At 43.0% G+C, this 71016-nt stretch overlaps 4 protein-coding genes and 1 long non-coding RNA gene across 7 annotated transcripts; 3 read left to right on the top strand and 2 right to left on the bottom strand.

Annotated features, from left to right (window-relative positions):
- Positions 1-5017: 5017 nt before the first annotated feature.
- On the bottom strand, positions 5018-7477 carry LOC101159612 (tripartite motif-containing protein 16-like). The gene has a single exon (XM_023965435.2). It carries the CDS (start codon positions 7397-7399, stop codon positions 5735-5737), a length of 1665 nt encoding a protein of 554 aa, XP_023821203.1. The 5' UTR covers positions 7400-7477; the 3' UTR covers positions 5018-5734.
- A 14626-nt stretch (positions 7478-22103) lies between these two features.
- On the top strand, positions 22104-24987 carry rnf182 (ring finger protein 182). Its single transcript, XM_011486184.4, has one exon. The coding sequence runs from the start codon at positions 22446-22448 to the stop codon at positions 23274-23276; it is 831 nt and encodes a 276-aa protein (XP_011484486.1). The 5' UTR covers positions 22104-22445; the 3' UTR covers positions 23277-24987.
- Positions 24988-27137: 2150 nt separating this feature from the next.
- Positions 27138-28232, top strand: LOC144986675 (uncharacterized). Its single transcript, XR_013650522.1, has 2 exons — positions 27138-27317; positions 27593-28232. It is a non-coding gene; the product is annotated as an uncharacterized LOC144986675 (long non-coding RNA).
- Positions 28233-33816: 5584 nt separating this feature from the next.
- ranbp9 (RAN binding protein 9) lies at positions 33817-61106 on the top strand. Of its 3 annotated transcripts, none has more exon segments than NM_001201502.1 (14): positions 34269-34485; positions 36208-36319; positions 45199-45251; positions 46373-46540; positions 49598-49620; positions 51256-51440; positions 54818-54930; positions 55123-55231; positions 56019-56173; positions 56246-56399; positions 56470-56591; positions 56770-56921; positions 57338-57449; positions 59132-59262. In NM_001201502.1, coding segments are annotated over 14 exon segments (1806 nt in total).
- Positions 61107-62452: 1346 nt separating this feature from the next.
- nol7 (nucleolar protein 7) lies at positions 62453-66524 on the bottom strand. Its single transcript, XM_004078750.5, has 8 exons — positions 66031-66524; positions 65718-65778; positions 65537-65592; positions 65418-65440; positions 65262-65340; positions 64485-64606; positions 64106-64183; positions 62453-62855 (listed from the first exon to the last, which is right to left on the bottom strand). The coding sequence occupies exons 1-8, from the start codon at positions 66267-66269 to the stop codon at positions 62785-62787; spliced, it is 729 nt and encodes a 242-aa protein (XP_004078798.5). The 5' UTR covers positions 66270-66524; the 3' UTR covers positions 62453-62784.
- Positions 66525-71016: the final 4492 nt, after the last annotated feature.

The following is a 71016-nucleotide window of genomic DNA, read 5'->3' as shown; positions in this document are numbered from 1 at the left end:
AAAGGAAGTGGGATGTAGAAAGGACTGAGGAAGGTAGACAGGAGTACAAGGAAGCGCAGCGTAGAGTAAAGAGAGAGGTGGCAAAGGCCAAACAGAAAGCTTACGATGAGCTATATGACAGGTTAGACACAAAGGAAGGAGAGAAGGACTTGTACAGACTAGCCAGACAGAGAGACAGAGATGGGAAGGACGTGCAACAGATAAGGGTGATTAAGGACAGAGATGGAAAGGTGCTAACAACCCAAGAGAGTGTACAGAAAAGATGGAAGGAGTATTTTGAGGAGCTGATGAACGTGGAAAATGACAGGGAAAGAAGGGAGGAAGATGTGGTTGTTGTGGAGCAGGAAGTAGCAGAGATTGGAAAGGATGAGGTTAGGAATGCTCTGAAAAGGATGAAGAGCGGAAAGGCCGTTGGTCCTGATGACCTACCTGTGGAGGTATGGAAGTGCTTAGAAGAGACAGCAGTGGAATTTCTAACAAGGTTGTTCAATAGGATTTTAGAGAGTGAGAAGATGCCTGAGGAATGGAGGAGAAGCGTTCTGGTTCCGATCTTTAAGAACAAGGGTGACACGCAGAACTGCAGCAACTATAGAGGAATAAAGTTGATGAGCCACACAATGAAGCTGTGGGAAAGAGTAGTGGAAGCCAGGCTTAGGAAGAAGGTGGAGATCTGTGAGCAGCAGTATGGTTTCATGCCCCGTAAGAGCACCACTGATGCCATTTTTGCTTTGAGAATGTTGATGGAAAAGTACAGAGAAGGTCAGAAGGAGCTGCATTGTGTGTTTGTAGATTTAGAGAAGGCGTATGACAGGGTGCCGAGGGAGGAGCTGTGGTACTGTATGAGGTCGTCTGGAGTGGCAGAGAAGTGTGTCAGAGTAGTTCAGGACATGTATGAGAGAAGTATGACGGTGGTGAGATGTGCTGTAGGTCAGACAGAGGAGTTCAAGGTGGAGGTGGGACTACACCAAGGATCAGCTTTGAGTCCTTTTTTGTTTGCTATGCTGATGGACAGGCTGACAGACGAGGTAAGACAGGAATCTCCCTGGACAATGATGTTTGCGGATGACATTGTAATTTGCAGTGAGAGTAGAGAGCAGGTGGAGGAACAGCTAGAGAGGTGGAGGTTTGCTCTGGAAAGAAGAGGTATGAAGGTCAGTCGTAGTAAGACAGAATACATGTGTCTGAACAAGAGGGATCAAGGTAGAAGCGTTAGGTTACAGGGGACTGAGGTGAAGAAGGTGCAGGAGTTAAAATACTTGGGGTCAACAGTTCAGTGTGATGGGGAGTGTGGAAAAGAGGTGAAGAGGCGAGTGCAGGCAGGTTGGAGCGGTTGGAGGAAAGTGTCAGGAGTGTTGTGTGACAGAAGAGTGTCAGCAAGACTCAAAGGAAAGGTGTACAAGACAGTGGTGAGACCAGCTCTGCTCTATGGGTTAGAGACGGTAGCAGTGAGACAGAGACAAGAGGCTGAGATGGAGGTAGCAGAGATGAAGATGTTGAGGTTCTCCTTAGGAGTAACCAGGTTAGACAGGATAAGGAACGAGTACATCAGAGGGACGGCTCATGTTGCCTGTGTTAGCGACAAAGTCAGAGAAGCCAGACTGAGATGGTTTGGACATGTTCAGAGGAGGGATAGTGGATATATTGGTAGAAGGATGTTGGAGATGGAGCTGCCTGGCCGGAGGGCAAGAGGACGGCCAAAGAGGAGATATATGGATGTCTTAACAGAGGACATGAAGTTGGCTAATGTTAGGGTAGAAGATGTTCATGATAGAGTGAGGTGGAAAAGGATGATTCTCTGTGGCGACCCCTGATGGGAAAAGCCGAAAGAGAAAGAAGAAGATAAACAATAATGTTACTAATAAACATAACTAACAAACATTTACTAATAGTACTTTATATATATATATATATATATATATATATATATATATATATATATATATATATATACACACACGCACACACACATATACATAGGTAGATCTTCAAGACATTGTCGATTCAAAAGTAGCTCACACGCCAAAAAAGTGTGAGCACCCCTGCACTAGACAGTGCTCTGAACCTTTTCTCTTCAATGATTTGTGATCTTCACTGGTGTCCATGGATTACATGAAATCTTTCCACCTTAATCCACCTTTGTCATGGTAGGGAGAACACGTCAATGTAAGGGTGGGGTCATCTAAGATAGCACAAGGGTTAACAGAGCTTTGAACATCCCAGACATCCTAGATTTTTAAGATCTGCTTGATGTTTCCAGGTCACGTCAGAAACATTGGGGTGATTCTTCTGACGTTGGCGCCCAGTTATAGTAAATGGCGTATACTTATGTAGTGCTTTTCTACCTAACTCGAAGGTCCGAAGCGCTTTTTACAGTCACAGACCCATTCACCCACACATTCACACACTGGTGGCGGCTCCACTGCTGAACACAACCTTCCACCATTGCAGGCAAGGGGGGGGGGTTCAGTCAGTGTCTTGCCCAAGGACACTTCGACAAATGGACACAAGGCAGGAATTGAACCTGCAATATTACGATCATGGGGCGGCCGCCCTACCGCTGCACTACGGCTGCCTGAATAATGACTGAGTTATGAAATAATATTCCTCCAGAGCTGGACGTGGTCAGACCTAAACAGAATGGAATGATTTTCAATACTCAGTAGTTGGTGGCATCTTACTTTCTTTATCTCGTTTTATATAATTCGTATCTGTCTTTTATGTATTTTATTACCTGTTGTAATGTTATGCTGTTGTTTTGAATTTGTGATAATAATTTGATCAATTTATTCTTTTTAAATCTGTTTTTATTGTAAAGCATGCATGGCCACCCTGATAGTGTTGAAAAGTGCTGTACAATATAGTTTGATTTATTTATTCATATATTGTCTGCAGCTGTGTGTGCAGTGGGTTAAGAAAAGAATAAAATAAATCTAATTCAGTCCGACACATGCAGGTAACATTAACCTTTGTGCTATCTTAGATGACCCCACCCTTACATTGACGTGTTCTCCCTACCATGACAAAGGTGGATGAAGGTGGAGAGGATTTCATGTAATCCATGGACACCAGAGAAGGTCACAAATTATTGAAGTAAAAAGGTTCAGTACACTTTGTAGTGGGTCTAGTTGACCCAACTCCCAACGTTAAAGTGCCTAAGATACACAAGGGTTAAACTGAGTTGAGTTTCTCTTAAATAAGTGAGGCTGGTCTCTACACTGCTGTCTGCTGTTCTGGAAGAGTCTATGAGATCAAAGTGAGCAGTTGTTCCTTTTTTAGCTGAGGTTAGGCTAAAACAGCAGTTCTTTCAGCTCTGTGTCTTCATGAAAGCAGATCATCATATTTTTACATTCTTATTTTAGCTGCTTTGCATCAAAATAATAATAATAATAATAATAATAACAAATTTTATTTATAATGCACTTTTCATTAAATGAAACCTCAAAGTGCTACAAGATATGAATAAATCTGATCTCTGTTGTGACCCGTCCTCACTCCACTTCAGGCTCTGCCGTTAAAAAACTGACCTGAACTATATCTTTTATTTGATAATTATTTTGTAATAAACTTTTAAGTAAGATGTTTTCCTTGATTGATTGTTGGAGAAGCTCACATTTTTAATATAATAATCCATTTTGATTTCACTTCTTAAATTGACTTTTGGATCATTTTTATAACTACTTTGAGGTCAAAGTAGGTCTAAAGATGGTTTATTTTTGTGCTTTGGTTCCTGCTTCAGACGGTCTCTACCAGCATGATGTCTCTCCAGGTACGTTCACTCTCCTCTCATGGGATGTTCTGTGATTGGAAATGGTCTGCAGCTGTGAGCTCTCAGAAATCTACAGTGGTCTCCAACTGTGTTCCTCAAGAGTTTCAAATATGCTTGTTTTCCAGCTAACTCTGCCCTACTTGCTGCTAATTACAATCGAAAAAATAACTCATTGCATGAACTAAATTTAATGTGGGCAGGATTTCCATCCAATAAATACGTATGAGTAGCCCCACCTCAAAGATAACTCTTCCATGTAATGAAATATAATTGAGTTAGTCGAACTCAATTTTATCAAGAAAGGCAAGGCACAAAATGTCATCTTACACCAGTGTTTAGCTGGTCTTGATCATAGAACCTCTGCTTGCAAACCCCAATGGCTAATCTACTGAGCTAACACCTACATGGTACCTTTCATTCGCCAGTACAACCCTTGTGCTATCTTAGATGACCCCACCCTTACATTGACGTGTTCTCCCTACCATGTCAAAGGTGGATCAAGGTGGAAAGATTTCATGTAATCCATGGACACCAGTGAAGATCACAAATCATTGAAGAAAAAAGGTTCAGAGCACTGTCTAGTGGGTCTAGATGACCCAACTCCCAATGGTAAAGTGCCTAGGACAGCACAAGGGTTACACACATAGAATCATTTTCTCTATAAATGAGGTTCGTCGTGTATTATCTTATTGGGAGAAACCGAGTTTAAACTGTGGCTTGCACAGTACGTTTTTTATGTGGAAAAACACGAATGAAAGTTTTCTCTCTTCGAAAAGTTGAAGGATTTGAAGGACCAAGAGTCATAGCAGGCATAAGACGAAAGAGCTGAACATTTAAATGATAAAAAAATGGTAAAATGGTGTATACTTATATAGCGCTTTCTACCTTCTTACGAAGGCCCAAAGCGCTTTACAGTCACAGTCCCACTCACCCATGCACACACACATTCACACACTGATGGCGGCTCCACTGCCGAACACAGGTGCCAACCTACCACCAGAAGCAAGGTGGGGTTCAGTGTCTTACCCAAGGACACTTTGACACATGGGCGTGCAAGGCGGGAATCAAACCTGGAATCTTACGATCATGGGTCGACTGCCCTACCGCTGCAGCACGGCCGCCACAAATAAATAATAAATAGTTGAATGGTCAAAATAGGTGAAAAATTGTAGCCGTAAGACGGCAGAAGATACTATAAAAAGAATAAATAAAGAGTAACAGGAAAACAGCATTAGACATGCGCACAGCACACCCCTTACTTGAACTCATTTATTTTGGATTACTGGAGTTTATAGGTGAAACTATTAATACATTTTGTGTTAGGTCAATTAAATGTAGATACATAATTTTAAAATAAACATATTTAAATAAAACAAACAGAATTTAATTGTGTTACATGAAAGAGGGACTTGAATCATTTTTTAAATGTACCTGGATCAGACTGCTGAAGATATGCAGGCTAGTAATGCTCAAGAACTTAAAGATCCACTGATCTACATTAACAAGCATCAGCAATCTTCTCATTCACATGAAGTCATGTGGAGATTTTTAGTTCCTTCTTTGTTCTCCCCACTTCCAGGTTTTACACCAGAACCTCTGCGCTGCTGTCAGAAATATCTCATTTGATTTCAGAAGATCAAAGGAGGTCCAAAGATGTTTCTCTTGATCTAAAAAAGCTTCCATCTTTGACCACAGCTGACTTGTAGATCAGCTTTAAATGTTTGACCAACAGAGGGCAGCACTGAAACATTAAGCTCATTTATAAATAACAACTTTAGAAAATAGTTTTAGAAGAAAAGACATGAACAGAATTCCACTAATAAAATCTTGATGTTTGTTGTTTGTTTTTGTCCTAAAATAAACAAATAATAATATAGTTACTGGATTGCTAATTTTTACCTATATTTAGCTCAAAATTATCTAAAGCAGATACATGACTAAAAACAAACGTTTCTATTCTTTCAGGAACTATTTGACTTTACAGACCTTTGCAGTGTTTCTGACAACATAATCCAACCTCAGTCCAGCATGGAGATGGTGAGTGAATGTGGTCTGGACTCTGTGGAGGAGAGTCATGCTTTCAGAGACGCTGTAGAAGGACAGAACACCTGCTCTGTGATCCAGGTACACTCCTACTCTGGAGGAAACAGGAGCTGAGATGGAGGTTTGGATTCTGTTGTGGTAAAATGAAAAACTGTTTGGAGAACAAACTAATGCCCAAGATTTGTCATTAAAACCAAATAAACTTTCATCTCCAGATCTGCTGATGTTCTTGTATGCGACTGCTATATAAACAAAATTTCCTCTCCACTCCACCTCCCAGTAACAACGTTCAGTCAGATTCTCTCTACTCAGAACCTGAAACCAATCAGTAAATCTGTCTGGATGATCAGAATAAGACTGAGGTTTTTTCAACACTGTCACCTTACTATTTTTCTCAGACAATAACAGTCGTCTGTGTGCTGTGTTTGGATCCAGTGTGATTTGACGTGAATATTTGAAGACGTCAGCTCTGCTCTTTGGTTCTGGTTCTGGCAGTAAAAAATCCACATGAGTGACTGTCAGTGAGATGTTTGTCCATTCCTCTCTCAGAATGTCCTGCAGTTTGTCTCTGAGCTCTGACACAGCTGCTGTCACATCCTCAAAGTATCTCAGAGGACGGACATTGATGCTGGATGAGTGTGTGGACTCACTGAGTGGTGGCAGTGAGGGGTAGTTGAGCAGAAACTGGCTGTGATCCTCTGTGAGTGAGAGCTGCTTCAGCTCAGCGTCTCTCCTCTTCAGCTCAGTGATCTCCTGCTCCAGTTCCTCCTGAAGATCTTTGACTCGACTCACTTCAGTTTGCTGCTGGGATCTGATCTGCTGCTTCACATCACAGCTTCTTTTCTGGATGAGACGGATCATCTGAGTGAAGATCTTCTCACTGTCCTTCACTGTTTGATCAGCAGAGTGATTGATGGCCTCCACCTCCTGTTGAAGCAGCTTCACCTCCTTCTCTCTGTCCTGGATTCTCTGCTGGATTTGTTGTTGACTCTCCTCCAGCTCTCTCTGCCTCTCAGTCCTTTCTGCTGCAGCTGAGACTGTGTCGTGGCCTCTATGTTCATCCACAGAGCAGAGATAACAGATACACTTCTGATCAGTGCGACAGAACATCTTCATCACCTCATCATGACGGGAGCAGATGTTCTCCTGCAGGTTCTTGGAGGGTTCCACCAGCTTGTGTTTCTTGAATGCAGCTGCATCCAAATGAGGCTGAAGGTGTTTCTCACAGTAAGAGGCCAGACAGATCAAACAGGACTTGATGGCTTTCAGTTTTCTTCCAGTGCAGACATCACAGACCACATCTTCAGGTCCAGCATAGCAGAGATCAGCAGGAGCAGCTTGGAGTCCAGTCTTCTTCAGCTTCTCTATTATATCTGCTAACATGGTGTTTTTCAACAGAACAGGCCTCGGTATGAAGGTCCTCCTGCACTGAGGACAGCTGGGGAGTTTCTCCTCTTCATCCCAGAATCCTTGAATACACTTCATGCAGTAGCTGTGTCCACAGGGAATAGTCACTGGATGCTTCAGCAGATCCAGACAGATGGAACAGCAGAAGGTTTCTTGATCCAGATCAACTCCTTTCTGCGCCATTTCTCCTCTCAGACACAAAGACTGTGAGAGTTTCACTTCCTCAGAAACCAGTTTGACTCTGATCCGTTGATCAGGTGTTTTCACTGTGAGTTCAGCCAATCAGCTTCTTTCTTCTCTTCCTGTTGGTTACACCCATCACGACAGAGGAGGAGCTGCAGTTCTTTCTGCAGTGAAGGTTTCCTCACAGCTCGTTTCCCTATATATCTTTGAATTTTCAAATGTCTTAACATCAGGAGGAGGGATTTCAGGATCATATTGTATGCCGAAAACTGTCTGTGCTTTCCCAGAAGACTTTATTGCAACTCATAAACATTTAATTGGTTTTACTGTCAGTCAAAGATCCTGAAAGAAACAAAGTAAAAAGTTTTTCATTGTTATTAACAAATGTTGTGTTTACTAATTTGGAAATAGAAATCATTTATCTTCTAGTGAGATTTCATTTTAAATGAGGCTGACACTTTATTAACATATTATGATGTTTAGTTTTTACTTTTGTTTTTGATGCAGTTTATTCTAACAGTTTATATCTTCTGGTTTAAATGGTCAAAAACATATTTTAATGAAGGTAAAGATCACAGATGAAGCAGAAACGCCACAAAATAACAAAAGTTATGAAGAAATTTAAATTTGTTGATAATTTTCTTGAACCAGTCAGATTGTTCTCTCACAGTTTAATGGAAACTCTGCTCTTCTTTCTGTCTAAACAGATGAAAACTTTCTACGTTTTAGTTTCATCATTAAAATAAATCAAATGGCTTTTTTTAAAGCTTTTTTCTTTAGTTGAATGTGAATCCATTTCATGTGAAGGAAAACTGACTGCTATTCTTCAGTTGGACATGAAGAGGTAGATGCAATCGGGCTGGAGATTCAGCGTTGTCATCCAAATGCTGGCTGCAGGATCATGATGGAACATCTACCATCCAGAAGCTACACATTCAAAGAAAGGCTGGACCTCCAGACAAAATAACATCAAAGTAGAAAAACAGCAATGGAAGGGCAGAGAAAAAAAGACTGTAAGAGTTTCACTTCCTCAGAAATAAACCAGTTTGACCGGTTTCTGCTGTGTTGGTCACTGAATTCAACCATTCAGATTTTTGCTTTCTCAGAAGTTAGTTACACCCACCATGACAGAGGAAAACACAGGTCTGGATTTGACCTGAGAAACACATAAACACTTTGTAAGAGTGACTGACATTTCCTGTTATTCACTGTGAGTTGTTTAGAATTCAGACCTTTTAAATCAAATTTTACAATAAAACTTGTGTTTTTAAGTCCGATCTTACTCTTACGGAAGAAGATTAGGGCCATGGATATCATGATTGAGGCGAGAGTTCAGAATGACCCAAACGCTGGAACCCGGAATAAGGCTTGGACACAACAGTAAGTTTTGCGAGTTTTAATGGAAGACCAGAGTTGACGGGATTCTGCCTAGGCGAGGGGCGGCGGCTGGCTGGAGGGATTTTAAAGCGGATTTCCAGAGGAGGGAAATCCACTGGAATTGGCGTCCTTGGCGTCCGTGGACTGCGACCACGGACGCCCCAGTTTCCAACAGGTTTTCTTTCCTGAAGCAGAGCCAGAGACACAATGAGCAATGCGTAACGAGACCAGAGTCATGAACATGAGTTGACCAGACTATGCACCATAGGAGGAACAACGAACTGGCACCGGCTGAAGATCCAGGGGGAGTTTAAGAAGGCAGAGAAGATGAGGTAAGTGGATCCAGCTGGTCACGTCCAAAACAGGAAGAAGGGGGGAGGAGGGAGTAGCTGCCAGGACATGACAGAACCCCCCCCACAACGACCGCCACCAGGCGGTCCCAGGCGACGATCCGGATGAGCAGCGTAGAAATCGTCGATGAGGGTATGGTCCAGGATAAGCGAACGAGAGATCCACGAACGTTCCTCTGGACCATACCCCTCCCAATCCACCAGGAACTGGACCCCACGACGCCGAACGTCCAGAATTTTGTTGAAGGCGGAGGCCCCATCGATGGTATGGGCGGGTTGCGGGGAAGTGGCCGGCGGGCACAAAGGGCTCTCGGAAACAGGCTTGATCTGGGACACGTGAAACGTGGGATGAATCTGTAGAGCCGCTGGCAGACGAAGTCGGACACACGTCGGGTTAATGACCCGGTAAATAGTATAGGGCCCCATAAACTTGGAGGACTGTTTGCGGGACGAAGCCTGAAGAGGGATGTTGCGGGAAGACAGCCACACCTTTTGACCCGGTTGGTATACGGGACTCACCCCCCCTGTGGTGGTTGGCTTTCTGGCGGTTGCTCTCTGCGGTGCGGACGAGAGCGGCCCTGGTCTGCAGCCAGATGTCCTTACAACGTTGCAGATGGAGCTGGACCGAGGGCACCACCAGATCCAATTCCTGGAAAGGAAACAGTGGGGGTGAGTAACCCAGAGATCCTTCAAAAGGTGACTTGCCCGTGGCTGTAGAGGTGTGGGTATTATGGGCATATTCTGCCCAAATCAGATACTTGGACCAGTCTGAGTGATTCTGGGCTGCCAAGCATCTGAGTGCGCCCTCCAGTTCTTGGTTAGCCCGCTCCGCTTGAGCGTTAGCCTGAGGGTGGTAACCAGATGTTAAACTGACCGTGGCCCCCAGGGTGGAGCAGAATGCTTTACTTAAACTTGGGGGACAGTTTGCGGGACGAAGCCTGAAGAGGGATGTTGCGGGAAGACAGCCACACCTTTTGACCCGGTTGGTATTCGGGACTCACCCCGAATATGTCAGCATTTGCCCACTCAAGTCGGTTACGACAACGAACTGGAGTGAGGTCGAGACCTCGATGAGGACGACGAGCATGCAGATGAGTTCCCTGAGACGTTTCTGACAGTTTGTGCAGAAATTCTGTGGTTATGCAAACCGATTGTTTCAGCAGCTGTCCGAGTGGCTGGTCTCAGACGATCTTGGAGGTGGACATGCTGGATGTGGAGGTCTTGGGCTGGTGTGGTTACACATGGTCTGCGGTTGTGAGGCCGGTTTGATGTGCTGCCAAATTCTCGGAATCGCCTTTGGAGAGGGCTTATGGTTGAGAAATGGACATTCAATTCCCCAGCAACAACTCTGGTGGACATTCCTGCTATCAGCATGCCAATTGCATGCTCCCTGAAAACTTGCTACATATGTGGCATTGTGCTGTGTGATACAACTGAAGATTTCAGAGTGGCCTTTTCTTGTGGCCAGTCCAAAGCACACCTGTGCAATAATCATACTGTCTAATCAGCATCTTGATTATGGCACACCTGTGAGGTGGGATGGATTGTCTTGGCAAAGGAGAAGTGCTCACTATCACAGATTTAGACAGATTTGTGAACAATATTTCAGAGAACTGGTTATTTTGTGTATGTGGAAAATGTTTCACATCTTTGAGTTCATACCATACAAAATGGGAGCAATAACAAAAGTGTTGCGTTTATATTTTTGGTCATTGTAGTGCAGAAGGGGGACATAAAATGTCACATCTTGATGGTGTGGCCAGATAAAAAAAAGAAAAACATGGGTTTTGATATTGTTCAATGGGCCGGACCGAAGATGGAGGCGCGCCGGATCCAGGCTGCGGGCCGTAGTTTTCCCACCCCTGGTCTACACGGTCTGTTCGGAGAGTCCAATATCTAGTAGACTGGGAGGGTTATGGTCCAGCTGATATCCAGTGGGTGCCTGAAAGCCAGAATCAGTGACAAAGGCAGCCCTGCCGGAGTCCAGCATGAACCGGTAACAGGTCTGAGCTACTACCGACTATGTAAACCAAGCTCCTACTCTGGTCATACAGAGACCGGACAGCCCTCAGTACTGCTCCCCGGACCCCATACTCCCAGAACACCCTGCACAGGATACCACCCGGGTCGAATGCCTTCTCCAAACCCATGAAACACATATGAAACTCCCATGAACCCTCCGACACCCTAAAGAGGGTGTAGAGATGGTCCACTGTACCACGACCAGGACGGAAATTGCACTGTTGTTCCTGGATCTGAGGTTCAACTATCGGACGAACTCCCCTCTCCAGTACCCTGGGATAGACTTTCCCATGGAGGCGGAAAAGTGTGATTCTCCAGTAGTTGGAACACAACCTCCTGTCCCCCTTCGTAAAAAAGGGAACCACCACCCCTGTCTGCCAGTCCAGTGGTAAAATTCCTGACTGCCACACAATGCTGCAGAGACGTGTCAGCAAAGACACTCCCACAGCATCCAGAGACTTGAGGTACTCAGGGCAGACTTTGACCATTACCGGAGCTTTGCCACCGAGGAGCTCATTGACTACCTCAATGACTTCAGCCCGGGTGATGGACAGCCTCACCTCAAAGTCCTTATTCTCTGCTTCCTCAGAAGAAGGATGGGATTGAGGAGATCCTTGAGCTACATCACCTGCAATGAATGACCTTCTGGGGCGTTGGCAGATTTGCCGAAATCCTTTTTAGGCTAACCAATTGTCCTTCTCCATGGTCCCACCAAACTCCTCCTAGGACCAAGTTTTTGCCTTCACAACAGTCCAGGCTTTAGATCACTTTGACTGCCGGTATATGCCAGTTGCCTCTAAAGTCCCACAAGCCAGCTTGGCCTGGTAGAACTCTTTCTTCAGCCTGACAGCATCCTTTACTTCCCGTGTCTACCACCGAGTTTGGGGATTACCGCCTCGACAAGCATCAGAGACCTTGCTACCAAAGCTCCGGGCAGCAGCAGAGACAAGAAAAGACGAAAAAACATGTTCCACTCAGACTCGATGTCCCCAGCCTCCCTCTGTACCTGTTTAAAGCTTTTCCGGATGTGGGAGTTAAAACCTTCCCTGACGGATGGCTTAGCCAGATGTTCCCAGCAGACGCTCAAAGTGCATATGGGTCTCACAAGTCTTTCCAGCTTCTTTCCCACCAGCGAATAAAACTCACCACCCCTCTTTTTACCGAGTGACCAAGAATCAAGGTCGAATGTCACCTGAAACAACTACAAAGTCTATTATTGACCTCCTGCCTAGGGTGTCCTGATGGTACGTGCATTGATGGACACCCTTGTACCTAAACATGGTATTCGTTATGGAAAACTATGATGAGCACCAAAGTGCAACAACAAAACACCGAACGGGTTCAGATCAGGGAGGCCATTTCTACCAATCAAGCCCCTCTAGGTGCGACTGTCATTGCCCATGCTGGCATTGAAGTCCCCCAGGAGGACCATGGAGTCCCTTATTTGGGGTACTGTGCAGTATCCCTTCGAGAGACACAAAGAGGGTCAGGAACTCCAAACTGCTGTTCAGCCCGTAAGCCGAAACCACTAGCACTAGCACAGAAAATAGAAAAAATCACTCCTCACATAATTCACTTCGACCAAACTGGATTCATCAAAGGCAGACACTCTGATGACAATCTCCGAAGACTTGTTAAAATAATAGACTTTGCCACCATTAAAAACCAGGAAATGACCATACTATCGCTTGTTGCTGAAAAAGCTTTTGACAGAGTAAACTGGAAGTTCCTTATTGCTGCCCTCCATAAGTTCGGTTTTGGAGAATTATTCATCAATTGCTATATTTATTGAGCCTCTAGCTGCAGCAATAAGACAGAATGAGAGCATTAAAGGAATTAAAACCAAACACAGCCATCATAAAATTAGTCTCTATGCAGATGACATATTACTGTTTTTAAGTAATTTACATTCTGTAAATGAAACAGCAACAATCATTAATGAGTTCTCCTCCATATCAGACTATTCCATTTATTGGAATAAGTCTGTTTTATTACCACTCAATATGTATTGCTGATCCCAGCCCCAGGTGTAGATGGTGTAGATGGCTCTGGGACGGGACGGGACAACCCTCTTGGGACCCCCGGTCGCTCTGGGTGTCATCCGCTTCGGCTGCGGGCTCTGGGGTGGGGTGGGGGGCTTGTCGGCCCTGTCCTGTGGGGGGGCGTTCTGGGGGAGGGGGAGCCCACTATTGGTACGGGACATGGGGGGTTGATGGGTCGGGGTCTCCGCTGAGGCAAACTGCGGTTGCCCTGGAGGTTTGGCTGCCTCGGTCCCGTCTAGGCCTGACCAGAGCTCTTCTAGGGCCGGCGTTTGGGGTTGGGGCCTGGACTTGCTCCAGGGGCATCGACGCTTTCTGGCTCCTCTCTCTCTCTGTGGGGTGGGTGGTGCTGGGCCTGGGGTGTCTGCGCCTCCGGGGATGGAGCCCCTGGGCTTTGTGGACCTGGCCCCTGTGCTGGGGGGGGGGGGGGGGGGGGGACAGCTGTTTGACCACCGGGGGACAGTCTACCAGCTGTCCCCAACTTACCCCCTTCCTCATATAACCTTATATTAGGGTGAAGGGGTGGTGGGTTTAGCCTGCGATGCGCCTTGGGGGGGGATGTACTTGGCAGTGGCCCCCCTCCCATGGTTGCCGTATGGAGTGGGCTCCACCTCTTTCGGTTTTATATGCACCTTAGACATGTAGGGCCCTTGGTAGTGGGGGTGCTTGGACATCATTGCCAGCAAGCAGCAGATGTCCTCCTAGCACCCTACCCGCCAATTTTAACTGCACCTTAGACATTTAGGGCCCCTTGGTGGGGAGGGTGAGGGTTAATCATTGTGAGTAATCAGGAGATGTCCCCTTAGTGCCCTACTCGCCAATTTAAACTGCACCCCCCTTAGTACACACACCCCTCCCCCTCAATATATACATTCCAACATAAACACACACACATGCACACACACACCCTCACATACACGCACACACATTTTGCAAGGAAGGTGGGACCTGCGTCCATCTGTCCCCTGCCCCTTCCCTGGTGGGGGTGCGGGCCCCTTGGCGACGGCGGCCGTGTCCCCTGGGTGCCGGCTTACTGGGCCTGGTGGGTCTCTCTCCGCGCGGGGAGGGGGTTCACATTACACCTGAGCCGGGGGTGTTCGTGTCCCTGGGGGGTGGGTTCTGGTCCTTGCCCCTGAGCGCTGGGCCCTGCCAAATTTCCAACACCCCTTGTGGGCCCCCCTTCTCTCTGGGGTGCCCCTCTCCTGGGCGGGGGCGGCTGGCCCCTGTCTTGCACCTTTCTGGACCATCTGTTGCCCTGGTGGGTGGCTGCCTGGAGCGCGGAGCGGGTCTCCCTTGGGGGGGTCCTGGCTCGTACCTGGGGTTGGGGCGGGGGGATGCCCAGAACTCCTGGGTGGTGATGGGGTGATCGTCTGGGCTGTGGGTGCCCTTCTCGGGTGGGGCCCTGCGTTGGGCTCTTCCGGCGCGGCGGGGGGGCTGCTCTCCTGGTTGGGCTGGGGCGGCGCTCTCTTCCCCCCATGCCTCCCAGCTCTCTGGCTCTGGGGGCCTCGCGGCGGTCCTGCTGGCCCTGGCCTGGGTGGCAGGCATGGGCGCCCGGGGGCGGTTGTTCTCTGCCTGCTTGCTGCCGTGTGGCATTGGGGGCTTCTGGCTGCTGCGGCTGCTGCGGCGGGGGTCTGGGTGTGGGGGTGGCTGGTTGCTCCCCCTCCTGCTTTCCACATTCCATCATCCATTTTAGAAGAACATAAACACTCAACTGAGCACAGGTGTTAGCTCACCTTTGCACTAACAAATTGCGTGAATGAATGAAATATCTCACACTAGTTGGCTTGTAGGCATAAGTGTGCATGTGTGAACACTATCTGTATTGTGAACATGTTGACATGGGGACATTTTTGCAGCTAACAGGTGTGTTTATGACATTTTAGTGTGTGTGTGGACAGGCCCCACCCATTTGAGATTTGTATTCTATCTGTACCTTACCGTAATGATAAACATCCAGTAGCTTGTTGCTTTATGATGCTTCATGGTTTTACCCCCCTCCCCCCCTCCTGTGATCACCCTCCTGTCCCCCTCTTTCTAGCATCCCTCTCTCTTCTCCCCTTCTTTCCTTTTCCGTCCGGTCCAACACAAAAGAATTTCAAAAATGATTAAAATGAATAAAGTCTGGCCTCGATTACAAAAAATTCAGACATACCTCTGGTTTGTCAGAAGATTCATAATGCCTGTTGTAAAAGTAAAATATGTCCAACACAAGAGGCCTTCGGCTCTCATCTGTCTGCCCAGCTGTTGGACATGACAAGTTTAAAAGAAAAAAAAAATTCACACTGGATCCAAACACAGCACATAGACGACTGTTACTGTCAGAGGAGAACAGAAAGGTGACAGTGATGAAAAAACCTCAGTCTGATTCTGATCATCCAGACAGATTTACTGATTGGTTTCAGGTTCTGAGTAGAGAGAGTCTGACTGGACGTTGTTACTGGGAGGTGGAGTGGAGAGGGACAGATGTTTGTATAGCAGTCGCATACAAGAACATCAGTAGATCTGGAGATGAAAGTAATTTTGGTTTTAATGACAAATCTTGGTCATTAGATTGTTCTCTAAACAGATTATCATTTTACCATAACAGAATACAAACCTCCATCTCAGCTCCTGTTTCCTCCAGAGTAGGAGTGTACCTGGATCACAGAGCAGGTGTTCTGTCCTTCTACAGCGTCTCTGAAAGCATGACTCTCCTCCACAGAGTCCAGACCACATTCACTCAGCCGCTCCATGCTGGACTGTGGTTGGATTATTTAGGAAACACAGCAGAGTTTCGGAAACTCAAATAGTTCCTGGAAGAAGTGAAATGTTTTGTTTGTAGTGATTTATCTGCTTTGGATCATTTTGAACTAAACATTTTAACTGTTAATATTCTGTGGAGTAATGTTTGTAGTCAGAAATAAAGAGAGAAATGAAAAATCCCTATAATGTGGATTTGAGACATTTTTGAACATAAATCTCAAACTTTTTGGAGTAAAATCTGTTTTCTTGTTTCTTTGAACTGTGGGATTTGACTGTTTGAATTCAAATTTCACAAAAATGTTCTGTTCATGTTTTTGTGTTGTTGTCATGTGAACTGAAGGAAGCTGCAACACAAATGGAGTCAGTGACGTCACAATCAAAGACTTTATCTGTTTGTTTCACACAGAAACGACAAGAGAAGAAACTGAGGGAGAAGATTGTGTTTGTAGAAAGAAGAACATTTAAAACTTTGTTTTCTTTCTTTTTGCTTCATTTGACAACTTTGGATTGAAGATTTGTGTTTTCATTTCTTTGTTCTTCAGAGAAAAGTTGTTTCTGATCACTTGACAATAAAAACATCCTGATTCTTTTGTCTTCATTCCAGAGTTTGTGTGAAATCTGATGAAGAAAAGTGGGAATAATATGAGGGAAGAACTGAGGCAGTTTTCCTGGAACTCCAGAAATGAGTTCATGTTTACAGCAGAAACATCTCTGTCAGTCAGTCTGTGTCCTTTTGACTTTCTGCAGTAAAACAGCTTCATTCCGGTCAAATGAGAAGTTTTCCTCAAGATTTGATCAAAAGGTTTTTCTGCTTCAATGATTCAAAAGCTGAACAGCAAAGGTCTGGTTTTCAGTGGAATCAGCTGCTCAGACGGAACACTGAACTGGACTCAAGCTGAAAGACAATCTTTAAATTCTCATCAATCTGATCCTCTTTTCAGAAAGTCCTATTTTCAGGCTGTGGGTCTTTAAATTCATGAGATTCCAGCAGCTGCAGAAAACAAAGGAATGCTGCATTACTGCCATCTACTGGAGAGGATCAGGAACCAGGATTCTAATCTCTCTTTTCTACTAAAACTAAGGAAATCTTGTTGCTTCTCTGATTGATTCCAGCATGAAAGGTCGATCAGTTTAAAGTTCAAAGGAGCAGTCAAATGATTTTCCGTTAATAAACTCTGATCTGTTTACGCAATTATTTGTTGTTTTATTTTAAAGATATAACACTCTGATACAGTAGGTGGCTGTCACGCTCCGGTCCGGAGTGCCACCGACAGGTCCAAGGAACATACAAAACACCACTGCAGAGGTTTTTGTGAATGAAAATGCTTGTGATTTTATTTTTAACAGGGACTTCAAGAAAACTTCTAAAACATAGACCCTCTGTAAACCATTTTCTTCTTGCAGTTTTATTGGCGGGAGGCACCAACGTGAAGGTGCATTACCGCCACCTACTACGTTGGAGTGTGGGTCAGCGTGGGGCCTACATAAGAAAAACCAAAACAAAAAATAAATAAAAGAAAACACCCCTAGATTCTCCTCAATAATCTGGTCCTGCTCAAAAAACCTATAATCACCCCACTTAAATTCTCTTCCCCTCTTTAAACTCAGCTGTTTACCCTCTATCAACCAAACTCTACTTTTCAGCTGCCGTCTTTCTTCCCCATACAGGTCACAATGACATAGAACATGCTCCACTGACTCTTCCCCTTTCCGCACTCACACAAACCAGTTGGGTGTTTCCCCATCAGATGCAATGTATTATTTTAACAAGTGTGTCCCATTCTCAACCTTGATATTATATTTCTGACATTCCTACCTCTCCCTACTTTGTCTTGAATACTAAATAAATGACGAGCTTTCCTCTCCCTTTCCCATTGTGTCTGCCATTCTTCCATAATATGCCTCCTAATAATTGTCCTCATTTCTGTGCTACCTAATGAAATTTTCATCTTAAAGGCCCGTACACACCGGGACGAATATTCGCCAGGCGTTATTCGCCAGCGTTTTTCGCCACGTTTTTGTGTTCACACCCAGGCGATTTTCGCTGACGATGAGCCGAGCGAACATGCAATTTCATTCCCTGACGTTACATGGCGCTTAATGTAAACAGAAATACTCCTGTACACAAGGTGGCGCTGCGCAACTTTACGCTTCTTAAAGTCTCTTTTCACTCAGAAGAAGAGAGCAAGTATTTACGCGATTGTCAGAATCAAACAAAGAAAACATGAATATTTCAAGCACCAGTAGCTCCAACTGGTGCTTGGTTCGGGGATATTTTAGAATGTCCATCATTATTTCTTCGCGGCAGTGTAGACGCTACTTGGCGTCTATCTTCTTCACTGGTATTTGTGCTCAGCAAGACAGCTTTGTGTTTGAGCGTCCCCAAGTTGTGTTTTACTGTAACTTCAGAAGCTCCAGACACGTGTGCAAAAGCGCCATTCTCATTGGTCGAGTAGATTTCGATTGTTTAGTCACGAGGCGTTAAACGTCGGCGAAAATCGCGCGCGAAATTCGTCCGGGTGTGTACGGGCCTTTATACCTCGTTTCAACGCCCTTTTTGCCAGAAAATGAGCCATTTTATTTGCCTCCACCCCCCTGCTGGTACCCACATAAATCTGTTGTTTATTTTCAATTTTCCCATCCTGTACAAACTCTAATAAATTTTATACGATACATCTGATCTGCTATCAGAAGAATAAGACTTCAGAGACATCAAAGCTGACAATGAGTTTGAACAAATTATACCATTTCCCATTCTATTCTGTCCTAACCAGTGTAAACTATATGATATTGCCAACATTTCAACTCCAAAAACTGAAAGATCCTTTGACTTCTTAATTCCGACATAAAACCCAGAAAGGAGTGGCAGGGTACAAAAACGTCTCAACTAGGGTTTTACCATGAATGTGTCATGACGTTGATGACGTGGCAGACCCAGTTGCTGGAACCCGGAAGTAAACTCAGAGCAGAGAATCTTGGAACGGATTTATTATATTTTTTTAAACGTCAAAGAGAAGTAAGTAAATTAGGTTGTGTGGCGAAGGAGAGTAGAGAGCGTGGATCACAGTAGACGACTGGATCAGCGTCTTGAAGATAGCGTGGAGGATGAAGGCGAGTGTGGAAGGGTCTTGAGGAACCACAATGAGCGTGACGAGGAGGACTGTGTGGCCTGAGCAGAAAGAGGCGAGGAGCTCTCGAAGAGGAACCAGCGGCACCCGTGGAGGCGAGGACCTGAGGCGTAGACAAGGATAGGTAAGTACGAAGCTTGACTTGAGATACTCAACTTAGCTTGGTGACCAGGCATAAGCACCGGAGAGTGTAACAGACTGGCGTTGAATACTTGGGTGGATCTCCTTATGAAGGTCTGCAGGTGATGAGAAGATGAAGGGCAGCTGGTTCCAATCAGCAGAGCAGGGAGGGGGGAGGTAGGCAGACAGAGGCACCGTGACAGTACCCCCCCCTCAACGCCCCCTCCAGGCGGTCCAGGGCGGCGATCCAGGTGAGCCCGATAGAAGTCCTGGATGAGGGTGCGGTCCAGAATAAGGGAGCGGGAGATCCATGAGCGCTCCTCTGGACCGTAACCCTCCCAGTCCACCAAGAACTGAAATCCACGGCCCCGGCGACGGCAGAAGGCCCTCCAAACCTGTGACACAAATTGAGGGCCACGATCGGACACAATGTCACTGGGGATGCCGTGGTGACAAACACCTTCTGCACCATAATGTCGGCCATTTCCGTGGCTGTGGGTAGCTTGGGGAGAGGAATGAACTGGGCAGATTTCGAGAAGCGGTCAACGATGGTGAGGATGACGGTATTACCATGTGAGGGAGGCAAACCAGTGACGAAGTCCATGGCCAGGTGGGACCAGGGGCGGTTAGGAACCGTTAGCGGGTGGAGCAGACCGGCAGGTAGAGAGTTAGAAGACTTGGATCGAGCGCAGATGTCACAGGCAGATATGAACTCTCTGACATCCCGCTCCATAGAGGGCCAAAAGAATCTGCGTTGGATAAGTTTTAGGGTCCTTTGGATGCCCCCATGACAGGATACGCGGGAGGTGTGTCCCCAGACCAAAACCTTGGAGCGTAGTGAGGATGGGACATACAAAGTGTTGGCCGGAGCCGGAGGGTGATCGGGTTCCTCATCTTGGGCCTGTTGGACACGGGTTTCGATGTCCCAAGTGAGGTTCCCTACTATACAGGTGGGGGAAATAATAGGGGAAACCTACTGACTGAACTAGATAGGCGTGAGAGGGCATCAGGCTTAGTGTTCCTGCTTCCGGGTCTATACGTGATAGTAAAAGAAAACCGGTCAAAGAAAAGGCACCAGCGGGCTTGGCGAGAATTTAGGCGCTATGCGGTACGGAGGTAGGCCAGATTTTTATGATCCGTCCATACAATGAACGGCAGTTCAGCACCTTCGAGCCAGTGGCGCCACTCTTCTAAGGCAAGTTTAATTGCGAGGAGCTCCCGATTGCCCACGTCATAGTTTCTCTCTGCCGAGGAGAGTTTCCGGGAGAAAACGCGCAGGGTTTTAATTTACCGGTGTCGATCTCACGCTGAGAAAGGACCGCCCCAACACCTGAGTTGGAGGCGTCAAACTCGACAATGAATTGGCGAAGAGGATCTGGCTGAATAAGGATAGGAGCGGAAGTAAACAAGTCTTAGAGTTTATCAAAAGCTGCCTGAGCCTCTGGGTTCCAAACGAAGGGTCTATTTACAGAAGTGAGTTGGGTAAGTGGGGCAGCTATACTGCTGTAATTTCTAATAAACCGACGATAGAAGTTCGCGAAACCGAGAAAGCGTTGGAGTTGTTTCCTGGAGTCAGGCGGTTCCCAGTTAGTGACAGCAGTGACTTTGGCTGGGTCTTGACGTATGTTACCTGCCTCTATGATGAAACAGAGAAAGTAAATCGTGGGCACATGGAATTCGCATTTCTCCGCTTTGACATATAATTGGTTGTCCAGTAAACGTGCGATAACCTGTCAGACATGGTGGATATTCTGATCCTGATCCCGAGAGTAAATTAGAATGTCGTCAAGGTAGACGAATACAAAACGGTTAAAAAAGTCACGGAGTACGTCATTCACGAGGTGTTGGAAAACGGCCGGAGCGTTGGTAAACCCAAAAGGCATTACCAAATACTCAAAGTGCCCTAGTGGGGTGTTAAACGCCGTCTTCCATTCGTCCCCTTCCCTCATGCGGACTAAATGATAAGCATTACGGAGGTCTAATTTGGAAAAGACACGGGCTTCTTGGACAGAATCTAATGCGGAGCTAATGAGGGGAAGAGAATATTTGTTCTTAACAGTGATTTGATTAAGTTCACGGTAGTCGATGCAGGGCCGTAAGGATTTATCCTTCTTTTGAACGAAGAAAAACCCTGCACCGACCGGGGACGAAGAGGGACGGATGTGGCCAGAAAAGAGGGCTTCATGAATGTATTTTTCCATGGCCTGCTTCTCACGACTGGATAGGTTAAACAGCCTCCCCTTAGGAAGTGTAGCACCTTTTAATAGGTCGATGGAACAGTCGTATGGTCTGTGTGGGGGTAAGTCCCCTGCCTTGGCTTTGCTGAAGACGGTCTTAAGGTCGTGATAGCAATGAGGTACCTTAGACAAATCGATGACTTCCGGGGCTGGGTCGTGACTGGGTGGAACAGAGGGGATGGCTGAACGGAGGCAGTTCGCCATACAGGTGTTACTCCAGTTGGTGATGTAGAGGTTGACCCAATCGAACTGCAGGTTGTGGGTGCGGAGCCAGGGAAACCCTAAAATAACGGGAGATTGGGGGGATTTAGTGACATAGAATTGCATGAATTCGTGATGATTACCGGATGAGATGAGTTGAACAGGCTTGGTGCGATGAGTGATGTGAGTGAGGAGCTGGCCCCCCAAACCAGCCGCCTTGACCGGATGGTCCAACGGCTTTGTGGGAAGGTTGAGTTCGGACACCAGGTGGTTATCAATAAAACTTTGTTCCACACCAGAGTCAAACTTTTCCCAAAAAGAAAAACACAGATGATTCACAAATTTAACATACTATGTGCATTGATGCACAAATCCACCCAAAGAATGCAAATAAACTCTTGTTAATGTTTTCTTGGAAAAAGTAAAAGACCTGTATTTTATTTTTATTTTTTCCTTTATGTGTGCATCTCTGTAGAAGACTGTGCTTGCTGGCCACTAATTGGTCTGAATTTCCCAGAGCAACAAAAGATCAGACTCGAAAATTCCAGCCCGGGTTTGTTACAGGCTCTGCTTTGTTGTCCTCTGGGCCCTGTTTGCTGTGTTAACAATTATCTCCTCCTCTCTCTCTCAGCCTTTCACTTTCTCTCTCTTTTTGTTGTGCGACCTTTGAAAGGCTTTTTGCCCCAAATGAAGCAGGCCAACCCCGACTGCTCAGGCAGGAAAGTGAAGGAGCCTGAGCGGACATGATGAGCCCAAGGCTCCATCCATGACAAGACAGCTGCCCCCCTCTGTTTAAAGCCTGAGGCCATGATCTTGGATGGATTTCTCTGATGATCTGGACGTATGGATTCAGTTTTGTCAAGAAAATGATGCTTGACTTTCAAACCTCAGAAGATGGCAACAGTGCCTTTATTCAAAGTGCAGAAGAGATGGAGTGTAAGATCTGCTACTGTATGTACAACTTGGGGAGCCGCAGGCCAAAGGTGCTGGAGTGCTGCCACCGTCTCTGTTCCAAATGTCTCATCAAGATCCTGGACCTGGGAGAGTTGCCCCCTAATGCTTTGGTTTGTCCATTCTGCCGCTGCATCACCGCACTGCAGGGAGACTCTGTGAGCAGCCTGCCAGATGACTGCAACCTGGTATCAACACTGGCTCTACAAATGAGGAATCAGGGGAACTCCCACCACGACACAGCAACAGAGCTTCTCCTCAATCCTAGACACCTGACTTCCCTGAGGGGTACTTGCCCATCCTTGATTTACCATTCATCTATATCCTCCTCTTCCTCGTCCTCATACTCTACCCTCCGTAATTCACCTAACTTTGTAGTCATCACTATCATGGAACCACCGCCTGCCTCTGCAGTGTCAGACCACGGACACCCTTCCCCCAGCCTGGACTCCATCTCATCCATCACACAGCCGTGGACTTTGTGGAACTGTGCTGCCCTCCTGTGTCAGACCTCAGCCCGGGTTCTGGTGTGGGTGCTGGGGCTCCTGTACTTCAGCTCGCTCCCCATGGGGGTTTACCTGCTGATCCTGCAGAGAACAACAGCTGGGATGCTGCTAGTGAGCTTGGTTCCCTCCAGCCTCGTCATGATCATTGTCTACGGCTTCTGTCACTGCGTCTGCCATGAGTTCTGGGACTGCGTGCCCCCATGATGGGACCCAATGAACACGGAACAATTTACTTTGATTTTCCTCAACTGTATGTCTCCAGAACTCAGTAATGGGGGGAGAAGGACAACCATGTGAAAAGTTACTTCAAAGGACAGAAAAATGCCTCTTGTGTCACTGAGACTCTAGCTCTTTGTTTCCATTTCTAAGCCACTTTCAGAGAACCTATTTAAGTTTATTAATCTCATACACATTAGGACGAATTTTAGGAATTAGGTGTTTTTAAAAAATTACTTGTTTTCATTTGTGAAATGGTTTTTGAGTGTCAATGGCATGGGTATGTAACTCCAGCAACAGGTTGATACTACCAGAGTGTCAGGCAACCCCACAAAAAATGACTACAATTAATTTAATAATTATAAAGTAATAATGTAAGACAATCAAATTTTTCAATTTGAGACACCAACCTGCTTTTGTCCAACCTGAGAAACTGCTCATTTTTCGCAAATGTGAAAACGTTCTTGCCACTTGAACAGTCCAATGTCATGAACAGCACAATAGCGCCTCTTAGTGGGACAAAGGTGATGGGCTAACTTTGTGCCTCAAGAGACGTCTCCCACTTTTTAAAGATTATTGTTTTAAACCATTTAATTTTCTTTAATCATTACACTTGAACAAAAACATCATTAAATGATGATAAAATTAATAGAAAAACTATCAAAGTACAGCTAAGCTTTTGACCACACACAAGCAGATAATCTTTGGAACCCTAAACTCAAAGGACTCCAAACAAACAAATGGAGTTTGAAGTGGGAGAGGGATATTGCCCAGAAAGTGCCAAAAAATTGATAATTTGGTCTACACATTGACTGTATAAGAGGGCTGGACTGAGTCCGTGTGGTGTCACACTAGTGTGGAAAAATGACTTAGTTTGGCTCCAACCAAATGAATTAAGTTCAGTCACCATTTTTTCGGGATACATGTTGGAGCCGGACAGCAACAGTAAGCAGTGACTGGTTCGAGTTAGTCTGAGTCATAATTTCTATGGCAACCACTTTTGCCAATCAGGAGTGAGTTTTTTAGAAGTCCACACCCCGACCAGTTGAAAGCATATTTTGAACGTTCAACGTGAGACCACATACTTTTACCGAGCATTCCAATTGGTCACTTTAAAACTTAATTAACTTGCATTTTAGAAAAAATATCATGACCATATCATAATCATAAACCAGGTATGTCCAAAGTCTGGCATGCGTTCAAATTTCCAGCCACCCACAGGCTCCTGTCATTAAATCAATAATGCCCTCCGCACTTTTTAAGAACTGTGTGTACGATTCCCTAGCTGTGATTGGCTAAATTATGATAAAAGCTGTTGTAAACCTGTGGCAAAAGCCTTTGGCTACTTGATCTTCAGAGCCCTTAAGGGCCAAATCATAAAAACAGATTTTATTGTTTCTGGGATCAAAATCACAGTGGATTCTACTTCTGGATAAGACAGCTGTTTCTGTTATTTTGTTGTTCACATGAATTTAGTTTAGGAGTTCACAGTGAGCATTTAATCATGAATAATGTGTAACATGTAATATGAACACTGATTTACTGTTGGTTAAAAACTTTTTTCCAGACTTTTTCTTCTTTTTATTTTTCATCTTAAAATTGGAAATTTATGAATATGTTTGCAAAAATGTATTTAGATATGTGAAGAAATGAAAAGTATTCCATGGCAATAACATTTTCATTAAATTGATCTTTTACATGTGATGTTATTATTGTTCAAGGAATGCAGGCTAACTGGTAGGCCCCCCACACAATTTCACCTCAGTAAATCTGGCCCTTTTTGCAAAACGATTGGACACCCCTGTCATAAACAGTTAATGGTTTGAACTAGGCCTGGGCTGCACAATCAATCGCAAATTTATCGTTATCGCAATATCAAGCTATGTAATAAGCATATCGCAAAAGTCAGCCAAAATTGCAATAAATGGTTACCTTAAATGTGCTAAAACAATCTTATGGCAGCTTGAAATATTTAACAAATCAAATAAATCCCTTTGTGCTTTTGACCAATCAGATGGACCCCTTTTATGTTAGATGTTTGCCTCCTTCCTCATATCATGCTGCCCTGGTTTGAACCAACTGCTAATTTAAAAAAAATGTACCTCTTAATTTGCACAGTTATTATTTTATACAAAAATGTGCCCCCTCCTGGAGTTATTACATATGGAAAATATTATGCAATCAAAAAGGGAACACCAATCAGAAGACTGGTTTTGAAGTGAAATCAGATTTTGTTGTCAATAGGAAATTTAATTCTAGCACCTGAATTTGGTGTTTTTTATCTGTTTTTTTTTTTTATTTAGTCAGTGAAAGAAATAGCATACTTTTGGGTTTATGGAGGTGGGGGCTTGCTTCTGAATAATTTCATCCAAGACTGCAACTGACCTGATCATATATTGCAATTCCAATTGCCAACTTTGGGGGGCAATAGCTGCAAAAAAAAAAACATGGTCCACCCATTCATCTTCTGAACCTGCTTGATCTCTGATGCCATTATAAAATCATAGCACAGTTTGGCTAAACTGAATTAAAGACCACTTCATATGCAACCCCAACATTGTTGTTAGAGTCATGAGGTACTGCTGGAAAACGGCAATACCTCAGCAGCTAAACCATAAATTCTTCTAGATTTTTTTGTAGGCCTATTTTTATATCATTATTCAAACTAACTGATAAAACTCTTTTTTACTAAAGTTTCAGTGGGTTTTTGTAACTTTCTAGTGTGCCTTTTTGAACCAAATATGCTACAAGCATTTATGTTTACATTCGAAAAAGAAGGAGGTTTTGCTTATTTAATTAAAATTGCTTAAACTTTAAGAATTTTTTTACTTAGTTCTAGAAGATTTATTTTAGTAGTGCACTCTCAAAATTTTTATTTTTAATTCTTTAATCATTTATTAAAAATGAAATAATTAAATTAAATTAAATAAACAGCAGATTTACCACATCAATGACACTAAATACTAGGGGTGTACCAGTTTTTTGGGATCAATTTAGATCAATCTGTCTGAGGCAGAATCAAATCAAATCAACCTATATTATTAAAAAATTATTTCAAATCAATAATAAATTCAAAATTGGAAAATCTGGATTGAGACACAGTAGGTTCATTTTACTGTAACGTAAACCAACCAAGTCCATCACAGTAAACAACACACATGTGATGGCAGCAAAAAAAATGGTCATTCCAATACGTCTGGAAACACTTTGAATTTTGCAAAGACATGTGACCACACAGTGTGGTAGAATAATGTAATAATGTTCCCTTTGTATTATTCTGATGTAGAAAAACAACAGTGGGCTGAACTTTAGGAAACTAAAATGTGAGTGGATTCATTCTTATTTACTTGTTTGTATGTAAAAATATTTAATTTTTACTTGATTATCTTCCAGGTCATACAGGGATCTGGAAAACTTCACCTTCACTGTTTAGTATCCAGTTATTTATCTCTGAGTCACAACATGAATATGATCCTTCAAAATGAACCAAAATCGACTCCCAAATATCAAATCGAATCATTAAGAGGAATTGTTACACCCCTACCAAATACCCTAAAAAACGGATTTCCAGCATAAAACTTTTATGATATAGACAATGCAATGACAACAAGCAGCCAACAACACAAATTAAAGCTTTAAGCCTTTAATCTTCACAAAAAGTCAAAAATCCCCAAAAAGTATATTTTTTACACTTTGTAGAGATAAGTAACTGATTTTCAAAAAAAGTTTTCTCCATAATCTGCTTGACCTGAACCTTAACACATCCAATATCGGTGTATCAATGAAAGGCAGCTGGTCAGAAAACACTGAAAACAGCCTTAGACTGACCCAGCCCTCCTGTTCTCCAACAGCAGCTCACCAGCAGCTGTTGTTGTGATGACTGACTTGTACTTTACCAAGACTTACAAAAAGCTTGACACATGGAGAAAATATTTAGCTGCATTTTTCACGGATTCTTTCAATTGGAGAGGACTCAGTAATAATTCATTCAGCCCACTTGATGCGTTTTGTTTGCTGTTATTTATTCAGGTGAGTGTATTTTTCTGTAGTATGGTTTGGTCTCTGACTGCTATGCTAATTCAAGGTCCTCTCTTAGAAATGAAACCAACTGTCAGTCTTGTTTTCAAACCCAGAAGTACAATTTAAAAAGTAAAACAAAAACAAACAAGAAACATTATCTGAAAAAGTGGAGAAGAAATTGTTAAAATAAGCGGAATTGTTTTTGAATCCTTAATTTTTATTTAGTTCAGAGCAACATGACATCAAAATGTGTTTCTTTTCTGATTTTATGTGCTCCTGACTAGTGAAGGGTGAAAGAAACAGGGAGGAGAGGTCCCAGGAACATTTTGTCCTGTTCCGCCTCCAAAGCATGCATCCTGCTGCCGATGCTCAGCAGGCCGGGCCTTCCACTTCTCTGTTTTCCAGGCGCGTGGATGTGAACGTGCCTCCCTACAAGGAGAGCAGCATCGCTTCAGATTCCTCATCAGTGATGCAATGAGCATTCCCACAGGCTGCTGTGAGCGACGTTCTCAGGCTACACTGCTGAAAATGGAGCAAACACAAGACTGATTTTCACTCTCAAAAAAGACTAAATTGTGTTTTTAGTCACTTTAAACGAAACTCTCCAAACAAAGAAATTCTTGAGGACTGCTACATTTGAAATCCATCCGGTCTATCCGATACTCCCTGTTATATTTGTGTGTTAATGTCAGGCAGGGAGTTTTTGTAGCATACAATGCTGTGTCTATGATTTTCTTTGAGCCAAACCATAAGGCCCAAGGCCAGAGAGTCAAACTCAGGGGTAATTTGGTGGTTTGTTAGTTTTACATATATACTGCACTGTGTTTTTGTTTCGTTCAACATTTGCTGCTAAATGTTTGTAACTTGAAATGCATTGGTTTAAAAGTAAAAACTAAAATAAATTTAAAAAAACAGCAACTAAAATTGACAATGCAAAGGTTTTTTTTGTTTGTCAGTAGTGGATGAAATGGCCATAAGGTGTTTTCAAGTAAGAGTACTTTACTTTGGAATATTGTTACGTATGATTAAATAATGTTCATTCTTGAAATGACTTAAAGTAGAGGAAACAAGAGCATAAAAAAAAAAATTATCACACCTCACAGCGAGAGGTCCCTTGTTCAAATCCTGGCATGGTTGTTTTGTGTTGTTGTCTGTCTTTGTGTGGCCCTGTGATGGACTGCTGAACTATCCAGGGTGTACCACACCTTTACCTGACAGTAAAGGCTCCAGCATCCTCATCATGACCCTAAACAGGCATAAGCGAGTGGAAAAAACAGATGGGTGGATGTAAGTACCAAGTTGTAGGTTATGCATAACATTTCCTCAACTGCTTAGAACTTGATAAATTAGGCTGACAAAAAAAGGAGTGGGACTTGAAAACTTGCTTCATCTCACACCCTTTCCAAACTTCCGCTGACATATGCATCAAAGCCGTTTTTTATTTTAACTTTCCTATGCTTTTTTAAAGAAAAGATCAATCAATTTTTTTTTTTAATCAGACTAGACTCGGCAAACAATATAGCAAGAATGTGAGCAAATATCAGTAAATGAGTCAGTTATTATGTACACTATTATATGTATTATATATGTAATAATTATGTTTTTGTTGTTATTAATTTTTAAGTGTATTTATTTAACATCTATCTTCTGTCTTAATGGAGCTTTGGTAGCACTGCGCTTTTCTGGACTGAGAGGTATGAAGTCTTTCCAGGTATCTGTGTAGCCACTCCTCCAGCTTGGGGGTTACTGCCCCGAGTGCTCCAATTACCACAGGCACCACTGTCACCTTCACTTTCCAGGCTTTCTCCAGTTCTTCTCTGAGTCCCTGGTATTTCTCCAGTTTCTCATGTTCCTTCCTCCTGATGTTCCCATCGCTTGGCACTGCCACATCCACCACAACGGCTTTCCTCTGTTCTTTGTCCACCACTACAATGTCTGGTTGGTTCGCCATTACCATCCTATCAGTCTGGATCTGGAAGTCCCACAGAATCTTTGATCTCATTCTCTACCACCTTCGGAGGTGTTTCCCATTTTGACCTTGGGGTTTCCAGTTCATATTCTGCACACATGTTCCTGTATATTATTCCAGCCACTTGATTGTGGCGCTCCATGTATGCTTTACCTGCCAGCATCTTACACCTTGCAGTTATGTGCTGGATTGTTTCAGGCGCCTCTGTGCACAGCCTACACCTTGGGTCTTGTCTGGTGTGGTAGATCTGAGCCTCTATTGTTCTGGTGCTCAGGGCTTGTTCCTGAGCTGCCAGGATGAGTGCTTCAGTGCTGTCCTGTAGGCCAGCCCTTTCTAGCCATTGGTAGGACTTCTTGAAATCAGCCACATCAGTTATGGTCCGGTGGGACATCCCATGCAGGGGTTTGTCCTCCCATGAGGATCTGTCCTCCAGCACTGCATCCTGTGCTCTCTATTGCCTCGGACATTCACTGAGCACACTGTCAGTTGGGGCCTTAAGCTTGATGTAATCATGCATCTTGGATGTTTCATCCAGGAAAGTGGCTTCTACACTCACTAGTCCTTGGCCTCCTTCCTTGCGTCTAGCATACAGTCTCAGGGTGCTGGATTTGTGATGGAACCCTCCATGCATAGTGAGGAGCTTTCGTGTTTTAACATCCGTGGTCTGTATCTCTTCCTTTGGCCATCTTATTATTCCTGCAGGATATTTGATAACGGGCAGTGCATAGCTATTTATGGCCCTGGTCTTGTTGTAGCCATTGAGCTGGCTTCTCATGACTTGCCTTACTCATTGGAGGTATTTAGCTGTTGCAGCTTTCCTTGTTGCCTGCTCCAGGTTGCCATTTGCCTGCGGAATTCCAAGGTACTTGTAACTGTCCTCAATGTCTGCTATTGTTCCTTCTGGGAGTGAGACCCCTCCTGTGTGGACAACCGTGCCTCTCTTTGTCACCATCCGGCTACATTTCTTGAGCCCGAATGACATCCCAATGTCAGTACTGTAGATCCTGGTGGTGTGGATCAGGGAGTCAATGTCACGCTCGTTCTTAGCATTTAGTCTCTTGTCATGCATCTAGAGGAGGTGACTGATGTTGGCCCCATTTCTGAGTCCGTATCCATAGCCAGTCTTGTTAATTATTTGGCTGAGGGGGTTCAAACCTATGCCGAACAGCAGTGGGGACAGAGCGTTACCTTGGTATATGCCACATTTGATGGACTCTTGTGCAAGTGGCTTGCCATTGGCTTCAAGCGTGGTCAACAGCTTCTTCGAGTTTCTTATGAAGGCTCTTAGTGTCCTGCTGATGTTGAACAGCTCTAAGCAATCAGTGATCCATGTGTGTGGCATTGAGTAATCAGTAGGAATGTATCATGTCAGGGCCCGGTGCTGTCCAGTTCTTCATACCTGAGACTTTTTCTTGGATGTCTTCAACTGTGATGGTTACTGGATTCTGTTCAGAGAGGTTTCTATGTTCTTTTCTCAGAGGGACCAGCCATTGGGCATTGCTGTAATGTGCTGTCTTTTTCTCCCATATACTTTTCCAGTACTGTTCAGTTTCCAGCCTTGGTGGGTCTCCTTGGCTGTTTTGACCCTGCCACTGAGCGTACACTTTTGCAGGTTGAGTTGCAAAAGCCTTTTTATCCATCTGCCTTCATTGTCTCTTGTGTACCTCTTTAGGCGGATGGTCAAGGCGAGGAACCTTTGATTGGCAGTTTCCAGTGCTTCAGGTATGGGCATCTAGCTGTATCTCTTAGGTACTTGCTTTTTCATTGCACTTCTTTGGGCCTCTGTTAGCTGACTCACATCCCTTCAGCACTATATATATATATACAGTATAGATAGATAGATAGATAGATAGATAGATAGATAGATAGATAGATAGATAGATAGATAGATAGATAGATAGATAGATAGATAGATAGATAGATAGATAGATAGATAGATAGATAGATAGATAGATAGATAGATAGATAGATAGATAGATAGATAGATAGATAGATAGATAGATAGATAGATAGATAGATAGATAGATAGATAGATAGATAGATAGATAGATAGATAGATAGATAGATAGATAGATAGATAGATAGATAGATAGATCTAGACACCAAGAAGGCCTGGTACTCCAAACTGCTGTTCGGCCCGTAAGCCAAAACCAAAGTTAGAGACCTGTCCCCCACCCGGAGGCGGAGGGACATGAGCCTCTCAACCACTGGGGTGAACTCCAACACTTGGCGGCTGAGCTGGGTGCTCACGAGTAAGCCCACACCAGCCCACCGCCTCTCACCTTGAGCAACTCCAGAGTGGTAGAGAGTCTGCACCGTGTCCTGCCGGAAGACTCTGCAGCACTTTGTGAAAACGGCTGAGAAGATCGCTGGTGTCCCTGTCACTGGCCTCTCGGACATTTACCGCTCCCGCCTCACCCGCAAAGCCATCAGGATTGCAGGAGACCCCTCACACCCATCCCAAAGACACTTCAACCTGCTTCCATCAGGGAGGAGGCTGCTAAGTCTGCAGGCCAGAACCAGCAGACTCAAGGACAGTTTCCTCCATCAGGCAATAAGGACACTCAACTCCCTCCCTGCCCTCCCCCCTCGGGCCCCTCCACTCCATCCTACAAGCTCACATTGAAAACTTTCACAACAGTTCAGTACACCATCTTCACCAAAGACTGCCACCACTGACTCATCCACTCACTGTTCTCAGCACTGTTGTCACTTTAAACTGCCAATTTAAGCATGCCATTGTTCTTTTGCACTGTTTAGATTACTGTTATTCTTCTTACTATTACTGTCTTTTATCTATTTTTTAAGTCGTTTATTTATTATTTTATATGCTGCTTGCACTGTGGGGTGAGAGAAATGCAATTTCATCTGTGCTGTATGTTTTATGGATGCAGCATATTTGACAATCAAGCTGACTTTGACTTTGACTTTGAGTCCGACCCCTCTCTAAGGACTGAATTTAAGAGCCCAGGTTATGTGTGGAGGTGAGCCTGACTATATCTAGACGGTATGTCTCAACCTCTCGCACCAGCTCAGGCTCCTTCCCTCCCAGAGAGTGACGTTCCATGCCCCAAAAGCCAAGTTCCATGAACAGGTTTTGGGCCGCCGAGGCACCCGCACTCGACTGCCACCCAAACCACATTGCACCGGGCCCTTTTGAGGTCTCCTACGGGTGGTGGTCCCATGGGAGAGTGGTCCCACGTCGCTTCTTCGGGCTGCCCGTGGGAACAGCCCTGGTCACCAGGCGCTCGCCTGCGAGCCCCAATCCCGGGCCTGGCTCCAGAGGGGGCCCCTGGTGACGCCAATCCAGGCGACATAATCGGGTCCTTGTTCTTTCCTTTCATCAGGGGGTACTGAACCGCGCTATGTCTGGCTCGTCACCCAGGGGCTGCCTGCCATGGGAGACCCCACCAGGGGCTTAAGCCCCAAACAGCATAGCTCCTGGGATCACTCGAGCTCTCAAACTCCCCCATCACGTTAAGGTGGCATCTATCTATCTATCTATCTATCTATCTATCTATCTATCTATCTATCTATCTATCTATCTATCTATCTATCTATCTATCTATCTATCTATCTATCTATCTATCTATCTATCTATCTATCTATCTATCTATCTATCTATCTATCTATCTATCTATCTATCTATCTATCTATCTATCTATCTATCTATCTATCTATCTATCTATCTATCTATCTATCTATCTATCTATCTATCTATCTATCCATCCATCCATCCATCCATCCATCCATCCATCCATCTATCTATCTATCTATATATATATATATATATATATATATATATATATTTTTTTTTTTACAATCTTTTGGAAATATAAAGGCTTTCACTGGTAAAAGTTTAAAGTACCAATAGTTCTTTTCAGAGTCCATGATTTTAATGTTACGTTATTGTAGATCTAACAAAGTCAATGCTAACTAGTTAATTTCCAAGCCTGAGTCCCTTTATATTTTCCACAGAAATAAGACATAATTAAAATAGAAATAATCATGCTTTAGTTTTTCACATTTTTATGCAATCTTTTTGTTCAACCCATGGAATAAAAGCTGAAAGTCTGCACTTCAATGGCATTTGAGTTGTTTTATTTAAAATTCACTGTGGTAATGGACAGAAAATAAATTAGAAAAAATGTGTTTTTGTCCAAATATTTATGTACCTGACTGTAGGTCAGTAAATAGAATAGTTTAAAATGAACTATTATCGACTATAAATTATATTGTCAACCACAAATTATGATGTGAATTGAATGGTTGCTAAAACGAATTGTTACACCCCCTATTAAAAACAAAATTTTCATTGGAGTTCGTCTTTAAAAGTATTACAAGAGTAATCAAAGGCGTCATCATTTAGAGAAAATTTGTATTACTTTTAATTAACATTTTGGACAAAAACTTGCCCAACAATGTTGGTATCTCACACCAAATCCCCTTTGTTTTGTGCAGAATGAATACGTCCCCATCTGTCTTGTGTGTATGAACAGCTAACATTCCCATAGGAAGTGAGTGGAGCTGCTCTCAGCCAATCACATTTACGGAACGCGCTCCGACAACAAACAAAAGATCGAGGCTAGCGGAGCCTAATATACTTTTCTCGATCTGTCTTGCTTGACGTCTGCGGTTACTTCGCTTCGCATTCAGACCTCCTCGTCTGTGTTTTAACTACTCTCAACTGATCGTCTGAGCCAGATTGTCCTCATCTATATACTGTTTTTTCTGGCCTTTTTTCTGCTAATGTCAAGCTGAGCCATTTCATAGATCGCTTTGCCTTTGCTGGCCAAGCTAACCGTGTTAGCCAGGTTAGCCCGTCGGCTAACCTGTTCTGGTTGCCTCTCCGCGGCCAGAGAAGCCAGTTTAAGCCTAGCCTGATAGCTAGTTAGCTTTGCTCTCAACCCACTAAAACTTGACACTGACAGACCCCTGCGGTTTCGGCTTGTTCCCGACAAGCCACATCTCCAAAAAGTCGCGCCGAAGCCATGTCTGGACAATCGACAGGCTGTGGGTTTCTGATGTCTGTTGTTGTCCACGGAGACTCGGCTCTGAACGAGCAGGAAAAAGAGCTCAACCAGCGACTCCGACGGCTCTATCCAGCCGTTAATGAAAACGAAACACCGCTCCCCCGCTCCTGGAGCCCCAAAGACAAGTTTAGCTACATTGGACTGTCTCAGAACAATCTGCGCGTGCACTATAAAGGTATGACACGAAGGCACACTCAAGTTTAGTACTTTTATTACCCCGTGCTAACACGAAGTTCGCTAGTGCTAGCCTTCCATTTAGCGGATCGAAGCCAGTCACCCTTGTGGCTAAAAACAAAGTGAGCTAAGCTAGTAGCTTCATAAACAACAAGGCAGAGGACATCTTGCAACCCAACCAGCTGGCGAGGTGTTACCACAAATTTGACCTACTAGCTCGTTAGCTTTGGTGCTACCTTGTTACCCACTTTGTCAGTCATGAGCTGTTGTCATTAGCAGAACGGATCAACTGTCGAGCTATTTTTTTGATGTTTTTTTGTGTTCTAGAAGAAAAAAACAAAAAAATAATTATAACAAAGAGAATTCAAATCTGTTTGGACTGGTTTAGAGTCTCACTTTTGTACTCACAATCTACCCTCTGGTAGGCTAATGTAGCATTAGTGGGTAATTATTGTCATGAAATACACGGCTAATTGTCCTGATTTAACTGATATACTCAAAGGACTTAGTCGGTTTCCAGGGAAGGATCTGCTAACAGGACGGATATGGTCACTCCTCTGCCGCCTAGGGTTTAATATCAAGTGTCTTATCTGACATTCAGGTTGGACTAGTTGCTTAGCAAAGGGTTGTTTTTTTGGTGCAGGCCTACCAGAAAAGGCCAGAGTTAAAAAGGAAAAAGGTGCCACTGTGCTTCCTGGGTGTGTTTTGTAGTTCTGGGTCTGCCTGGGCCTTTTCTCACTCTTTCTTGTTGGAGCTAGAATGTGCTGTCTTTGTTGTCCAAAGATATTGAATCTCACGAGGCATTGTCGAAAATGTTGTGTAACTTTAACATGCAGTCAGTCATGCCACCTTTAAGAAAAACCTCTCCCCTCCCAAAGAACACAAGAAGTTCCTTCTTTCTGTTGAGCTAAAGAGGTTTTCCATTATTTGCCTTACGTAATTATAACATAAAATGATCAAACAACTCGATTAATTTCACTTAATTTCAACCACTTTTATCACCCGGACAGTGATTCAATCCAAAAATAAATTGAAGTAATTTAGCAAAAACACATGTAATCAAAGGTTTTACATTTTTATCCTAAGGCTTTAAATCACAAATTTAGCTCAGCATTAAAAAAGTGCTAATAACTCCACTAAAACATGAATGTAGTTTGTACTAAATTAAAAATATAGCATCATTTTGAAATAATTTTTTTTTATTTAAGTAAATCTTTGAGTAAAGGCACATTTGACACTTCTGTGTATTCTCAGTTGGAATCATAATCTGAGTTTATGCAAATAGATGAACTCAATTACAAATATGCTAATCTATATTGGTATTACCTTAAAACCTTCGATTTTCTTTAGCAAATTTATTACTACTCGCTATTAGGTGACTTTTCTTACAATCAAAATAAAATTTGTCAAAAAATGGAGCCCCACTCATTATTTTACATGTGATTTTACAGTATCTTTATCATCATCTGTTTGTTTTGACATTCTTTCAGAGGGATCAGGTTGAGTACCTCTTTCGTGTGTTGAGTTTTGTTTGGAATGGTTGATCGCCTTTATCAGGTTTGTCCTTCTTTTAGGGTCAAACCTCCAAATTTGTATACAATGGGCAACTTTATATCAGAGGGAAGGTGGAGATTTGTCATTTGAAGTGACTGACCGGAAGTTTATGTTTGTGTAATTATTTAGACCACACATAACTAGTGGGTTTTGTCTCTTTTATGTACAGGTCACGGAAAAACTCCCAAGGATGCAGCATCTGTGCGGGCCACTCACCCCATTCCTGCTGCCTGCGGGGTCTATTACTTTGAGGTGAAGATTATCAGTAAAGGCAGAGATGGGTAAGAGCACTAAAGCTACTCTTCAAAAAAAAAAACAGTTAATCACATTTAGTTATGGAAGCTTTTGAAAAATAAATTATGTTAGTAACATATTTGGTTGCTGGCAGCCATATGTGTTCTAAAACCAAAGTTTAGCTGTGAAACAGTCAAAAGCTTTACATTTATGATCGCTTTAATGTTTTAACGTGTATTATTAACTTGACAATTCAAGAGGGAAATCATTTAACTCAAAGATCTTGATTATCTAAAAGAAAGATACGTCTGTCTTTTTTCACAAATTATTACTTTTTTTTTTATTTTTATTTTACTTCGCTTTATTTCATTTGCTTTGCTTTGCTTTGCTTTGACAATATAGCCATGAGGGGGCCTGAGCCAGGGTCTCATTGTGCCGGTCCCAACCCCAGATAAATACAGAGGGTTGTGTGAGGAAGGGCATCCCATATAAAATCTTTACCAAATTAAATATGCGAATGAGACCTTTGATATCCATACCAGATCGATGGAGACCCGGCATAACGTTGACCACCATCGGTTCTGTTCACTGACAGGGTGCTGGTTGAAATTGGACTACTATTGGTCGAAGAAGGAGAGGAGGAAGGCGCGTTCATAGGAAGAGAGAGAAGAGGACAGTCATGAGTGGTGGACTGGGAGTAGAGACTTTGAATGTTGGAATGATGACAAGAAAAGGTTAAGAGTTAGTTGACATGATGCAGAGGAGGAAGGTAGACATGCTGTGTCCCGCAGACAAGGTGGAAAGGTAGCAAGACTAGAAAGCTTAAAAGCATGGTTCAAGTTGTTCTATCATGGTGGAGATGGGAAGTGAAATAGGAGTAGGTGTTTTCTTATAGGAGGAGTTTGTTATGAGTGTTGTGGAGGTAGAAAGAGTGTCAGAGTGAGGTTTAATCTTGTTAGTGGGTATGCCCCACAGATAGAATGTGAGCTGGATGAGAAGGAGAAAACCTGGTTGGACCTTGATGAAGTGATGATGAGCATCCCTAGAAGAGAGAGACTTGTCATTGGCGCAGATTTCAATGGACATAATGTGCAGGAAACGGAGGTGATGCGGAGGTTTGGTATCCAGGGGAGGAATGTAGAAGTACAAATGGTTGTTGATTTTATAATAAAGTTTAAAATGGATATAGTGAATATGTTCTTTGAGAAGAGGTTAGGGTGACCTATAAGAATGCAGGCAGAAGCACACAGATCAACTACATCTTGTGTAGTTAATCTGTGTCGTCTTGTGACTGTGTAATCTGAAGGAGATCAGTAACTGCAATGTATTGGTAGGTGAGTGTGTCGGATGACTCTGGTGATGAAGAAAGAAATGGCAAAGGTAGAAAAAGGACTAACTGGTGGAAGCTGACAGAGGATCTTGCATGACTTTTAAAGGGCCTATAACATGCTATTTTTAAGCCTTTCAGAGTAAACTATATCTATGTATATGATGATATATTACCTTTGGAAAGGAGGACAATGGAGATTAACTGCAGCAAGATGGAGTACATGTGTGTGAATGAGAGGGACCCAAGTCGAAGATTGAGCTTACAGGGAGAAGAGATAAAGAAGGTGGTGGATCTTAAGCATCTAGGGTCAACAGACCAGAATAATGGAGAGTGTGGAAGAGGAGTGAAAAAACGAGTGCAGGCAGGTTGAAATGGGTGGAGAAAAGTGCAAGGTGTAATGTGTGATAGAAGAGTTTCAGCTCAAATGAAAGAAAAGGTGTCCAAAACTGTGGTGAGACCAGCCATATTGTTGGGTTTAGAGACCGTGGACCTGTGAAAAAGACAGGAAGCAGTGCTGGAGGTAGCAGAGATGAGGATGCTGAGGTTCTCTTTGGGAGTGACCAGGATGGACAGGAACAGGAATAAGTACATCAGAAGGACAGCACATGTCAGAGGTTCTGGACAGAGTGAAAATGCTAGAATGGTGCTGAGTCTAGAGCTACCAGGCAAGAGGTCAAGAGGAAGACCAAAGCGGAGGTTTATGGAGGCAGTGAACAAAGACATGAATGTTGATGGTGTTTGAGTAGAGGATGCAGAAGACGGGGTTAGATGTAGGAAGCTGATTCGTTGGGGCGACCCCTGAAGGGAAAAGCAGAAAGGAAAAGATTATTTCATTTTTGCTTTGGTGCCAAAAGAGCAATGTTTGAATGAGATTAAATCTTGACAGACTCTTATTCTGAAGAACTGCACTTCAAACCATCGACTATGGATTAGAACCGGACTGAGTGACCCTCCCCCCCGCATTCCAAACAAAAAGTTAAAGCTCCAAAATTATTAAATCCCAAAGACTTGTCTTGAGAAATCAAAAGCTATTACTCAGTCATTATATTTGACAGCATAACCATTCTTACTCTGGTAACTTTAACGTGTTGTAGCTAATACCCATTCTTTTAATGATATTTTTTTCTGTAGTCCAAGTTACAAACTGGCCCATCAGATGTCTGAATAAAAGTATGTGGTCTCACATCCACGATTTAAAATATTTGATTGGCAGAGTCTCCTGAGCCTACTTTCATATGATAGGGGGCGTGGACTTCCAAAGGGGTCACCCCTGACCTGCAATAATGGTTGCCATAAAAATGCTGACTTCGACCGATATTGACCAATTACTGCTTACTGATGTCATCTGACTCCACCATCGTTGTGTATGTATTGGGAAAAAATGGCGACTGAATTGACTCCATTTTGTTGGAGCCAGAATTAAGCCATTTTCTAAGGGTTACAGTCAGTGCTTCAAACTAGACTTATTGATTATCATGCATTTATTATTATTACTACTATTTTAGCTTAAAGTTGGGAGTGGCTTAATAGAAAGAGGCCCCCTCCTGGTATAGGTTTGGTTTTGTATCTTTTCTATTCATAGGGCTGAGCATTTTCCTGTCTGTTAGAGCTTTTGAAACAACATGGCGTTAGTTTGAACACAAATCACCACGCAATGTTGACATAACTTGTCACTGATGTAAACCAAGTTTCTTTCTTGCTTTCCCTTTTTAAAATGAAAATATTTTATTTAAGACAAGTTTGTTGCCCATTTGTTTTGTCATACCTATTTTAAAGACCAACTCCAATTAAAAATGTTCTTATGGGATTTTTCTGATGATGGAGGACATTTAAAAAGAAAATTAAGATTACAACTGCATTTCTGAGTTATTCATTCATCTCTGTATTATCCCTTTCGGGGTCACGGGGCTGCTGCAGCCTATCGGAGCCACTTGTGGGTGAAGACAGAAGACATCCTGGACAGGTCGCCAGTCTGTCGCGGGGCCACAGAGCACACACCCATTCACACTCACATTCACACCTAGGGACAATTTAGAGTAACCAATTAACCCATGAAGCATGTTTTTGGACGGTGGGAGTAAGCCGGATTCCCCGGAGAAAACCCATGCCTGCACGGAGAGAACATGTAAAGGAAGGGCCCCCATTGGTGCTCTGTTTCAGGTCCCCCAGCCGGGACTTGCCAGGACCTTCTTGCTTTGAAGCAAGATCGCTAACCACTGCTCCACCGTGAAGCTGCATTTCTGAGTATTTAAGTCACTGTGAAGCAGTAGCAAACACAAATGCAGGTTAAAAAACGTGTAGCAGTGACGTAGAAACTATAATCGGCTGGCTACAAGCTCCCTGCTCCACTTCATTCTAATGCATCCACTTTTAGGGAGAAGCTCTGGTTATAGAGTCTAGCAGTAGCAGGTCGGAATGACCTATGATGCCATGTGTTCAATGGCACTATTCCTATGAAGATTAACTCCTAACTACCTGTGCGTGATATGACTTTAGGCCCCAAGTCTTTAAACTATTTTGGAACTTTAATGTTTGATCAGCCAGTAATCTCACTTTGAGCTTGTATACGGTGGCTTTTTGCTCTCCCAAACACAACTGCAACCACAGTTTAAAACTGCGGTTTAGAAGAGTTTGAATCCCAAATTTAGTATTTTAACGGATGTGGTTTTTGGTTTTGTTGTGGTTCAAGCCAGGTGAGTGTTTTAAGAAAACTCATGCTCATCCGTGCTCCAGATAATGTAAACAAATAGTAAATTGAAATGCATGTGCATATTAAAGTTATTCCACATTTATAAATGAAATACAATGAAAATCCTCTAACACACATGGCTGATATGTGCCTTAGAGTTTAACAGTTTTTGTCTTTTCGTGTTGAAAGCCAAACAGGATCTCCTCCCATTATTACAAAACCCAACATTTTGAACGAAAGACTAAAAGTTCTAGCACCCATGATGGGGTTAGTCACACAGGCAGGAGCCTGAGAACAAACTCAAGCTTCCTGGTCTTCACTGGTTTAAATTTTTTCCTGAAAATACTTTTGTTGATGTGATTTTTGGTTGTTTTGGTTTTTCCTTCAGTCTCTTCACTGAGATTAGAAGTTAAACAGGATTTAATGTCGGAGACATTCGACTAAAGCTCCTATCTAAGTAGTAGTTTTATAACTAGTCATTTATTTGCAAACATGGGTTTTATCTTTGAACTTTATTATCCAGGATGCTTTGAGAACTCTATAGAACATTATAATTTTGACAAATCAAGAGCTTTTGTTTGTTTTAATTTAGAAACTTGTGGGATGTTTGTGAGCATAGATGAAACACTATTTTATTTCTGATTCAAACCGGTTCTCTTGTGGAACTGGTTCTTTTGTTTCTTTTCTTAAATTCAACAAAATGTGCGTGATGGGTGTGGTTTCCTGATGCTGCTCCTGTTTCCTCCTAATCATGGATGTTTAAAGGTAAATGTACATATTTGCCTTTATTAGTATCAGTACTTCTATGTTCGTATGCTTGAGTCATATTGCATGTTGAAACAAAAGACTCTCTGAAACAAAAGTTCTCTACTGCAGTTTGTAATCCGTCTGAAAAAATCTTTTAAACTACACACATGTTCTGTTAGAGGGACTAATTATGTTTGGTCTTGAATTAAACCCAAATTGCCCTCCGAGCATGCTCCACATTTCCTGCTCAACCTTTTACCTGCAAGTTTACAATAATAAGTGAGCTGATACCGACAGGGCTGCATTGCGGCGCGGTGCAGCCCTGACGGTGCCTCACAGCAAGAAGGCCCCTGGTTCAAGTCCCAGCCGGGGGACCTGAAGCAGAACACAGATGTGGGACCTTTCTGTCTGGAGTTTGGATGTTCTCCCGTGCATGCGTGGGTTTTCTCCGGGGACCCCGGCTGCCTCTCACCGTCCAAAAACATGCTTCATAGGTTAATTGGTTACTCTAAATTGTCCATAGGTGAGAATGTGAGTGTCCATGGGTGTGTGATTTGTGGCCCTGCGACAGACTGGCGACCTGTCCAGGATGTCCAGTGCCCTTGCCCATAAGTGGCCAGGATAGGCTCCACATGACCCTGAAAGGGATGAAACGGGTTTAGAAGATGAATACCAACAGAAGGAGTTCGTTCCAAACAGAAGTAACCAAAGGGATCACACAGAGATCTTAATGGGAAAGATGCCGCACAGCAGCTTAGTGACATTAGGCAGTGGTCCCCAACCGTTTTCAGGCCACGGACTGGTTTAATGGCAGAAAATATTTTCCTGGACCAGCCTATTTGAGGTGGAAGTTGGCGTCTCATTTTTTGTTTGTTTAGGTTTAGTTTCCCCTAACTTTTTAGGTTAAAGGTTATCTTTATTCTCTGCCAAATATCTGCAGCTGCTTTAAACTTTTGTGTAGTTTAAATTTTGTGTAGGAACCAATAAAATGTGATATAGATTTTCATGCTGTTAAAGGGGAATCAAAAAAATCATACCCCAACTTCAGCCTTTTAAGTTGCAATGGATAAATGCAAAAATTAACTACTTTTAGAAAAAATAGTCACTTTAACTGGGATTTCCTAAATAAAATGATGAATGTAAATCAACCGTTTGAACAACTTTATTAGCAGCATCCTCGTAACATCAGACATCTGGTTGCTGAATTTTCTGCATTATTACTATAGTGTGTTGGAACAACTGTTGCAGTAAATCCATATTTGGAGGAAAAACTCCTCTGTGTTGTGTCTGAATTCCCACCGTAACCCCTAACTACTAAAAAACGATATAGTGCGGCACTATGTAGTTCCCTGAATTTAAAAAGCAATTCGGACACCTTGTTCACTACTTTTTTTTTTAAAATGGTTAATATGACGTCATTGATTTCAGGAAGTGAAAATATAATTGATATGAGCGTTTTATGAGTCACTGTCATCTGAAGATAAAAACGTTAATGGTTTATTAAAAAATACATTTAAATACATTTTTTGGGTAAAAAATGTTTAGACGCAATGCATTGTGGTCTATATGTGCCAATCTAGTGGGCATCGATGCACACTGGTTTTTCGCAGAGACTTCTTGGAAATTTCCAGGGCTCTGGATTTTGAAATTGTAGATTCGGACAGCACTACAAAATGGCAAACGCACTATATAGTGCATTATGTAGGGGTTAGGGTGGGAATTCGGACAGAGCCCTGGTTTTGTCTGTTAAATGGAGCTTTCTCTTGTATTTGAAGTCGAAGGTACTTCTTCTGTTTCCTCATTGACTCTACTCAGTGAAAAGAAACATTCCAATTAAGTTTGTTTTATATTAACTTTGCAAGCTTGGGAGTTTTAATTTAGTGCTTTAAGAAAGTAGTGGATGGATTTTCAACACTTGACTGAGTAACTTGGTCAAGAATGACTTGAATGTTGTGGGGTGAATCCTGTAGTTTTCCCAAATAAAGCCTCCCTAAAAAAAATTGTAAATAAAACAGAAAAAATGTGTAATGTTTTTTTTTCTCTGCGACCCAGTACCAACTGTCCTGTGGATCGGTCCGTGGCCAGAGGGTTACGGACTACTGGTTTACGTCATTGTTTAACATGTTTGCAGTTTGAATGAGCCCACTGTTTGTTAAATGTCCACAAAATGCAGATTAAAAAGTGACAAGCTCCCTTTTTTGTTTGTGGGAAACGCTAAGCTTTACTGAACTTAACAGCGTTTAAAAGTATTATGGATAAGATCTATTCTGCAGATTTTGACTTCAATTTAAGCTTTAGTAAGTTTTGTAGCCGTTTCCTCATTCTGTTTGTAGATTTTATTTATACGTGTAAGGAGGTCTCATTTCCAAGAGAGTGTTCAAAAAGACGAACAAAAAAATGTATATGAGAGGACTGAAGAGAAATTCTGGAGATGCGCAATCATGAGCACAAAATTTGCACTGTTGGAGGACTGCATGAAGGTTTTTGCTGATCTAGTGAAAATACAAGCATGAGGACCGTGAGCGCATTGGCGGCTTCAACAAACTTCTACGTGGGGGTGTCCTTTAAGTCTCTAGATCAGGGGTCGGGAACCTATGGCTCGCGAGCCATATATGGCTCTTTTGATGGTCACATGTGGCTCGCAGACAAATCTTTAATTATAGTTTTTTTTTTCATTAGACCAGTCCTTCTCGGGCGCGATGCGATGCCAGAGGCGCGCAGTAGTAGCGGTGCTTGGAGAGAAAAATCTGCGCCAGCGCTATCAGTTACTATTATCTATTATTTCACAGAGTTTGTACCAACTGGAAACCTGTGAATTGCCGTGCCTAAAACTGCGCGCTCCCGTCTCTGAGGAAGAGCGCGCAGATGCGGGGACGGGATGTGAGAGGGAGAAAGCAGAGGGGGGGGGGGGGGGTCGGGGGGGGGGGGGGGGCTGAGGTGTTGGGGGGACAGGCAGCAGGTGAATCGCGCAGGGATTGTAAAAACGTAAAACCCGCTTCCCGTCACTCACTGCAGCGTGTGAGTGTGTGTTTGTCTCCACGTCTGCATGTGAGCAGTCTGTCACACATCTACAGAACATTCAGACTATGATCAAGTTTAAAGTCTCAATGCCTGCATGAAGCAGAAACTCACCACGTATCAACCAGACTAGACAATCAGCAAAACCACCACAAGAAATACTCATCATTTATTAGCAACAGCATAACAATCTTATTAAAAAAGAATCCACAGACTTATTGTACTTTAAAAATGTTGAAATTAAATCAAATGCACACATTCATTTGTATATTTAGTTTTAAACATATTGTCGCGGACTGAGTTGGACTGGGTGGCTGTTGGGCCGCGTTAAAAGTTCTGGAGTTCCTTAAACGCATCAAGCAGAGATCTGATTGGCTCTCAGTTCTGTCGCTCAGGTGGTTGTTAGGTAGTTTGGACCAATGGGGTTCAGCTATGGGCCGAATAAGGGAAATGGGAGGGCTGGAGCTGGAGGGGGGAATATAAAGTTGGTAGAAGTGCTCTCTCTCGTTTCGGCGGGAGAGATTCAGGAGTTGCTGAATTAATTTTACGGCGTTTGTTGCGGTCTTCAGTAACCAGAATAGAGAACCCTAAAAGAGGTTAAGTCTCCGTGCCTCAGTGTGGGAAAGGGACGCTACATTATTGTATGGCTCTTTCGAAATTACATTTAAAAATATGTGGCGTTTATGGCTCTCTTGGCCAAAAAGGTTCCCGACCCCTGCTCTAGATGACAAATCTGCTGTTTTTCAGAGTTCAAAAAGCAGCAGCAATGACTGACTGGGCTAAAACATTTATTTAAGACTACAAATACTTTATTAAAATGAAACTCTTCTGTTTGCCATGTTGTTGTTATTTACTTTGACAATATTTTTACTTTGATCTATGAATGAAAACATCTTTAACTTGTTTATATATTAGTCTAATGAAAGACAAAAAGAAATGGGTTTCTTATCATCCATTCTTACGAAGCCCCTATAGTGTCTTCTGGTTGATAGCATTGGATCGTGATGCTGATGCTGTTTGTGACTGCAGTTTTAGATGTTTTGATTGTAATTAAGGTTGTTATTGTCATTAGGATCAGCTGCAATAGAGGCCTTTTTTTTTTTCTTTTTCCACATCCGTTTACGTCCATGTTTGTCCTGCAGGTACATGGGCATCGGCCTTTCAGCTCAGGGTGTAAATATGAACCGGCTTCCAGGTAAGATGACTTTTTCTTACGATGATCTAAAAGCTGACTTTGCCTTGCCACGCCATGTTGCATGCTGGGATTATGTAAAGTGTTTCTGAAAAGAAAAATCACTTTCACCTTTATTTTTTTTATTTTTTTAATCAAACCTGGTCTCCTGTTAAAGTTCCTCCATTCTTCCTAAGTGTAAGAAGATCCTCCCTTTCTATATTCTAGTTTTAATTGGTCTGGCCTTGTGGGTGCACTACATTTTTTTTTAATGCCTAACATTTTGTGATCAGCTGTCCGTTTATCAGTTCTTTCATTTTTAGAGGGGTTGAATCCTTTTGTGTGTCACAGATTTTTTGTCTTTAATGGTAAAATCAGCTCCAGTGGCAAAAAGATGGTCTCTGTTGCCGCTTTTCCTTGCCAAAAAATGTTACCACAGTCATGTCAACGTCATCCGTGTACTTGACTGAGGTTATCAGGCCAAGCAGGACCCCCCCAACACCCCTCATAGGTTTGATAGCTGGACCCACCCAGAAGGAGGTCCAGCCGCTTCATTCAAAGAGCAAACTGCTCAAACCTTTCTGGTTTGAGCAGACATAAACTAACAGGACGCTGGTTGAACTGTAATAAAGTTCAGCGATCCTTTCATTGATATTCTTTTGAATTCATGAATCAAAACATCCGAGGTTCCTGCATTTTTAGACCCCTATGTTTTCTGCATCACTCATATTTTTATTTCCAGAGTTGTCATTTCTTAAACTGCTCTCCAGAGTTCATTTTCAGTCTTATAGGATCTTAAGCTAATTTGCCCTTTCCCCCCTTGTTTACAGTCCAGTAAACATATGACCAGCCACTGAAGATTTCAACTTTTCCTTGACGATTAATTCTCGGAGCTTTGGCTGCGTCCGTAGCTCCATTTAGATGTCTGCCTCCGCTGCAGTTCCCAGTGTTGGCAGCTTTCCTGCAGCATTGTTGTTGAGTAAACTGCAGATAAAAATCAGTCAGATTCGAGGCACGTCGGGGCCCCCCCCACATCTCTTCATCTTTGTTACACATTTTGAAAACGCGTGTTGCTTGTTTCTCTTTTTTGAGGTTCAAGTTGTTCATTCGCGCTCTTCACCCACATCTGTGTCGGTCTCTCTTAGGTTGGGACAAGCACTCTTATGGTTATCACGGAGACGACGGCCACTCCTTCTGCTCGTCCGGCACCGGGCAGCCCTACGGACCCACGTTTACAACAGGAGATGTGATTGGCTGTTGTGTTAACCTCATCAACAACACCTGCTTCTACACAAAGAATGGCCACAGCCTAGGTAAGAACCTGCAGTTGCTTTGATGTTCAGCGTTTGAAACCTCAGGAGATTGCCGTCACTCCATTAACATGAATGTAACACGTGAAGACTGAAACACAAAGCTGCACTGAATGAACCATAAAAACAGTAACGTTGATCAGAATTCACCCAGATGCACAGATTCAGCGTCAGTAGAGTATATCTCAAAGCATTCATGGTGAAAGTACATTTGATTGAAAACACATTTGGCAAGTTTTAGCTTCATCCTGGGGTCCAGGAGTTGTGCATTATTGCTGGAAGTACTTTATCCAGTGCTACTCAGGATGCCTCTGACATAAGGATGCTCTGTAACAGCGGTCCCCAACCCCCGGGCCGCAGACCGGTACCAGTCCAGGGGTCACTTGGTACCGGGCCGCAGGAAGAAAAGAAAAATACATCCGCTAACTTTGATTGTTTCCATTTAGTTTATATTCGGATACTAAAGGAAGTTTTATTTTGAAAAACCACCAGATTCTGTTCACCACATCTGTCTGTCGTGGCGCGTCACATGATTTTAAGCAGCTACTCGGACTGCTAAGAAAGCCCAAGGCTATTAACAACCAAACGATAAAATGCATTTGGAAAGTTTCTTTGAGTAGAAAAGAGGCAGCAAGGAAATTGAAGAAAAATAACTCTCCCATTTACAGAAAAAAACAGAATGTTACCTCCAAATACGGAAGCTGCATTGAAATAATGAAGTTGTAGACACTGTGGATTTTTAGAAAATACCAGTTTAATGACGGTTGTTTAATTTTATTTTACCCTATTTATCTGTCACACCTTAAAAGCTGAATGCTGCTGACGTTAGCGTCGGGTTGTTAGGATCCACTGTGACATTAAGGAAAAATCTTCATCTCAGAGTTTAAACCAACACTTTACAGAGAATGAAGATTCAATCAAATGAAGTTTCTGATTTGTGTAAACTTGTGAAAGGGACATTCATGAATTTTCCTTCAGCGAGGGAGAATTAACCAGGCAGCCGTTACAAAACTTGAGCACAGAAAATGTTCCTTTGTGTTTAAAAAAAAAATGCAATTAATCAGGATTTATGTAAAAACTATATATGAAAAATCTTTTTCATAATCCAGTCCATGGGCCGAAAAAGGTTGGAGACCACTGGTCTATAACATCTGTATTGGCTGATGTCTGCATTCTGCATACTTGAACACTTGTGCAGAGAACCTTCAGGGATGTAGTCCTGCAGCTGTGATGACCATGAAGGCATCAGTGCGCCTGCAGCGGACCCCGGCATGTTGGCAGTGTTGTGACAAATCGTAACTCCCACTTCTGTCACACAGAAAGCTCATTTGTAGCAGTAAAATAAGCACAACTGAAGCTTTAGTCACATGCGCCCGTATGGGTGCTGCAGGGTTTTGGGTTATCTGTGGAGGGTCGTAGAGAGGAGGGGCTGCATCGTAAAAGAACCGCAGGGGTGTCTTACAGTTTCCTTGAGGCTCAAATGTACCAGATGGTACATCATGGAAATGGAATGTATGATTGTCGTGTGTGCGTGTGTGGGAAGTGTAGTGTGGAGTATTTGTAAGGCTAATGGAAGTTGCACAAACTTATGATGTACTGGTGATGCTTTGTACGATGCCCTTACGGCACACTACTCATTAGTACGGTGCAAGCTGGGGATGGGCAATCAATCGGTGAGAGTATCAGCTGATATTTGCATAATTTCAGTTTATCTGTATCGGTCTGATATCAATAAAATCTACTGACGTTCTTCTGACTGTTTTCAGATACACTTTATTTTTTAAATGTATGTTTGTTCTTATAGAACCCTGGCATTAAGAAGCTTATGTTTATGTTTACGGTTATGTCCAATAGTCAAAAAATGGTCTTAAATATCGGTTCTCGGTATCGGCCTGAAAAAATGAAATCGGTCCATGTCTAGTGCGAGCACTGGGCCCTTACTGACCCCCGCATGAATGCTGCATGCACGGGGTGTGCCCGTGATACCAAGTGCTCATACTCTCATCGTCTAATTGTATCAATTTTCACTACAACCTGTCACCCACAGCCCTTACAAAAATGTGCATGAACATTTTCATTCTACATCAAGTGATCTATTCCATGCCCTGTACAGTTATTGTCGCCCGCAGACTGCTTGAATCCACCCATAAGGGCAGTTGTGACTATGGTATAAAAGCCTAACCCAGAGCGAGATGTTCTTTTTCAGTGTCAGTAAAATGTTCACTTATTGTTGATTTGGGTTACAAGTACCAGGAGCCAAGTCCTGAGCTCAATTCTTTTGGTTAATTTGTCTTCAGTTATTTGTCCACAACATTCGTATTTATTTATAATTTGTTTATCTAAAATGAACTTTAAGCCTCGAGGGGAACCAGGTTTAGTTATCTTGACACCAAATAGCCTTCTTGTCTTGAGTTCTGATTTAGTTTTTGGTAAATCCTAAAGTGGAATTTCAGGCTTTTTTTTAAGCTGTTTAAATTTTTCTCTTTTTTTATGTATTGATGTTGACATAAAGGGTATTGGTTTCTGCATGCTGCATCTAATTCGATTATTTCTCTTTAATAACTATCCTGATACCCTGACAGTAAGAAGATGGTGTCTTTTTGGTAGTGTGTGACTATGGGATCAAACACGTTGATTCTTGGCGCACATTTTAGTGCCTTCTTAGAAGAAACTATTGAGTTAAACTACTGCTTATTGAATATTAAGGTTCCCTTGAATTTCCCATTGAATTTGTGACAAAAACTAACTGCTTATGCTGTAAAATATTGATCCAAGGAGGTTTGATAATTTTTTTTAATTTTTTTTGGCTTTCAGTCACTGCAACCCAAATAGAAGGAATCTTCACTTTTCCATTGAATGTGTCATTGTGTAGAGATTTCATTGGTATTTAATTCTCTTTATCTTTACAGTTTTCTGCTGTCAAGATAAAGGGAATTCCTATTTCTTAAATTGATTAAGTCCACTTCCTGTCTTCAAGATAACATGATTAGTCAGTAAGACTGTTGCTTTTTCCAGAAACGTATAAAATACTCGTTTCACACATCCTCTGTTCCTTTGCAGGTATCGCCTTCACAGACCTCCCAGTAAGTCTCTTTTTTTTTCACTTAAATCTGTTGAAATTCATGTTCAATTGTTTAATAGTTGTATCTTTAGAACTCAAGGTTTCATTTTCACCTCAGTTTATTAAAGACCTTTTTCTAAATGGATTTAGAAGCTAGAATGGATGTTTTTTGAGGAGCTATGTATCTTTGTTTTCCCCCCATTTTCATTCCTTTTGTCTGGGGCGGGGTCACAGTGACACAGATGTCATACAAAGTAAATAGGTTCTCTTTAGAAAATCCTCACTCTTTTCAGTTTGAAGGCCTGCGTCACATGTTCCATCTGCAAAAAACAGCCTTTTTTATTTTTTGGAGGCTATAATCAGCCAAATGGCAGATAATTACACCAAAAAGAGGAAGAAAACAAAAACAAGAAGACAGTTAGTGATGTCAGTGATTCATTGTCTGTGAATGGAGGTAATAATAGAATAGAATATCATATCCAGTGTTTTTAACTGGGATCACATCAGTCGTCTGTGATGGTTTCTGTGAGCAGCTCCCACACTGTGATGTATGTAAACTCCTGTGAGATTCATCCAGTTTTTTTCCTCCTCCTCCATCGCCTGCATGCTCAGTCCCAAAAGAAAATGTGACTGGCTGCCATTGAGGCAGAAGAAAATCAGAGTCTTTACCACAACAACAGTCTATTGAGCATTGGAACAGACTTGGCTGGGAGCCTGGTGCTCATGTTCCTCCAGAGCTGTGCAGCGAAGTGCGTCACCTCAGTGCAGCTGACCTTTGTGTTTACTGGACCGTGACCGAGGCGACACACACGGCTTTGTGCTCCTGATCCTCCGTCTTCAACGTTTCGCTCATTCTGATACTCAAATCTAATTTAAAGATGCGGTTCTTCTTCTCCTTGCAGTCTTTTACATTTTAGAAGCGTTAAGATGAACCTTAAAGCCGTTTGTTTCCATCACTGTCAGTTTTAAAATCCCATTCCAATTATCTTTTGTAAAAGTGTTCCCAGTGGTCTTTCAGTTATGATTATCCCATTTTTAACATTTAGCATTTTTAACAACACTAACATCTGTTTTTTTTTCTAGTTTCTATTATTTAAGATATTTAAAAAATACATTGGGTTATATTTTTTACTTTGCCGTCCATGCCTTTTTCGTGGTTATTGGAGCAATTCTTGCATGACTACTTCCTCTTTTCTGCTCTGCATTAAATCAAGAAAGTTACTTCAAAGTTGAAGGATTCATTTTAGCTTCTGGGTTTCCTTTAGAGCTTCATCAGACTCCTGCGTCTCTCAGCAGTCAAACAGTCAACATTCTTTTCATTAAAACAAAAATTCCTCTTTTTTTTTTTTAATAGAATTACTTTTCAAATGTCTGTTTGTGCCAAACTCAAAGGATCTCCTAAGGTGTAACTTTACCTGGAGATTTAAAAAAAAAGACAATTTTTTTTTCATCTCCTTTCTCGTGTGGTTTCTCTATTCGGTTCCAATTTTAAGGAATAATTGTATAATTGTACCAAACAGCTTTTTTCCTGGGATTTTCCTGTTTCCTGTTTTTTTTCCCCCTCATTACTTCCTGTTTGGATTTAGTGTCAAGATTGTGCTCCCAGCTCCGTTTCCTCCATCCTCTCCTTCTCAGCTCCGCCTTTGTCTCTCTGCAGCCCAACTTGTATCCCACCGTGGGCCTTCAAACTCCAGGGGAGGTGGTGGACGCCAACTTTGGCCAGCACCCGTTCGTGTTTGACATTGAGGACTACATGCGGGAGTGGAGGACAAAGATTCAGGCCCAGATTGACCGCTTCCCCATCGGAGAGCGTGAGGGAGAGTGGCAGTCCATGATCCAGAAGTAAGAAACCATTTATGTTTGAACCTGATGAAAACAGACACCCCCACTGTGGACAAAGGAGTTTACACAAAATACCGTTTTTACATGCACGTTCTTGTGTTTTGCACTTCTCAGAAGGTGTGTTAGCTCTGTTTGTTAGGCGTTCTGACATTAGAAGGTTAAGATGGGATTTTTGTGGCCTTTAATTACAGTTCTTGCCTTTTGGATCTAAAGTGCAATTGTCCATCTGCAGAACGTGACGAGATCAGCAGATGGCCATATTATCCTGTATAATGAGCAGGGCACTTATAGATGTAAATAAATGTGTAACCATAGCAACCAGTTTAGCATCAACATGTGATTATTTGGATTTTTCTAAATTCTGTCTGCTAAAGTCAGATATTTAGAAGCTTTTCTTTTTCACAGTAAAGTTGGCGGCTTTGAAAGATTGAAAATGAAAGTCTGGGTTATTTTTTTCTATCGTTTAAACCATAAGAACCCAGAGCCATTTTTTTTTTCCCTTAAGGGAAAATGATGTGGGACACACCACAGGCCAAGTGGCCCACAGAACACATCTCTGATGTCACCTGGGGTTCTTATGGGTTCAGAGTATTGGGCTATATCTGACAGACAATTTTTATTTTAGTGTGTTTGTCAAATTTACACAGATTAACCCTTTAACAACAGAGCTGTCCCCAGTGACACCTACCGTAAATTCCGGACTACAAAGCACCGATTACAAGCCGCACCCACCCATATTCACCCATATTCACGTGTTTGACTGCTTTTATACATACACAAGCCGCGTCAGAGTACAAGCCGCGCATGTGTTAGCCGATATTGTCATCCTGACAGATCACGCCCAGCATCCCAGAGTGAGTGCAATGTATTAGCACATTGTGGGTGGTGCCAGTTTTGACTCTGGGTCACGTATTTGAGTGTATCGACATCTGCCAAACAGCATGGACCTATATTCTGTTCACAAGTTCCTCAGTTATGGTGTTTTTATTTCATTTTTTTTTACTTATTGACAATCTAGGTATCTAACATAAAATTACAAACAGTAACCATATAATCAACATTACATCCCTCAGTTATAATGAGGAAATTTACATCCGCGATTCCACATTTCCCATGAGTCTTAGGGGCTAAAGGCGGGGCCAACGCCCGGCTCGCCATTCTGTTTTACGTGTTTAAGAATTAGCAAGTAGCAGCAGTGCATGGAGGGGTGAACGGGAAAAGCTCTCCTTCCGCTTGTGTCGCAGCAGCGTTATGGGAGTAACAGGACTGGTTAGAAAACACAACGGTAAAATACAGCAGCGGCGACTGAAAAGCGCGCGCCTCAGCGCGATACGCGCGCCTCAGTGCGGCGCGTGCGTCAGAATTCAGAAGCCTCTGCACTCCGCGGACGCCTCTGCGCTCCGCTCCCGCCCCGCGCGCTCCTTGTCTCCCCTTCCTATCTACTCCGACAGCTCTGGCCAGGGCAGCTTCAAGGAGGAGCACTTCGTCACCGCTGCGCCGGTGGATGGAGCAAATCGTTTCTGTGCAAAGCAATCGGACTTAATACTGTACGTTTTGTGTATGAGGGGCGGATGCGTTGTTACGTGTGGGAGCCATCAGACTGCCATCGGCCCCGCAGCTCAATCAGCAGGAGAAGATGTCTCCAGCTCACACGGAGGCTGTGAGTTTTTCAAAGCAAATTTCCGCTTTTACGGTTTCCTTAGAAACCGTAAATGGAGTGTAAATTCACTCCATGCGCTGTTCTCTCCGTCACGCAGCAAACCGGCTTTTCCAAACCCGTTGGTGACGGTGGACTTTTTTACGCTGCTTTTAACGATTGCTTTTAACTTGAAAGCTTCATCATATTGTAGCGGCGATCTGGTGCACGTTGGGTCTAATGGCCCCAAAGGATTCTGGGATGCGGCCGGGCATGCGTGTTTTGTTTTGTTGAACCATGACTGAAGTGTCTAAGACCTGAAGTCAACTCCATGCTGTTTGGCTGCTAAGAGGTGTGTTGAACAAAAATGCCTCGTGCTTGGTGTTAGATAGAGAATTCAAACTATTCACTGAGTTCGAAAGTACGTACATGGCGGCCGCCAATTAAATCCATAAATTAGCCGCGTCACTGAATAAGCCGCAGGGCTGTAAGCGCAGGAAAAAAGTAGCAGCTTGTAGTCCGGAAATTACGGTACATATTACACTCGGGATGCAACACTTTAAACCTCGGTTTTTGGGTTATGGATTTGTTTCGGTTTGGGTATTACAAAACAACAACAGAAATTCAGAAAATTCTTTATTTTTTTATTTGCAAATAAGCATCTTAAACCGAAAATTGTGGCATCCCTAAATCACTCGCTCCTTAACGTACCGTAACTCTCAAACCGTTTCCACGATCAACGAGAAAAGCAGCTTTACAAATCGGCTCTGCGTCCTTATGCAGCCCTTTACATTAGTAACAGCGCCTTTATGTGCGACAGAATCAGCTGATTAACATAAACACTTCACAACTGTAAAGTGTTTCATACCAGAGCAAAGCTGCTTTTCTCCACTTCAAAATCAGCTGGAATTCCATCGAGAGCTGAAAGAAGCTCCAATGTTGAACAAGATTTTCATACATATCACACGTGCATAACCTAAAGCATGTTTAGGTTGTTTTTAATTAAAAAACAAAAAAACCTTACCTGTGAATAAAGTAACTGCAGCCTAAACATTAGAACTTTTTTTACTTTCCAACTGTTTCTTACAGAAGTTATCCATGTTCTTGCTTTTCACTAGAGGCCTTGATACCTTTTTTTTAATGTATTTATAAAATGTGCATTTTGGATTAACTTGAGTTTACTGAGTTTGGAGAAATTTAAAAAAATCCTTGTGACAATGAAACAAAAAACTTCAAGAAGAGGGCAGACGCATTCTCACATTTTTCTCTTCTATTTATCGAAAAAAAAATTTTTTCATTTGATGAAGAAATCCGAACAGGAAGTGTCCGTTTGCAGGATGCTGCTGCTGACGGAGTCCAGATGGACCAGAGCTGCCACGCAGCAGTAAAACCGGCAGGACTTTCTCCAGGATGGGATTTGCAGCCTGTTGCTGTGATTACTTGCTGTGAATGGATTTAATCTGTTTGGTACAGATTGAGGGTGAGGGTGGGGTGAGACGGGGCCGCATGTGCGATTATCCACATAGAGCCGGTCCAAAGGTCCTTTTTTTCTCTTTTAAACCAATCCAGATTGTTTTTCCTTTTGAGTTATTCATTAATCTTTACAGATTTTTTTAAATATATAAAACGCATGATATCCTGCCGATGGTGGGGCAACTTTGTCCTGTTAGCTTTGCTGTGACCTCATTTCTGCTGCGCCTCATGGACCTCACTGAGTTCCAGTCCTTTCTTGTCTCGTCAGGATGGTGGCGTCCTACCTGGTGCACCACAGCTACTGCGCCACAGCCGAAGCCTTCGCAAAGTCCACGGACCAGGCCGTGCAGGAGGAGCTGGCCTCCATCAAAAACAGACAGAGTGAGTCTGCGAAACGCCGCAAAGTAAAACTGCAGTATCCAGAGACTTGCTGGTCAAATTAAAGCACAGCTCTGCCTAAAAGTCTTCTTCCCTCCAGCACGCCCTTAACCCCCCCATATAAATGTTAAAAGTATAGGGGTTAAATGTATATGACGTTTAGCAGCACTGACATTCACGTGTTTTTGGCTGCAGAGATCCAGAAGTTGGTTTTGTCGGGTAGAATGGGTGAAGCCATCGAGACCACCCAGCAGCTGTACCCCAACCTCCTGGAACGGAACCCGGACCTCCTCTTTATGCTCAAGTAGGAACACACACACACAAACACACCTCATCCATAAATCTTCAGAACCCGCTGGATCCCCTTCAGGGTCGTAGGAAAGCTGCTACTGCTGGGCCAAGGCGGGGCACACCCATTCTGATGCAGAGCCACACACTCGCATGCACGCCTAGAGGGAGTTTAGAGAAGCATGTTTTTAGACTGTGAGAGGAAGCCAGAGTGGCCGAAGAAAACCCACACATGCAGGAGGACAAGCAAACTCCACACAAATGCTCCCAGCTGGGACGAGAGCGCTAACATGCACACAAACACAGAATCTTAAAACTGCCTAATAATCTATTTGGTGTGAGGAGCATACAAGGATTGTAAAATCACAATATGAAAGTCAATATGCGAGTCGTGTTGGAGTAGTGGTTAGCACTCTTGCCTCATAGTGAGAAGGCCCTGGTTTGAATCAAAGGGTTCCTTTCTGTGTGGAGTTTGCATGTGCTCGTGTATGTGTGGACGCCGGACACACCAGCTTATGCTCTGTGTGTTCAGTGATTCTGGGATATGGTGGGTTCAGAAAATGGATGGATGGAGTATAGGCCAGGAAAAAAACAATAGTCTAGGATCTATGAAAAATACTGTTATATTTCCATGTGTGTGGGGGGCAGATGTTTGGTATTGAAGGAGGTTAGTTTAAGGGGTAAAAGTTTATCGTAGGAGATAAATCCTGAGTTTCACTCAGGTGGGAGTGTCTTTTAACGATGATTTTTGGCGATTATTAATTCCTACTTCTTTGGTTGAGCTCTGTGTCCCTCATTTTCAGGGTGAGACAGTTCATCGAGATGGTGAACGGGACGGACAGCGAGGTGAGGTGTCTGGGGGGCCGCAGCCCCAAGTCTCAGGACAGTTACCCTGGCTCGCCGCGCTCCTTCAGCAGCCCGGGCCACAAAGCCGGCAGCTCGCAGTCCTACCTCACCGGTACAGTCCCGCGCTTGGCCATGAGCCCCCACCCTGCAGCCGCTCTGATCCCTGCTGCTGGTTTGTTTGCAGGGGTCGACAGCAACTGCTGTAATGGCGTGGCATCAAGTAAGAGCCACAGCTCCTCCCCTCACAGTCACAAGCCCTGCCCCCCTGGCTCTGGCTCCACCCTCCCAGTCACCGACGTTAGTCTGAATGGGAGCCGCAGCCAGCTGCCCATCACAAGGTACAGTCTTAGTTTAGGACTGAGGTTAGATGTCTGCACCTGCTGACCCTGCATCCCCCCCACTTTACAGCAACGACGTGGACATGGAGGTCGACCACTTCACCAACGGAGTGACAGAACTATCCTCTAATGGTTTCCTCAATGGCACGTCCAAGCACGCCACGGAGCCGGAGGACTGCGACGCAGACATGGGTGGGTGCAGAGGCGGAGCCTCCTGCGTGGCGCTTGCTTTGCCTTCAGCAGCTTTTGAAACGGCCTGCAATGCTTTTCCCGTGATGGACGCGCTTTCACACAGCAAAGTCCAGGGATTTTTCTCCTGCCGTTAAGTTTGAGTGTCATCAGATCACTGACTGTTTCCTCCCCACCTCAGAGGTGGAGTCCGCTCAGGTCAAGAGGCAGCTGTGCGGGGGGAGCCAGGCCGCCATCGAGAGGATGATCCATTTCGGCAGGGAGCTCCAGAGCATGAGTGAACACCTCCGCCGCGAGTGTGGCAAGAACTCTGCCAACAAGAAGATGCTGAAGGTGAAGTCAGAGTTCGGCCCTGACAAACGTCTCATTTTCAGAACCTAATATTGACCTAAAGTTTTGGTTCTGAGACTTTTGTCGTTCATGTGCAAACTTTAAAATAAAGTTTAGTGTAAATGAAAACAATATTTTTACTTATCAAATTCCAAAACTCCATGTTTGTTTTTTCCTCCGCTGTGGATTCATAAAAATCCACCTTAGAAATCTTGCTGCACTGAATGAGATCAGCTCTAATCTCTAGAGATTACCCACACGGCTCATATTCCATGACATCAGTCTGCATGTGGCTCAGAAGCTTTGACACTGTTTTCCTGACAAAAAAGATGAAAATGTCACGGGACAAAAGAGAAACGTCCTGCAGCTGCAGAGGACAGAAACGGTCATGTCTGATGGTTCCTTGTCTCCCGCTGAAGGACGCGTTCAGCCTGCTGGCCTACTCGGACCCCTGGAGCAGCCCGGTCGGCTACCAGCTGGACGCCATTCAGAGGGAGCCGGTCTGCTCCACTCTCAACAGTGCAATATTAGGTGGGTCAGCTGCGGCTTTGGCAGGCGGAAGGAAGTCCAACACGATGCTGGTCGGGCTTTGTTCTGCAGTGACTCTGCAGCCTGGGTGTGAGAGTCAGATCTGCAGTGACTCATCAGGAGGGGAATGGACTGACTGACGGTCAGCTGATGGCTGCACTTCATTCATCATCTCACTGAATGAAACACTTTCATTTTGATTCGGAGCTGAAATCACAGATTTGTAACAGAGATCCTGCTGTGGAAGGACTTTCAATTTCTATTGAAAGGACTTTCAATAGAAATTTTTCCCTTTTTCCCCCGATGATTTTAAAGTCTCACTCCACTCATCTTTAATGTATTTTCAAAGCGTTTCCTGTGTTGTTTTTAAATAATGATTATGCCGTTTTTAGCTCAAATCAAAAAACCTGTTTAGTTTCCTAGAACATAGTTTCTGCAGAGCGGCAGCATTTTATCAGAAATTTAGCTCACAGTTGTGGACGCGACTTTTGCCGTACAGCACTGCTTCTCAATTATTTTTTGCACCCCCCCCCCCTTAGGAAAAAGACAAATTTTCACGCGCCCCCAACCCCCACCATCCATGTTTATTTATGATCAGCTGTTTTCTTGCATTACCTGCTGTCTTTCGGTCAAATACTGACACCAACTAAACGACAGGCAGACAAAGAATACATTGATGGAAAACAAAGACATGTCATCAAAATGTCAACAATAGTTCATAAAGAATGACATTAGAATGAGCTGAGTAATCTAAAGGCCCGTGATGATCCTGGTGCTGCGCAATCCAGGCAGCTCTCCGCGTTCCACCTGCAGCCTGAGCCCACTACCCCTCCCCCTTCCTTCTCAAAGACAGGAGCAGCTGGAGGGACGGCAGTTCACAGTTTCAGGCTGTTATAAACTCTGTCATATAACAGATAATAGGAAACCAACAGTGGCGCAAATTTTTTCCAAGTTCTGAGCCGCTGTCACCACGACCCCCGTATTGCCCGTATTACCTGTGGCTAAAACCGCTACTACTGCGTGCCCCCCCTTGTATCGCATCAGGCCCCCGCCCCACTATTTGAGAAGCACTGCTGTTGAGTAATCCTGCCCTCATTTTCCATGATCACGTTGTTTACATGCTCCTCCGCTAGCTTACAGCCCCTCTCAACTAACATTAACAGTTTGACAAAAACGGTGACCAAATCTGTAAAATGTCCTTGTATTTTTCACCAACCTGTTGTTGGAAAATACCTGGTGATCAGCTGAAGGATGGAGAATTCTGTGGAGATAAATATTAGCGGCCCAGACCGCTAATAGAGGCCACATTTCCTGATTGGCGTCTTCCTTTTTTTTCTTCTCTCAAGTAAAATCAAATGTAGTTTTTGTTAAAGAATTCTTGATGATGATCAAAGCTCCCAAAACAGTGTTTACTGCTGAAAAGTGGGGAACTGCGTGGAAGCAGAAGCTCCGCCCCGTCAGGTTTGAAAGCTCTTTGAGGATCTTCCCGATCAAGGAGTTGTTTTTTCAGGATGATCCCAGGTTTTCGGTGAAAAAAATGTCCAGAAGCGTTTCACCAAACTCTGGAGGTTTTCTGCTTTTGTTTCTCCAAGAGTCTGAACTTCTTTGGAGTCTACAATACTATCCTATTGTGAAGGAGCGACTCCTCAAGCACCTCCTCACTTTTTTTCTTTCTGTCCTTCCAGAGACTCACAACCTTCCCAAGCAGCCCCCCCTGGCCCTGGCGGTGGGTCAGGCCGCCCAGTGCCTCGCCATCATGGCTCGAACAGGCAGCGGCTCCTGCGCCTTCGCCTCTGTGGACGATTATCTGCACTAGCCACATGCGCACACACAAACACAATCTCTAAAGGCCTGTCTGGTCATGACCCCCCTCCCAGAACCAACACCACCACAAGTGTAGTCCTCTTATCCGAGGGACCCCCCCTCTCTGCACGACGGCTAGAAACAAACCATCTCACTCGCTCCTTGTTCCGCTTTGACACAGACGCCACAGAGGTATGTGCGCGTGCGTGCGGGGGGGGTCACTCCTGGGGAGACCTTTAGAGATGCCAACACATACATTTAACCCCCCCCCTCCTTTCATCATAAATAAGGAACTTTGCCTCCACTGTGTTGCTCCCATTCTCCGGGCTGACAGCAGGGGGCGCTGCAGTCAACTTGAAACTGCTCTGAGAGCCGAACTCACGGGGGCCCAGCCCTCACTCAAATGGGGGGGGGGTGTGGCCTGGCAAAGAAGACAGAAAAATCATCGGAGTGAACATCATGCCCCCTTGTTCCTGTAACCTTGGCTTTCCGTGTGAACCAACTCTTCCCCCCCCCATCCCCCCTCAATGGGTGAGCAGGGTCACAGCAGCCCGTCTCTCTCCCTCAGCTCCAGGACATGGGCGGAGCTTGGCAGGTGGACTCGGGACTTGTAAGAAGCCAGAGAGGATCTGCGATCTGGATTTGACGTTCCAGTTTTTAACCCCCCCCCCCTTTTTTTTTTTGTTTTGTTTTTTTGTTTAGCTGTTGTGTTTCAGGGAGGGGCGGGGGTGGGAGGCAGAGTCCTGGTTTTTCTTTTGTTTTTAGTTTGTTCAGGTTTACATGACAATGGTAATTCTTATCATCATCATTATCATCATATTATTGTTGTTTGCATTCATAGTATATTTGTTGAGCAAGTCCCCCCCCCCCCCCCCCATCTTATTCTAATAAAGGCCCGATTCCACAGACGGCGCTGACCCGCGCGTGTGCACATGCTAGCATCTTTCTTACAGAACAAACCTATATCAACAGCATATTTAGAGAAAAAACCCTTTAAAGTTCGACACCAGCGCCCCGCCCCGCATGCATGTCCACCTTACGTTTGGCCTCTTTGTAGCTTAAGTTTCGATTCGGCCTTTTTTTTTTTTTTTTCTGAACTTGCCCTTCGTTCTGCAGAGCTACCTGGAGATTCTTTATTTTAATGGTACTCCGTTGTCATGGTAACCCTTGCCCACCCAGCCTAAGCAGCAGGTTTGATGCAAAAATCTAGAGAACTCAGGAACTGAAACTCCTCCTTATTTGGCCCAACCCCCCACCCCCAATTGGATTTTAGTTAGAGGACACAGTTGAAGAACCTGGTGGCTCCTGCAGGAGCTTCGGAGCAACACCTTCCTGCTGATTTTTCTCCCAAAGGTCCATTTCTTTCTCATCAGCCGACGTCGGCAAATCGACGGATTAGAAACTGTCCTTCCCCAGGCCAGGCGAGAACTTTCACCAGCCTCCACTTCTCTCCGTCACGAGGAGCAACAAGCGCTTTGAGTGTTTCAGGCCTCCTCTGTCTGTTCCCCCCCCCCTCTCCTCCTCTTCTTTTCTTTCCTCCATTTTTTTAGGTTCTTCACTTTGTTTTTATCCAGATGACAAGCAGTCACGCCATCCTTTGGAAATCTTCTTAGACAGTGTTGTCTCTTTCTGAGTGCGGTCTGAACCTATGCATGCCATAGTAAAAGTGGTGGTAAGATCCAGTTAGATGTCTCTTCTCTGATTCTTTCGTTCGCCTCCTTTAAGCCAGTTCACGGTGTTTAAGGAAAGATGTCAACCAGTAAGTTTGTCCACTGCTGACTGTGTGTCCATTGGAGGAAAAAAAATGTGCAATTTGTGTGAGGGTCAAAAGATTTATATTAAAATAACAAATGAGAATCGCCCTGGTGTGGATGCTGCCTGAGTCTGTGTGCTGCTTTCCCAGCGGTCCGGGCCCCGGGACCGGAAATGACCTGGAACGTCGCCCCCGACTAAGGAGGGACCTTCTGCTCCAGTTTTCCAGCAGTCATCTGAAAGCAGCCTTCAGCGTAGAGCTGGGTGATAATGGCAAAAATAAATCTAATCTAAATTTATTTTCCTATCTAATTCAAACTTTTTTTTGCTTCAACAAAAATTACAAATTTAGCAAAAACTTTTGTTTTAACATCGCCTTTGGAAGTTGGCCTGAACACACAGCGCAACTAAATACAAGCCGTAAAAATGTGAAATGATGCGACGGGCATTTTGGGAGGGGCTGGTAGTTAGTCGAGTCACTGCTTTGGCGAATACCGTCAGTCTTTGCAGCGTGTGGTTTGCCGCTGAAAGTCTGAAGACTCTAGCTGTGTAGTGAGAAACAGCCTGACCTGACTCTGAACAACAGAAGCCCAAGAAAGCAGAGCTGGAAACATTAAACCCCAAATTTCCCTCAAATAAATTCAAATGTTTGGAAATAACTGATCTATGGCCCAGCTCTACTTCAGCGCACAAAACCATTTCATGCTTTCAGTCCTATCAAAGTGGTTTGAAATCAAAAGCAGATTCTTCAATAAGTCTAGATTGTAATAAATCTGATTTAATTCTAAATCCTACAGAAAATATATAACTGATTAGTTTACCCCCCCCCCCCCACCACACACACACACACAATTTGTGCTATGAAACCAAAAACCTTCAACAAATGGCTCCTCAGTCTTTTCCTGATATTTTTTTGAATTTCTCAAAATAACATTTTTAGCTTCTAATCCATTTTTTCCTTGAGCATTTCCAGATTCTTCTCTGCCTTTAGGAAGGAATTTATAGTTTTCAACATTTTAATTTTATATACATTAATATAATGTGAGTCCGTTTTCTGGACCGGATCTTCAGGATTTAAAGTTTGAATCTAAACCAGCCAGGAACAGTGTTTTTTCTAAATATTTGTTGTATTTTCAGTAAATGAATTTGATCTTTCCCTACAGTGAAGCTGGTTCTTTTAGATGTGTTGATTCAATTTGCTTTCTTGCACAAATTTCTAATTCTAAATGATTAAATCTTCCATTTTTGTTTTTTGAAGCTTTTCCTTAACTTTAATAGTTAACCTTTTTCTGAATTTTGCTTTTAATCGTTCAGGACAGTTGTGACATGAAAGTGAAACCATTTATAGTTGAATTCAAAATGAAAATCTAAATACAACAGTCTTAACATTTTGAAGGACGTATGTGTTGATCCATTCTTTTCTACAGTTCAATCATGATGTGACACCAACATTAACGTCAAACGTGGGCCTTCAGAGACATTTTAATAGTTAAAAACAAACATTGTTGCTGTTGTAGGTCTAGAAAGGATGAACGGTAAACAGATTTGAGCGTCTGCAGACGATGGTTCAGATCTCAAGTTTAGCAACAGTTTGGATCAGTGAGGAAACCGATCCGACTTTGTGTCTTCCACAATATGGGGGTCAGCTTTTGGGTTTGGGGTCAAAGGTGGCCATCCTGGAACAGAAGTAACTAGAACCCCACACTGAAGTCCGTCGTGGTCCTGGACAGAAGCAGGAGGAGCTTCTGCATGTCCATCCATGGCTTTGACGCTGAAACGGTGGTCAGGAAGGAACCTGCAGCTTGTGGATCCATCGCTTCTTCAGCTTCTCTGCTTTGGCCTTCTGCTGCAGAGCTGAAACAGGAACAGGTCAAGTCATCAAACTGTTCCGCTAACAAACCAGTTTCTAAAACTAACCAAGTCCATTTAAACTCAAAATAAACGAGCAAACAAGCAGCTGCTTCATTACTCAAAACCTCCAGAATGAAAATCAAAGAAATATTTTCAGACTTTCTGAGGTTAGTTTTGTTACCATGGTGACAACATGGTTAAGAACATTTGGAAAAGAATTTGTGAAACTTGCTTCACATGACCAGAATGGTATGGCTGCCATGGAGATGTCATCACTGAAAACCCTCCTGCTGATAAAACAGTTCAGAACACTTGAAGTGAACAAGTCACTTCTCTTCTATTAGAAAATGTCCAATAAAAGCCACACAAAGGATTGTGGGATTTCTTTCCAGACAGTTTTTTATTTAGCCATTTTAGGCTTCTGCTTAAAGCTCGTGCTTATCTTTGGCAGTTTGAGTCTCGTTTTCATTCACGGAAGTGTTTTGCTTCAATCACAGACTTTAGAAAAGCAGTTCAAACACATTTGATGACTTCACAAGATGGGAATTCATATTTGACTCGTTGGCTCCTACAGACTGAATTTAATTAAATAAAAAAACAAATGTTCCTGAATGATTTTTATTTTCTTAAATTCCCAGTCTGATCATCTTTTGGTCTATTATAAAATCATTCCTAGTGGTCGTTTCCTGGGTTGGTGCCGTTTTTTAGCCAACATTTAAAAGCCTGTGATGTTTTCTAGGACGCAGTTTCTGCAGAACGGCAGTAGTTAATTAGAAATTCACCTAAGAGGGAGGGACTGTTGGTATAGAGCAGGCCTGCCCCCACTTCCCATCACCCATCTGTGTACACTCTCCTGCTAGCTTACAGCTCCTCACAACCCCAACCCAACGGTACTGGTGCAAAAAAAATGGCGAGGAATATTTGAGCTCTCCAGTCGTACGGTTTTGATCCAGATTCCAGCTCAGACGAGGAAAACAAAGACGTATGTGGATCTATTTGTCTGGAGGTGGATGCATCAAAATGGAGCAGAGCAGGGGGCTGGTAGACCCACCCACTTTATTTTATACTTTACAAATAACCTTTTTCGTTCTTTCTCTGCATTTGTTTGTCTGATTCACAACAATTTGAATAAAAAAATATTCAGAAGTCAAATCTTGAGCATAATTGTCTTTATATTTGTTCTCCATAATGAGAACAATGCCACAAGAACATTTTAAAAACATGCTTTTAATAAGAGTGAGTCTGTAACTTACCCCAGTCCTTCTTCACAAACTGCACCGCTGCACTTTTTTGGCTGCCCCTCTTATTTTGTAGCGACAGCATTTGGTTATCTGAAAGCAGGAGACATGCGGCGTGAGTTGCAGAATCCTGACCTGCCAAGGTTTGGAGGAAAGGTAGGCATGTCGCCGCCGTCTCTTTAGAGGAAGCCCTGAGGAGCAGACCCCTCTGTGGGAAGAGACGGGGCGTTTCTGTGGCGACGCTCAAATTGAGGCGGGTCACGGTCTTCACAGACTCCCGCCACAGAGTGTAGCTCGCACTTCAGACCCCCAACGCTTTAGCAATTACAAGAAAGTTGATACGAGAAACAGGATTCAAAAAGGAAGGTGGAGAGGTGAGGATAGGTTTTCTGACTTGTGGTCCGGAGGCGTCCCGGCCCGTACAGTCTGGACTGGAGAAAATCTTCAGCGGATTTCTGCTGGAAGGACACGGCTGCTCCGCCTTTCATCGTCGTCACCGTGTAGTTTCCCTCCAGACTGAAAAACATGAAAAAATTCATCACAATCACTTTTTTTTTAAACCATAAAAGAAAATTTTGTCCTGTTTGCCTAATAGTATGAACACAGACGCAGCTCTCCTGTGTAGAAATAACACTACTCATCTATAGTTTCAGAAAAAAAAAAAAGATTTCTGAGGGGATTTCAAAACAAAAGCCCTCGCATTTCACAAAAACAATGGTTTTGCTTTGGAAAGCTGGTGCATTTTAGAGATTTATAGTGTTGGTGATCTAACAGGCCTTTCATCAGAAACATCGTGACAGTCGCTCTTCTATGGTGACCCTTAAGTTTACCCCGCAATAAGTCAATGCAAAAACATAAAAGATCACCACTATTACAAAGTAAAACACATACTAAAAACAAACTACACATTTTAATCAAAACCAAATTCCATAAACCAAAACAGAATTCCAAATAATGTCTTTTGTTTCTTTTTTGTTTTGTTTAGTTTTCTGAAACTATTTATTTCCTTTCTTTTAGGAATTGGATTTCTAAAATGTAATATTTCTATAATTTGTTTTCCTTTTTTGAATTGTGATCTAAAGGTTCTTGCGTGGAGTGAATGGCACTTTGGGGCCCCTGTGTTCTTCACTTTGAGAGTTGCTCTCTTATGCAACGTGTGTTTCATCCGTACTTCCTGGTGTGTTTTTCGGCCCTCTTCTTTTCCCTCCTCTTCATTAAACTCTTCGTCTCCTCTGCCTCATCCTCTTCAGCTAAAAAAAGGAGAAATCCCATCAATCCGACTGAGAAATAAAGGCAAAAAAAACAGACAGATGAGAAGCATCTTCACCTGCAGAGGATTCTTTAACCTTCCTGTGAAACAAAAAACAGACATGTGTTAGATAAGAGGCAAAACAGTGGGATCTTTTAAAAGATAGGAGCTCGAAAAAAGAGAAAGAAAAAACTTACTTTAAAGACGCAGACTCGATTTCTTCCAACACTTCAGCCGGGAGGAGTTTTCTCTTCTGCCATGCCAGGGGAGAAAAGGGCTCGTTATACCTCTACTGATGTGGTATCTAGACTTTTATTAGTGGTCGCTCCGCTGGCAATCAGTGTAAAAAGAATATAAGTGCAGTACGCATGCGCAGACCTTCTGCTCTTGAAACAACTCCTGTCGCTTCCTCCTCTTCTCCTTTAGGAGCTCTTTCTCCCTGCAGACATCAAAAACATGCAGGTAAATGGTGGGCGTATTTGCATGACCAACTGGAGTACATTATTCGTAAAATTAAATGATGGTTCGGAGTTTAAACCACAGTCATTGAAGAAAACGTTAGGCAAAAATGTCTGAAGTGCAATAAATATTGAGTCCCATTCACATTTCGCATCATGAACAGCGTTGGCGTTTGTTTAAATCAAGTTAATTGATTCCGGTGCAGCGTAAGCTAGCTGTGTTTGTTAGCCACCTTTTGGCTGAGTCCAGTGCGAGTTTCAGGCTCCGTAGCGCCTCGTTCTTGCTGTCCCCGAAGGTGACCTCCTCTGGTGCATCATCGTCACTCGACTCCAGGCCCTGGCATAAAGTTTCACTCGTTTTTTCTGTGTCTGCACTCTTTTTCGATGAGGCTGTTGTTGTTCCACGTTTTGACTTCACCATGATGCCCAGTGTTGTGAAGTCATCAACGTGCGACCTCTCGCGAGGTTTCATGAAGGCGAGCCCAAGAGAGCCCTCTAGTGGCGAAGACGACCATTACAGCAAAATGAAAACATGATTGGATGTAGACAGGGGGGTATTCCAGGGGCCTGTTTCAGAAAGGAGGTTAAGTGTAAACTCTGAGTGCGTTAACCCTGAAATCAGGGAAACCCTAGGTTTTCCGTTTCAGAATGGGAGGTTTGTTAAACCAGAGAAAGCAGAGTAAGTCAAACCCGTTTCTGAAAGAGAGGTAACTTATACTCGGAGTCAGTGTCCATGGTTACTTATGCTGTGAACCTAACCTGGTCGGGAGCAGGTTTTATTCTCCAAACTCAAAGTTTCTGCCGGTCCCCTCCCCTTTTTAAAGACGAAGCGGTATTTTTCGCTTTAACCTTCATTGCCCAAATGTCCGTCACACAGAGACGGTCTAAGTGACAAGAATGGCTTGTTCTTTTTTGGAGGACCCAATAGACGAGGAGGCTGCATTAATTCATAGAGAATTATATTTACCTCGTACGAGGATTTTGAGAAGACTCGATTTTTTGTCATTTCCCCATACGTTTTTGTTTGAGCGTTATCGTTTTTCGTTGCAGTCAATTACATATATACAATGAAAACAACATTAGATATTGCTATGTAGATGTTTCATATGTCAAATATTGTCAACAAAGCCTACATCCATGACATGCTCAGATTTGACCTGATTCAATTATGTTTTTATACTTCATTTTTAGCTGCTGCCATGTTCTTTTAATTCCTGCAGGATTGCATCTACATGAAAATGAAATCAGGGACATCGAATTAGATTAATATAACAATTACTTTTAGGAAACACAATTTGCTAGCACTGCTTACTTTCTTAATCCCATATAAACCTATACCACTTGATCAATACAAGGGTAGACAAAAGTTCACTTTTAAAAACACAATTGCATGTATTAATATTAAACTGACCAACGTTTGCAAGAGGGGAAGGTTAACAAGAAAGTCCTTTAAACATTACCGACGTTAAATGCATCCCCCCCCCCCCCCCCCCATTGGTTCTGTACACTATGCAGCATTTCATGCAATTACACCAGGAATAACACTTCAAAAGTACACCTAAATATTGCCATTTTTATTTCACACCTTACGCTATTTAAAAAGTTATTACAGTCAATATTTATAACAATGATTTAAATGCAAACTTGCGCATTAACTTGAGCAGCTATGTTTTTCCACGCTAACTGTCTCTGTTTTGCAGATGCAGCGGTGTTGCTTTTCTTCCGGAATATGTGCTCATATTCACTGTAACTCTGCAGCAGCACGTCAAGTTCAGCTGGCGAAAAATATGCAGACCTCTTTGTTTTCACGGTTGCTCGCAATATCTGCGCTCCATTGATAATGGCTTCTTATAGTCGCGGTGCGGACGCTTAACTCTGAATCAGTCCACTCAGAATTGATTGACCTAACTCGGATCAGCTTCTCTGAAACAGAAAACTCAGAGTTGTTAATCTCTCGATTGACCAACTCAGAGTTCAAGTTTAACCTCAGAGTTGGTTGAACCTCCTTTCTGAAACAGGCCCCAGGAAGCACGTTGTGCAAGTGTTTTGGTTGGCTGTTTACAAATGGTTAAGACATAAATTTCCATTCATCATGGACTTCTTTTCCAAAGAAGTCATAATCTTTGGCCTGTCACTACACAACAATGTAAATAATGTATGTATCAATACTGTGTTATGTTTAGCCACATTTTTTATACACAAAAATAGGTTACAGAAATGCCACCCCAGCTTTAACTTCTTTAACAATGAGGTCAATTTATACTTAAAATCCATAAAGTTAATCGACTCACCTAAAGCCATAACAATTTATGACACCCTGAGTGATATTCCCAATGTCTAAGACAGTTTATTTATATTTTGTATCCCCCTGCATTTTGTAACACTATCCAACTCTGAAATTGTTGTTTTCTTATGTTATACTTTTCCCTAATTTCTCTATGATTATGAATATAAATAGGTTTATGTTTGCACACTGATAAGAATTTTCCTTTTTCTTTTTGCCTTTCAAATTGTAGTATTCTCTTTTGTATTCGCCATATTTTGTAAGTTTTATGTCAATGTTCTGGGGCCTGTTTCAGAAAGGAGGTTCAACCAACTCTGAGGTTGAACTTGAACTCCGAGTTGGTCAATCGGGAGATTAACAACTCTGAGTTTTCTGTTTCAGAGAAGCTGATCCGAGTTAGATCAATCAATTCTGAGTGGACTGATTCGGAGGTGAGCGTGAGCACCGCGACTATAAGAAGCCATTATCAATGGAGCGCAGATATCACGAGTCACCATGGCAACCGTGAAAAAAAGAGGTCTGCGTATTTTTCGCCAGCTGAACTTGACGTGCTGCTGCAGAGTTACAGTGAATATGAGCACATATTCCGGAAGAAAAGCAACACCGCTGCATCTGCAAAACAGAGACAGTTAGCGTGAGAAAACATAGCTGCTCAAGTTAATGCCTAAGTTTGTATTTAAATCATTGTTATAAAATATTGACTGTAATAATTTTTTAAATAGCGTACGGTGTGAAATAAAAAATGGGGATATTTAGGAGTACTTTTGAAGTGTTTTTCCTGGTGTAAATGCATGAAATGCTGCATAGTGTACAGAACCAATCTGGGGAAAAATGCCTTTAACGTCGGTAATGTTTAGAGGACTTTTTTGTTAACCTTCCCCTCTTGCAAACATTGGTCAGTTTAATATTAATACATGCAATTGTGTTTTTCAAAGTGAACTTTTGTCTACTGTTGAACCTTTCGCTGCGCGAAGACCTCTCCTTTCTTTTCTCTCGTCTTTCCGACCGTGGTCAGAAGCGCAGGGGAGATTTCCTTCAGGGCCGAAGGGAATTCTCCTTCGGGGTTCACTTCCCGTTGGAAACCCTCAACCTCCAGAGCGGATTAAGAATGACTCCAAAACAGTTATTCTGGGAATGACACCTTCTCTTTATTTAACTAAGTGCTCCGTCCTCCGAACACACAATATATTCCACGCACACACCTCTGCTCCGTGCTCACCCCCCCCCCCCCCATCTGTACCTGCACTCGCCCCTCCCCTTGTCTCTCGTGGCTCGCACCCCGCTCAGCACACACACACACACACACACTGCAACACTACCCTTGTATTGATCAAGTGGTATAGGTTTATATGGGATTAAGAAAGTAAGCAGTGCTAGCAAATTGTGTTTCCAAAAAGTAATTGTTACATTAATCTAATTCAATGTCCCTGATTTCATTTTCATGTAGATGCAATCCTGCAGGAATTAAAATAACATGGCAGCAGCTAAAAGTGAAAAAAAAAATCGAGTCTTCTCAAAATCCTCGTAAATGTAATTCTCTACAAATTAATGCAGCCTCCTCGTCTATTGGGTCCTCCAAAAAAGAACAAGCCATTCTTGTCACTTAGACCGTCTCTGTGTGACGGACATGTGGGCAATGAAGGTTAAAGCGAAAAATACCGCTTCGTCTTTAAAAAGGGGAGGGGACCGGCATAAACTTTGAGTTTGGAGAATAAAACCTGCTCCCGACCAGGTTAGGTTCACAGCATAAGTAACCATGGATACGGACTCCGAGTAGAAGTTACCTCTCTTTCAGAAACGGGTTTGACTTACTCTATTTACTCTGGTTTAACAAACCTCCCATTCTGAAACGGAAAACCCAGGGTTTCCCTGATTTCAGGGTTAATGCACTCAGAGTTTACACTTAACCTCCTTTCTGAAACAGGCCCCTGGTATTGTTTTGTATTGTGTTCTATAAATAAAAAATAAATAAAAATAAAAAAAATAAACTACCCTGACTTTAATCCTGAACTCTGGCTGAAATCCGCCTGAACTTGCTTACTCTGAGTATGTCGGTTCCAAAACACCTGATATGAGTTGGCGTAATTACGCTCGACTTGGTAACCATGGGTTAATGCACGTGCACGTCAAGTACATAAAGACATTCTCAATGGATCGCCGATTTTAATAAATATATTTTTACACTTCATGTCAATCAGGTCAATACCCCAATTGAAATCACATTTTGTTGGGGTGTAACTAATTAATTGACCATTCAATTAATCAATTCATATTCCTATGATTTAACCAGTGATCTGCCTGAGGCAAGTTGTTAAACAAAACAATCCATTCCATTCTAAAACCATTTTAAAAAGAAAGACTAGGAAAAAAAATATATTATATCAATATTGGAAATAAGCATTTGGATTGACACATGGCTGGGTCATTTGACTGTTATGTATAAACGACCAATTGCATCACAGTGAACAACACACATGTGATGACAACCAAAGATGATCAGCCCATCATTCCAGTCTAATGTTTGGAAACGCTATGAATTTTGCAAAGACACATGACCATACAGTTGGTAGAATGTAATACTGTTCCCTTTGTATTACTTTGATGTGGAAAAACAACAGTGGGCAGAACTTAATGAAGCTAAAATGTGAATTTATTGTCATTAGTAATTGTTTATTGGTTTGTTTGTTTGTACACATATTTAATTTACACTTGATTATCTTTCAGGAAGTACAAGAAATCTGGAAAACTTGACCTGCACTGTTCAGTATCCAGACATTAATCTCTGAGTGACACCAGTTGAATTTCTCGGCTAGTGAATCATATAAAAGATTATTTATTTCAGCAACCTCTTGTTAGTTACTTACATTCAAATGAATTCAATTAAGTAGGTATAACTTTGGTGCTGCCGTTAGATCGGCACCGCAAGGGTTTGTGG

Source organism: Oryzias latipes, chromosome 17 (genome assembly GCF_053564925.1).
Source record: "Oryzias latipes strain Hd-rR chromosome 17, Olatipes_Hd-rR_3.1".
Taxonomy (NCBI): domain Eukaryota; kingdom Metazoa; phylum Chordata; class Actinopteri; order Beloniformes; family Adrianichthyidae; genus Oryzias; species Oryzias latipes.
This window is presented reverse-complemented; position numbering and strand designations above follow the sequence as displayed.

What these genes read in the sequence shown, in the direction of transcription:
- LOC101159612 (XM_023965435.2), bottom strand. Translation starts at nt 7,399, where the DNA reads ATGGCGCAGAAAGGAGTTGATCTGGATCAAGAAACCTTCTGCTGTTCC.
- rnf182 (XM_011486184.4), top strand. Translation starts at nt 22,446, where the DNA reads ATGATCTGGACGTATGGATTCAGTTTTGTCAAGAAAATGATGCTTGAC.
- ranbp9 (XM_023964754.2), top strand. Translation starts at nt 34,269, where the DNA reads ATGTCTGGACAATCGACAGGCTGTGGGTTTCTGATGTCTGTTGTTGTC. An exon ending in GGACTGCGACGCAGACATGG is followed by an intron (nt 56,592 to 56,769) that starts GTGGGTGCAGAG and finishes TCCCCACCTCAG; the next exon opens with AGGTGGAGTCCGCTCAGGTC. An exon ending in CCAACAAGAAGATGCTGAAG is followed by an intron (nt 56,922 to 57,337) that starts GTGAAGTCAGAG and finishes CTCCCGCTGAAG; the next exon opens with GACGCGTTCAGCCTGCTGGC.
- nol7 (XM_004078750.5), bottom strand. Translation starts at nt 66,269, where the DNA reads ATGAAACCTCGCGAGAGGTCGCACGTTGATGACTTCACAACACTGGGC. An exon ending in GCACTGGACTCAGCCAAAAG is followed by an intron (nt 65,779 to 66,030) that starts GTGGCTAACAAA and finishes TGATGTCTGCAG; the next exon opens with GGAGAAAGAGCTCCTAAAGG. An exon ending in GCCGAAAAACACACCAGGAA is followed by an intron (nt 64,607 to 65,261) that starts GTACGGATGAAA and finishes CATGTTTTTCAG; the next exon opens with TCTGGAGGGAAACTACACGG.